The sequence below is a fragment of the Euphorbia lathyris genome, chromosome 10, assembly GCF_963576675.1.
Source record: "Euphorbia lathyris chromosome 10, ddEupLath1.1, whole genome shotgun sequence".
Classification (NCBI taxonomy): Eukaryota; Viridiplantae; Streptophyta; class Magnoliopsida; order Malpighiales; family Euphorbiaceae; genus Euphorbia; species Euphorbia lathyris.
In genome coordinates this window covers 60,711,435-60,783,523 of record NC_088919.1, presented here as the reverse complement: position 1 = coordinate 60,783,523, position 72,089 = coordinate 60,711,435, and the positions used below count along the sequence as shown (strand labels likewise).

The 72,089-nt window shown below is 36.4% G+C and overlaps 4 protein-coding genes across 17 annotated transcripts in view; all 4 read right to left on the bottom strand.

The window, feature by feature from the left end:
- The window catches only part of LOC136208615 (monodehydroascorbate reductase), a 6,250-nt gene extending 3,257 nt beyond the window's left edge, over positions 1-2,993 (bottom strand). The window contains exons 1-6 of the mRNA XM_065999675.1: positions 2,836-2,993; positions 1,773-1,844; positions 1,151-1,202; positions 553-633; positions 248-366; positions 1-160 (exon numbers count right to left, since the gene is read on the bottom strand). The exon at positions 1-160 is cut by the window's left edge and continues 60 nt beyond it. Coding sequence (XP_065855747.1) covers positions 1-160; positions 248-366; positions 553-633; positions 1,151-1,202; positions 1,773-1,844; positions 2,836-2,886 — 535 coding nt within the window. The 5' untranslated portion in view covers positions 2,887-2,993. The remainder of the gene's footprint in view (positions 161-247; positions 367-552; positions 634-1,150; positions 1,203-1,772; positions 1,845-2,835) is intronic.
- Positions 2,994-18,195: 15,202 nt separating this feature from the next.
- LOC136209300 (protein LIKE COV 2-like) lies at positions 18,196-22,370 on the bottom strand. The gene is made up of 8 exons (XM_066000732.1): positions 22,145-22,370; positions 21,993-22,045; positions 21,778-21,887; positions 21,513-21,680; positions 19,870-19,967; positions 19,220-19,346; positions 18,597-18,723; positions 18,196-18,467 (listed from the first exon to the last, which is right to left on the bottom strand). The coding sequence occupies exons 1-7, from the start codon at positions 22,262-22,264 to the stop codon at positions 18,599-18,601; spliced, it is 801 nt and encodes a 266-aa protein (XP_065856804.1). The 5' UTR covers positions 22,265-22,370; the 3' UTR covers positions 18,196-18,467; positions 18,597-18,598.
- Positions 22,371-23,979: 1,609 nt separating this feature from the next.
- Positions 23,980-28,684, bottom strand: LOC136209096 (protein LIKE COV 2-like). The gene is made up of 7 exons (XM_066000473.1): positions 28,445-28,684; positions 28,298-28,350; positions 28,083-28,192; positions 27,818-27,985; positions 26,612-26,709; positions 25,772-25,898; positions 23,980-24,647 (listed from the first exon to the last, which is right to left on the bottom strand). Exons 1-7 carry the CDS (start codon positions 28,562-28,564, stop codon positions 24,547-24,549), a joined length of 777 nt encoding a protein of 258 aa, XP_065856545.1. The 5' UTR covers positions 28,565-28,684; the 3' UTR covers positions 23,980-24,546.
- Positions 28,685-49,043: 20,359 nt separating this feature from the next.
- Positions 49,044-65,020, bottom strand: LOC136208772 (pentatricopeptide repeat-containing protein At5g62370-like). 14 transcript variants are annotated; one of them, XM_065999977.1, is made up of 11 exons: positions 64,309-65,020; positions 63,623-63,738; positions 61,521-63,097; positions 61,324-61,424; positions 60,055-60,152; positions 59,859-59,973; positions 59,179-59,406; positions 58,479-58,573; positions 52,935-53,091; positions 51,709-52,083; positions 49,697-51,191 (listed from the first exon to the last, which is right to left on the bottom strand). In XM_065999977.1, the coding sequence occupies exons 1-3, from the start codon at positions 64,667-64,669 to the stop codon at positions 61,667-61,669; spliced, it is 1,908 nt and encodes a 635-aa protein (XP_065856049.1). In that variant the 5' UTR covers positions 64,670-65,020; the 3' UTR covers positions 49,697-51,191; positions 51,709-52,083; positions 52,935-53,091; positions 58,479-58,573; positions 59,179-59,406; positions 59,859-59,973; positions 60,055-60,152; positions 61,324-61,424; positions 61,521-61,666. The 14 variants fall into 14 exon arrangements, with proteins under 14 accessions (XP_065856041.1, XP_065856049.1, XP_065856037.1 ...); XM_065999969.1 differs by adding an exon at positions 49,044-49,689 and having other exon boundaries at positions 51,144-51,191; positions 61,521-65,020; XM_065999965.1 differs by adding an exon at positions 53,980-54,183 and having other exon boundaries at positions 61,521-65,020.
- Between the last annotated feature and the right edge of the window lie 7,069 nt (positions 65,021-72,089).

Sequence of the window (72,089 nt, the reverse complement as noted above, 5' to 3'; positions counted from 1 at the left end):
TGAGTTCAAGACCGATGTATCCTCCTCCTACAATGACAGCTTTTCCATTCTGCTTTGCTTTTATTACTTCTACGAGCTTATCTGCATCACTAATTTCTCTTAAGTAGAAGATATTTTTGGAATCAGCTCCTTGAACACCAAAATCTGTTAATCTAATAACCTACATCAAAACAGTAAATCATGTTCAAGAAAGCTTGTAAGGCAGATGTGAATGCTTCATGGAAAATTTCATTCATATAGAACTTACTGTGGAACCAGTTGCAATAATCAAAACTTGGAATCTGTAGGTGTCTCCAGCTGCGCTTATGAGATTCTTACTTCCAAGGTCTGCTTTAACTATTTCTGTGCTAAGGATCAACTCAATTCCTGCAAGTTTAAACACAGAGAAAGTAATGTTACCTTAGTCATTATCCTCTTGAAACCATACAAGAATAGATGGGAGAGCAAATTTGAAGGAAAAATAAGAAACTGCAGCAATCCATTTCATCTTATTTCTGGTGTTAGAAAATTATAACACATAGTAGAAGATGAGTAAAACACTATCACTATCACCTTTTTCTGTGTACCACTCAGGAAGTAGTCTGTCTCCTCCACTTCCAACGCAGACATGAAATCCTGGAAGCCTTGCAGTTCCTGAAAGATAAATTCCATGATGAAAAAAGCTGTAGTACATATTAACCCATAAAAAAAAAAGGCATAGCGACCAGACAGTATCAAACAACATTTATAAAAGAGACATACAAAAAGCACAACCCTATTTTTAATATATTCTGCAAAAAATATGGTCTTGAGCATCTCTAGTGGTGTTTGTAAACTTCAGGTGCTACTTAGGCATAAATAACACCTAAAAGTTACAACCCACTAGAGGTATTTGTTACTTCAAAATTTTATAATTAAAAATATAATTTTACAATAATTATGTAGTAAGTAGGTAAATTTTGAGGGAATTGTGAGGCCACAATCAAAAGCAGCCTATGCCTCCACAATTCTATTACTTTGTGTCATAAAAAAGTATGTTACTAAGCTTAAACTTAGTAACAAACCAATATTAGTTACATTGGTTACAACCAAAGTGTTAAAAATAACAAGAAGTTTGCATCCACTAGAGTTAACTTATTCGCTAAGTGTACAAATAGGCTAAATGATTTACCTTCAGGGTAAAGATATGCCTTGCTAAGTGCAGGACGTTCATATGGAGCCACCTGCATCAATAACAAAAACACAAAATTCATTTATGAAATTAGTAAAAAGAATAACAGAAACACCGTAATGGGGGACAAGTAGAGAGATGACCAGTGTTGAATTTAGGCAAATTTCTTAATTTATAAAAACTCTCATACTTGCAGAATTTTATACATACATTTCTTACTAAGAATTAATTGCTCTTGGTCGAAGTATGAAAAGAAAACATATAAGTGAAGCTAACCTTCTAAGCTATTTAATAGCTACACTCATAATATGTCATTTGCTCGGCAATTATAACAACACAGTAATAAGAATACAATGGAATGGATTGACTATCCCATCAAATTAATGCCTATTCTTAGGTTGTTTTCTATCATATATATGTAGTTTGGTACAACTTCTGCACGTGTACGACAGAACAGTAACCAATGTGCCCTAACATCATCCTTAGCAAAATAGTCAGCAGGACACTTTTCATCTCACAAATACCATTGAATCTTGTTGCTAAAGGAATAAAAAAATCACAAATAACTACATCTAGACCACCATAATCCAATAAGTATATTTGGGCATAGTGAAGGCCCTACCGCCTCCTTGGAGATAATTGCCAATTCCCCTGGCTTCACACCCTGCCTGTCAAACTCCCTAGCTGCATATCCCTATACAGTCAAAAGGATAACAGATCAGAAAATGAAAAAAGACTACAAACTCAAAGTAATAACAGTCATATAAAAGTGTTTCATCACCACGCTTGCATTGTAAGTTTTAGCCACATGAAAAAGACATTAGATAAAATATATTTGCTGTTCTCAGCAACAGCAAGTAAGAAAGCCTCGTATTCAAATTTCCAATTGAAGATGAAAACAAAACTGAACCTAGATAAGAAAATAATAACAATAATAACCGAAACTTATGGAGAGAGAAAATATATATATCGATAGCATATTATGCAGTGAACAACAAAGAAAGCTTACTACCATCTGGCCAATCCAACAAGTAAATCATTTGCTCGAAACGTTTAGCCAATTTAAGCTGAAAGAATATTTAACTTCTTTTTTTCCCCATACATGTTACGATCCAACAAAATTTTTTATTTAGTTATTTATTTAATTTCCGATGATAAGGGCCAACAGCTTTCTGTGGCCAAATTTGCCTTCATAATATATTGTTCTTGGAATAATAAATTCTACAACATCGTATACGTAATACAACATATAGCCTCAACTTTTGATTAGTTTGATTAATTTATTGAAGCACAAAGAGGTCCAAATTTCCTTCTGCCTTCACCTCCGGTTACTCGCCAGAAACAGTAATTCTAACTGAAAAATATGTAATCAAAGCCAAAAACATAGATATTTAGCGTTTATACTGCCAAAAATCAATTGATCGGAAACAATTCACACAGATTGTTCGTCTGTGGACTGCACACATCGTTTTACTGAATAACTACAACTAAAATTTCTCAGATCTGCACATCCTAAAACTAAAACGAAGCCTCCTCTACACATTTCAAATTCATTTTCCAAAATCACAAACACACAAACGTCAACAGCAACAAAGAATTCAACAAAAAATCTCATCAACCAATTGTTAAACAGGAAACCGCAATAAACAAATGGATAAGGAAAAAGGATCGATGAAAAGACTTACAGCTGCGACACCACCACCGACGATAACGTATTTGAAACTTTTCTCTGCCATTGATTAGTTAGAAATCTCCTGTCCTGTCTTCTCTCTCAAACGTTCACAGTTCTTCTAGTGAAAAAAAGCAAAGATAGAGCAAGTATAAGAAGAAAATGATGCTCGTTCAAATGTTGTTATTGGTCAGATGTTTATAAGCGATTTGCTCGCAATTGGCTGACCTTCAGATGCGACGCTGTGGGTCCACGTGGCTAATTATAAGCCGTCCATACTTTGCTGACTGTGTATCTGCCACGATACTTGAACGAGGTTCAGATCATTCTCCGTGATATTTATTTATATTTTCTTCCAATTAAATCAATTTTGTTCTTAAGTTGGTTAATAATATTAATTTAGTTTAAAATTAAGCAGGAATTTAATTCTATCCTTTAATTTAATTTAATTTAATATGTTGGATTTGATTCATTTAAAATAGTGTTCAACGTATTAAGTGAATGATATTTTATTTATGGTTAGGTAAAATTATAAATTAGTTAGTTGCTAATATAAAATTTGATTAGTTATGTTTTTATAATAAAAATAAGGTTTTAAAGCTTTTATATAAGGGCAAAAGGAGTCGTCTAGATAATACAAGTAACACAAGGCCGCCCGATCTGCTGAAAGGTACTGAAGGACATGTACTGCTAAGGAATAAAAGGAGTGAAACTGATGATACTAGGAGGGCACTGGATGGTTGTAACAAACCGTGTAGCAATGAAAGGAGTTCAGATTGGGACTGCAGAGACCCAACAGACTCGATGACTGTCTGGTTTGGGCAATTAATTCTGCAACCTTCATCTTTATCAATGAAAGTAATTTCTTGGAACTGTTTTGGTGCAAGGGGAACTCTTTTCTTTCGAGCAATGAAACACATTATTTCTATACATGATTCTGATATTTTTGTGCTTCTAGAAACCAGGCTTCCGGGCACAAGAGCGGTTGAATTAAGCAGAAAATGGAGGTTTTCAAACGTGGAAATTGTGGAAACAGAAGGGTTCAGCGGGGGCATTTGGGTTTTTTGGAATGAGGTTCGTGTTAAAGTGGATGTACGTTTGAAAAATAAATAGTTTCTCCACTCACATGTCACTTCTGCTGACTGTTATGATGGAGAGAAAAGTTTTGACATAACTTTCGTCTATGTTAGGCCGCAAATGGCATTGAAGAGGCAATGTAAGGCTGGCCTTCTTGACCTGAAAAGACACATTACACAACCATGGCTCCTAATCGGAGACTTTAACTGTATAAAACCAGCTGATGAAAAGGAAGGGGGATCGATGCGAACCTTGGATAGATGTAATTTCTTTGCGGATTGGATTAGCATGATGGAACTTATCGATCTTGGCTATTAGGGATCGACCTTTACATGGTACCATGGCTCCTCAACTCGTACCAGAGTAGCCTGTCGATTGGATCGAGCCCTATGTAATGCAACCTGGAGAACGACTTTCCCTGAAGCTTCAGTCGGGCATCTATCGAGAAAGCGTTCCGACCATACACCTATCTTGCTTAATTCATTAGGGACTGTACCAACACCAAATTCCCATCCTTTTTGCTTCCAGGCTGCCTGGCTCGAACATAGTGAATTCAATACTTTTTTCAATTCCGCCTAGAACCATACGGCCAAGGTTGATGACAGCTTAAAGGAAATTACGACAACACTGAAGAACTAGGATCATGATGTCTTTGGCAATTTGAAAGCTAAAAAGAGAAGAGTTTATGGACGACTCGAGGGAGTGCAAGCTGCTCTGGCACATTCTGTTCACTCTGGGCTACTGCAGTTGGGACAAAGGTTAGTAAATGAACTTAATCTGTTACTGGAACAAGAGAAACTGGTTTGGTTTCAGAAATCCAGGGTTCAGTGGTTGAAGTACGGGGATAGAAATACAACTTTCTTTCATCTGTCTACACTGATTGGACGTCGAAGAAATAAAATTGGTGGCTTGAGGGATGCTAATGGCTTATGGGTCTACGATAAGGAAAGCGTGTGTGAGATGGTGGTGGAATATTTCAAGAAACTCTACATAGAGGAGGAGGAAGTTAGAGGTCCTATGTATACGATGGACAACCTCCCTCCTATTGATGATGAAATCAAAGTAGAACTAGAAAAAGGCTTTGAAGTGGAAGAGGTTCGCCAAGCGTTGTTTGAAATGGACCCTTTTAAGGCCCTAGGGCCAGATGGTTTCCAAGCGGTTTTCTGCCACCGTCTATGGGAGCATGTTGGAGTACAAGTAAGTGACTTTGTGCTAAATGTCCTCAATTCAGGAATTATTCCACCTACTTTGTCTGAGACACTAATAGCAGTAACCCAAAAATTGACTGCCCTGAATATATTTCACAATCCCGACCAATAAGCCTCTGTAATGTATTGTATAAAATTGTCACCAAGTGCATTGTAAACAGGCTTAAACTAATCCTACGGGACTTAATTGGTCCAACACAAAACAGTTTTATCCCAGGACGGAACATCTGTGATAATGTCATTTTAGTTCAAGAAGCAATTCATTCCATGAATCGAAAGACATGCAGACAGGGAGACATGATTTTGAAACTAGACTTAGAGAAGGCCTATGATAGGATAAGCTGGCATTTTCTATGGGAGACTCTGACCCTACTTGGCTTGAACTCACACTAGGTCAATTTAATTTTACAATGTGTGGCTGCTTCAGAGATGCAGGTACTTTGGAATGGTGAAAAATTGCAAAGTTTCAGCCCTACTAGAGGACTCGGACAGGGAGATCCTCTATCTCCGCATTTGTTCATCTTATGCTTGGAGCGCCTCAGCCACATGATTAATGATGTAGTGCAATGCGATGTGTGGAAGCCTATCAAACTCTCACGTTCAGGTCCATCACTCACACATGTTTTCTTTGCAGATGATGTTGTGTTGATGGCAAAGGCGGAGCTAAGTCAAAATGTGGCTATCAACAATATTACGACCCAATTCTGTAATTGTTCAGGATAGAAAGTTAATCTTGGGAAATCTAGAGTTTTCTTTTCATAAAATGTTTCTGATGTTGTTAGTAGGGGAATCTGTGACATTTTGGGTTTGAAAGAACCGATAACCTTAAGAGATACTTCAGAATGCCTCTCCTTCACTCCCGTGTAAACAAGAACACTTTCAAGTATGTGGTGGACAGATTTAATGCACGACTTGCTGGGTGGGAAGCAAAATTATTATCCTTCGCAAGAAGACTTACTCTTGTTAAAGCAGTTACATCAACATTGCCATCTCATGTGATGCAGACAACTCTTCTTCCAATGAGCACTTGTAAAAGGCTGGATATGTGTAATAGGGATTTCTTATGGGGGTCCTCAAGGTTGGATCGGAAATCACATCTGGTAAAATGGGAAACTGTTTGTCAGAAAAAAAAATCAAGGAGGGCTTGGGATTCGTCAGACTCACGGTTTCAACATTTATATGCTAGGCAAATTAAGCTGGAAAGTTTTGAATGAGGATAAGGCCCTTTCGGTGAAGGTAATTAGATCAAAGTATGGCAGAAAATGTACTGGATTCGATATTTTTCACACAAGAGGATGTCAATCACTAACTTGGAAGGGCATTGTGGCGGGAGCGGCGATCTTGAAAGCCGACACGAGCAGGTTAGTAGAGAATGGCCATCAGACGGTGTTCTGGACGGACTGCTAGAGTGGGAGCTTGACTTTGTAATCACGAGCATTGGGTCTAGTACCAGATTCGGACTTGAATCAGATGGTGCGAGATTACTAGAAAACTAGAAACAATTGGAACTGGAAAATTCTGTAACATCTTTTACCACGTGATGCACTAAATGAATTAGCCTCATTAGTTATTTTTGAGGAAAATGAAAGGAATGATTCTTGGTATTGGCGAGAAACGAGGATAGGGAATTATTCAGTCAAGATGGAATATGACCTTTTCAGAACGGGACTGAGTGAGGAAGCCGACTCAGGTAATTGGAAAGAAGTGTGGACACTGGAAGTGCCAGAATGGATTCGGCTATTTGTATGGTTGGTAAGAAAAAATAATATTCTGTGTAATCAGGGTTGTCTGAGCCGACATATGATAGAGGAGGGGCGTTGCGCATGGTGTGATGAGGAGGAAAGCGTATTGAATGTGTTACGGAACTGTATTGTTGCATAACGGATATGGAAACAACTCATACCGTCTATGACTGCGAGGATGCATTTCTTCTCACTAGATCGCACAGATTGGATTGATGAAAATATTTCTTGTCGTATGAGGTTGGATGGAATGGAGTGGCCGGTTATCTTTTCGATTGGAATATGGTGGATTTGGAGGATGTGAAACAGCCGCCTGTTTGAAGAAAGAGGGACGTTTGAGTTATTTCCAGAGTTCATTTTGTACCGAGCATGGGAAAGCGTAGCTGCAGGTAGAAAACTAAATCAGGGGAATCCGAGGCAAAAACAGGAGAGGCTGATTAGATGGAATTCGCCTTTAACAGATTGGGTAAAAATTAATACAGATGGTGTGAGTAAGGGTAATCCGAGGGCGGCCTCGACAGGTGGACTAATTCGGGACTGTATGGGAGATTGACGAGGTGGATACCTAATAAACTTAAGGATCTGTTCGACTTTACTAGCGGAGTTAGGGAGTCTGTATTTTGGATTACGATTGCCGTGTGGGTAAGGGATTTCGATGAATCATTATGGACTCAAAATCAGTCATATCATTTATGCAGAGTCAGATTACAGTTCATCATCCGTTTGTTTGGCTTATACGTGAGTGTAAACGACTAAAGGATAGAGATTAAGAGGTACAATTTACCCATGTGTACTGAGAAGACAATCAAACCGCTGACTGGATGGCAAATTTCACAGGTTCATATGTCCTGGGACATCACGAGTGTGATGCGCCTCCTGCAGGCCTCCAGAACATTCTTCTTGAAGACCGGTAAGACCGGGCTTCGGTTCGAATGATTATACATTAGAATAACTACTCTTCTCTCTTTTGTCTTTTTCCTATTCCCTGAGCTTAATCGCCTTCCTCATAAAAAAAAAAAGCTTTTATATAATCAAATCACACATTGGAAAAAAACAATTTACTTCCGAACTATTAAAATGCAAATCTCGAACTCAAATTAACCGAATGATCCTTAATTAATCAAGTTTTATATCTTTTTAGTCATCCATAAATGAGTGAGGATGTTTCATTTGATTTGAGTGACTGTCTCTTAAGTGGGATTCATTTGGACCGGTTCAAATGGAACATCTAAGTAATTATTAGTTCTAAATAACATGTTCATTTGAACTATGAGAATTATATATACATATAAAAGTGATAGGTAGGGAACAGTAAAATTAGGAAATTTTGGCCAATTTTTTCCAATCTTACCCTTAGACTCCATACTGACCATGTTACCCCTTAGCATTCATCAATAATTTCAAACCCCTGCACACGAAAACGGTGCCGTTTTCAGTTCATAATCCTCGGTATCCGAGCCATCTTCTTCTCTCTTCTTCCATTGCTCTCTTTCTTCGATCTATCTCCCCTTCTCTCCTTCAAACTTTCAGCTTCAGAGCTACTCGATCGGAGAAGTCCGAAGCCGTCCAGAAGTGAATGATGAGGAGGTAATTTTGATTTTCTTCATTTAGATCTATTTTCCTTTTTCTTTGTCTAATTTTTGTTCCTTTTTAGAGGATTTATGAACTGAATATGGAATTCTTTTTCAGGGTTAGTTTTTAATCGACTGTAACAGAGGTATTCTTCTCCATTTTTCTTTGTTTCCCTCCTCAGTTGTCTCAGTTCTTTTTCCTATGTGCAAATCTCTCCTCTTTTATTCGGATGTGGGCAACTACCCTAGCATCCCAAATCTTCCTCACCGGATCTGTTTCTATGGAGTCTTTTATTGGATAGTTAATTAGTTTACATCGTGAGAAAATTGAGTTCCCATTGATCGGACCTCCTATTTCTCTCTGTTGTCATGCTATGGTGAGGTATATTCTTTGTGTTTTCATTTTCAGAAGCCTTATATGTAAATCATTCTCAGACTGCTTGGAAACTCAGGTGCCACATCTAATTGAAGATTTTTTTTCTCTCAGATTGATGAGGTTTATACAGGTGTTAAGGTTTATGGAGGTATTAGTTTTATTCTTTAAGCTTTGCAATTGATATGTAATTTAAGGAAAACAAACAAATTGCAATCTATTATAATTTGAAATTTCCAGTTTATAGATTTATGTGGTTTGTAATTTGCTATTTCCAATTTATTTTGATCCTAATTTTGGATTTCGTGCTGAACTCTTCTTTCATAATTTGTCACGAGAGGCTGATTTAGCGATTGATAAAAGCATATAACTTAAGGATTGAAGATGGCGGGGTACTCTTTTATGTCATGCGAAAATGTGAGATATCGTTTTCTGCAACTATTGAAAGTTAAATTTTGTTTCATTTATAATTGTGCTTTGGGTTATGACCCAAAGATAATATCAAAAAATTTAACCATATTTATTTTTTGTATTGGGATGATGTCTTCCAGGTTAAGTGCCAGATTTAGGTCCGTATCGGATAAGTTCTCGGATAACTTTGATCAGGATCCAAGTCTGAATGTTATCCACGAAAAGAATAAGGTGCTTATTTTGTTTTGTGTTTTTGCTTGAGTTTATCTGCTAATTTTTCTTTTCAAAGAATGAATGCCCTTTTTATAATATCAATATGTTATGTTTATAGCAGAGATATATTTTCTGAATTGTATGTAAAAGAGAAATTCATTGTATCCAATACTATACTCTGATTTCAGTTTGTGTTAGTTTTTTTAAAATTACATGTGTATGTTTCATTTGCAGGAATGTTGTGCTTGATTGAGGTATTGGTTGTCCTAGGTTTATATTTATGTTACTGCTGCATTTCTTATTTCAGATGGTTGAGCAGGAAATGTTTTCTATTGTGAACATCATGAAGCAATAGAATTCACTCCTCCCTCAAGTGGTTTGCAATTTCCCGTTTCTAGATTTTTGTGGTTCCTAATTTGCTATTTTGAATTTATTTCGGTTCTAATTTTGAATTTTGTAATGAACTCTTCATTCGCAGAAATTCCATTGGGTTGTATCTTATGTTTTCATTATTTTTTCTTCATTCTGATAACTTTCTTCCATGTTTTTCATTTTACTCAACACACAGATTGTTAAATCTTCCTAGAGAATTCAGAAATTCCGGATGGACATAACATTTTGGAATAACCAATCTGACCAGGTATAGTTATTTGTTTGTTTGTTCGAAATGTTATTTCTTTCCCGTTCTTCGAGTTTCCGTAAAATGTGGAGAATTGTCAATTGGTTTCTTTATTTGACTGTAAATTTTCAATTTGACAGGCAGACTGCTAAATCTTCTTAGGGAAGTTGGAAATGTTGGATGGACAGAACATTTTGGTACAGCCAATCCGATAACAGGTGAAAAATATTAAAAATATTGATATTTCTTCAATCCGAATCTCATGGATTTTGTCCCAACCCTGTCACACAGGTCTTATGATGACAATTTTATGGTACTAATGATAGTTTGATAAGATTTTTTTAACTCTGCTGATTTGTTTTATAAGTGTTAGATTCCTCTCTTTCAAGGAATGACATATATAACAATTTATGCTACCGATGAAGTCTGATATAGTTTTTTACCCTGTCACAAGCATCTTAGATGCACAATCTATCGGCTATATATTGCATATTGGTGAAAAATGAGATATTATATATTGTAAAAGGTTTTATTGCATTACGTCTTTGTGGTTTAAACATTTAATATTCTAATTTGTTTGTGTTTTTTTTATATAATCTGTATTGTATTTATTTTAAAAAATTCAGTTAGTTCATTGTGCAATTCTTTTCTGTATGCTCTATGGTTTAATATTATGCTATAATGTTTCAAATGGTCAGAATTTTCAATTTATATAGTCATTTGATTTATCGAGAATGAAGTTGCTTAGACTTCAAATGTTTGTTTCTATTGCTCTATTTATATCAAATTTATGTCAAAATTTTGGCATTCGCTTGAAAAACTTTGGTTCCATTTGGTACTTATAAGCTTTTGTTGTTATAACTTAGTGCCCTCTATTCGAGCTGCTGCAATCAATTGCTTTTTCTAATCTATGTAATTCTTAGTTTATTTTTTTACTTCTGTTTATGCTTATTCTTTTTTTCATATGTTGGTAAATGCATATTTTTTTTCTCTATCTTTGCAGGTGAATTTTCAACAACTCAAGACTACATATCTTTTCATTATTGACAATTCAACTAATGCTACATGAAAGATGTTCCCATTTTTTATATATACCTTTGTTTTTGTTTGTTTACTTCCCGTTACAATCCTGCTAAAACTTGAACTATTATATTTAAGGTTTTAGGAACTTTATCTCTTAATGCTAAGATTATTCTTGCAAGATTACAATTTGTTTGTAAGTTTTTAAACACTAATTTACTATTTAAATAAATAGTTTTTACATACTATAGGTTGAACTTATTGATTTCGCCTAATTCTTTCCCGAAGCAAAGCGAGGGTATCCATCTAGTATAATATAAAGTTGGATTTAAATCTGATTTGATATTAAAGTGCCTCTCACCAAATTCAAAATAAAAAAAGAAATATTTCATAAAAAAAAAGAATCTATTAGTCTCTATTCAATTTTATGGAAAGAAAATACATGAAATGAAATATTCCAAATAAAGTTTTGTCTAATATTAGGAGTATACTATAATTAAAGATTGTCTAATATTAGGAAGACAAATTCAATATAAATAAACTTCCAAATTAGAGTATAAGTTATGAGCTACTAAAAAAATATAATTAAGACTGATTTAAATGGTTAAGAATTTTAAATCGTCCCAAGTTAGAGATTTTAAATTCTTAAATGTATATGAAACAATTAGTTTCTATTTATGTTTTTTAAGCACAAAGAAATGAGTTAATTATGGGAATTGAATACTAATGTCACAAAACTTAATTTTTTAACATCCAAATTATTCAATGTTACATTTTATTTCTCTTGTAATCATTTTATTTAAATTTCGGCAATAATAATCACCGAAAAAACACTAAACAACACGTAAATCAAAATTTTATACTTGGATTAAATAAATAACAAAAAGTACATATCACCAAACCCAACCCCAGCTAATTTCATTTATCACATCTTTTTTGATTTCTCACATCAACCAAATCTAGTAATGTCAAACTAAGGATCTGTTTGGTTTATCTACTAATTGTTATTGTTGTTTGCTGTTGGAAAAAAATTGTTTTTCCAAAAAGTAGAGATTTACTGTTTCCGTAAAAAACTAATTTTCATGTATAGAAGACAAATAAGTAATCTCTGACCAAACACTTACAATTCTCTATTGTAAAGTGAAAAGACAAAAATAAAGAAAAAATAATAAACAAATACTTTTTAAGGGTCCGTTTGTTTTACCTACTGTTTGCTGTTGGAAAAAAGCCGATTTTTCAAAAAGCAGAGATTCTCTGCTTTTGTAAAATGCTGATTTTTTTCAAGTGTGAAAAGCAAACAAGATATCACTAACCAAACACCTAAAACTCTCCTTTTTAAGACAAATAGAAACATAAAAATGAGCAACCAAACGGACCCTAACTATTTTTTAAAGCCACATAGAAAAGTATTACTTATGTATCCGTGCACATTAATCTTTATGTTATTATTGTTAAAATCAAATACGAATAATTTTGAAATTAAGAAATTAAATTTTATAAAATCAGCATTCATTCCTAATATTTAAATTAGTGAGCTATTTCGTTGTATTTGCACCCTTTGTGGTTTTTTATTGCTCTTTGTAGTCTATTTTCTTCCCTTTATGGATCTTATACTGGCTATAGCCTGTATGGATGGGAAGTTTTATTGTGTTGTATTTGTACTTTATGATTGTATGAAATGAAATATGACACTTTTATAAAAAAAAAAAAAAAAAAGTGAACTGCTATTTACCGCAATATTTTTTTCACCTACCGCACTTTTTTGACAATTTTGCCCTTCTCATAATTTAAACTCAAAAAATCAAAACTCTTAAATCCTCTCTAGCTTTTTGGATTTTCAAAAAACCCGACCTAAAACGACATGCCGCCAAAGGCATGAGCGGGTAAAGGCTTCATGAATGCTCCCGTAAGGTTTTTTTTTTAAAAAATTACTCCGAAATCACGAGTTTCGCCTCCGAAACGGAGGCGAAATCCGTATGAATTTAGTTTAAACGGACGGGACGTGCCGTTTCCACCACGGATGGAATGGACGAACTGCCCGTTCCACCCGTGGTGGAAATGGCACGCGCCGTTCGTTCCACCGTATGGTGGAACGAATGGCGCTCCCGTTCCACCGTACGGTGGAACGAACATCATGCTCGTTCCACCGTACGGTGGAATGGGAGCGCCGTTCGTTCCACCGTACGGTGGAACGGTGCGCGCTGCCCGTTTAGGCCAAATCCATTTTAAAAGAAATTCAAAAAGAGAGAAAAAAAAGTTTTGATTTTTGAGAAAAAATTATAAAAAAAACATAAATATCAAAAAGAGTCCAATAGGTGGAAAAAATATTACGGTAATTCATTACCCTTAAATTACCTTGAGAATAATTAACACCGAATAAAATCCATTGAAGCCATATTGCTATTGTGTTGTGTTTTGAAAGGAAAATATGTACGGACATGGTGGTTAAAATTGAATGTAGACTCCTTTCTATTTATGAACCTCCATGCTTGTTTTAGTAATTATTTTAGTGATAATAAGATATAATATCCAATTTTCATAAATAGTTTGACAATATAAATAATAGAAAAGGAAATATTCTTTGATGAGGCAATAAATAAATAATACTAGAAAAAGAAATATTCTTTGGTGAGGCAATAATTATTATTAGGTTGAACTTGTCAATTTGTAGTTTTCTTCTTTTTTGTCACAAGTCAATTTATAATATGTCAACTAGTAATACTTCTTTCTAAATAATATTCCATATATATGATCATTTTATTCTAAATCGACACATTACTAGGGACCGCAACGGATAGGGTACCTGCGGATAATATCAATTCCAAACTCTTACTTTTTTATTTTTTTAATTACTCGTAGCTATTTTTTTTCATCCCATATCCGTCCCATTTAATTCATAGGTACCCTTACCCGTTAAGAATCAATAAATAAAACAAAAAAAAAATATAAATTTAACAAAGGATAAATTTAATAAATCATTTATCTAAAAATTAAACAAATTGAACCTTAATTAATAAGAATAAATTAGCTTAGTGATATCACTTAATGGTTGAAAAACAAAAGGTTGGGATTCAAATCTCACGTCTTATATCTAAAAAATAATGATATTTATTAATATATAAAAATTTATGACGGGTAACGGGTACGGATATCCTAAGTGGTATTTCCATACTCGTCCCATTACTCTAACGGGTAATGATTTTGATCCCATACTCGTCCTATACCCTTTTATACAGGGTACAGATAGTCCCATTAGGGTCGGATACCTATGGATAAAATATTTGTTGCCATCCCTACACATTACAATCAATTATTTTAAATATATTAAGCTCGTGACTTTTTTAAATTAAACATTTGATAAATTATTTTTTAATATATTAACCTCCCAGTCATTTATACTAATTATTCATACTCTGTTTAACATGCGCAAACTATCAAACCATCAAGATATTACTGATCTCGGGATTCAACCTCTTGTAATGAAATAGATATTACTGTTTTCCTAAAATAAAATAGTTAAAAAATTATCAAGTCTTATGATCTATATATCGATGTGTTAAAATAGTGGCATATTGACAATTTTATTTGCCTAAATAGAGTTTGAGTCACACATATAACCATCGGCCAATACAGGGGTCCGAATCCCTTCGACCACCGGAACCACCATGAGCACGGGTAGTTTCGGCCCCTCTACCTCCACAAAATTTGAGGTTATGATGGTTCTGGTTCCTTTGTCTCCAAATGTTTTTGATTAGCATTCCTAAAATTGGTCAATGTCATGTTAGGTCACCTTTAAATCCAAAATTCTAATTTTTTTTGATATGTTAGACCCTTCTTAAATCTAAATTTTTATTAAACATAATATTTTTTTACATGTTAAGAATCTTAAACACAGTGTAACTTAATTTTGAAAAGTTTTACATTAATACTTAAAAATTAGTTCTTGACGACTCAGATTATAACACGTATATATAGAGAAAAAAATTAAACAAGTTCGATTCAGTAATTTTTTTTTTTTTTACACATGCATGTACAAAATCGGCTCCCCAACCGACTACTCCTGTATTCGCCACTGCATATAACTGGATCGTCCAAAAATGGATTAATTACCGGTTAAGGACTAACGTCTCCATTTAAAAGATATGGACTTAGGGATTTGTTTATTTCAGAGGTTTAAATATGCATTTTTTCTTAAGAAATAATATTCCGTTTACATGTCATAAAGCATTATTCAGTTCACACAATAATTTTTTATTAGTATTATCTTGAAATCAGCACTATATTTTTCAAAATGTAGAAGAAACTTCCACATGGTTTTGCTAAGGCAAAAGCTGATGTCAGCGATGATGACAATAAGCATTGAAAAACATTTGTCCCACAAAATAAGACAGTCCACCGATTTTGACCTCAAAGATTAATTTTGGCTTGATATCCATTTGCTCCTCAGACTATGGTTTCAAAATCAATTTAGTACTTTATACTACCAAACTCATCCCTTAGATTCTTAAACTAAATAAAAATCATTAATTCAGTTTAAGAAAAAGTTATCAATTGAAGTCTTATAAAAAAATTATTTCATTAAAACATTTTGGACTATTTTTTCTAAATCCATTTTGAACCAACACATATATTATTACAGTTTATCTAAAATAATAATAGTTTTTAATTTTAAAATAGAATATAAACTTAATTAATGATTTATTTAATTTAAAGGATCTAATTGATGATTTTAATAGTTTAATATACTTGCTTTGAAGTTTTAATTTAGATAGATAAATGGGTATGATACCATTAATTTTCAACATGAAAGAATTTGTGCTCATTAAATAGAGGCTTCTGCAAACTTGACCACCTCTAAAAGTTTTGACTAATTAAATTTTTTGGTTAATACATATATTTGTTCCTAGTATTTCTAAAAAAAACAGACATGTCCTTATATCAAATAAACCTATAAAACTATTTCTGAACTTTTCATAAACATACAATTATATCTTAATCTAACAGACATACAATGTGACACAAACGGCGTGCCACATATGACGTCACGTTCATCCACGTCAGTTGCCAACACATTAAAAAATCCATGTTGGAAGATTGAACCCTATGTAAAAGCTTTCTTCTCCCTTTGGCTGTTGAAATCGCGATTTCCCCCTCCAAGGTTGTTCCTCCCCTTGTCGTTCTAAAAGAAACAGGTTAGGGCATACTGGCATCAAGGTCAATTTCCCCCATTTCTTGTTCGTGTTCATCAGGGTAAAAGATGACAAGTGAAAACTCTGTTGGTTCTATGCATTCACTGCGCCATAGAAGGATGGAACAAACATACGATAATCCCCCCTAAATTTTGCTAATACAAATTGAAGGCACCCAAACGGATGAGTTGGAGTGACGAGAACCTTGGCAGGAGATTTTATGCTTGCCCCAAATTTCACATATGTTTTTTCTGTTTTCATTTTAGGGATTTAAGAACCAGATTATTAGGGTTTTGTTCTGATATATAAAGGTTCATAGATATATAGTCTGAAATTGAAGGTTTATTGTATGAAGTGTGAAATTATTAGGTTGATTATTAGGTTGAAAATTGTATTACATTGAGAATTATTTTGATTATTAGTTTGCTTATTAGGTTGAAAATTGTATTACGTTGATTATTATTAGTTGGGTTATTATATTGATTTCTGTTCTCTTTTTGTGCTCTATTGTTTGAAGTGTGAGATTTAGGATCTGTATGTAAGTATATGTTAAATTGAATTTGTAATATCTATATGTAAGTTGATTACTATTATATGTTAGATTGAATATGTATGAATATGATTTGTGGTATGTCTTATCTTAAAGTTATTAATTTTACAGGACAAAAGGTGTGGCTACTTTGATTGACATAACGAGAAGATATCGGCTAGAGCAAAAAGTGTGATTGATAAGTTCCGTCAACAAATCAAGCACCTGAAGGGGGAAAATCAAATGTTGAGGACAGATGGAGAATACATGTCCAAAGATGATTCATTGTAGTGACAATCCCTCATCCAAACCCAGCTTGACAAGAATCATGAATTAAAGCAATGTTTGAAGACAGTAAAGAAAAAGAAGATCATGTTAATTGTATTGCTCATCTACATGTTCTTCAAATGAAGTGATTAAGTGTTTATCTTGGTATTGAATGAACATTTTGGTATCATAAGATTATAACTTAATGGTGTTTTGGTATCCCATGGGATTAGTGTGGTATTTTAACTTAATTGTATTTTGGTATCCTTGTAGTTAGGTAATGAACTAGTATTTTGGGACCTTTAATTTACAAAATTTGACATATAACTGCAATATTAGTGTAATGTGCACTATTTAGGCATGTCAATTTGGGACCTATAATTTGCACTATTTAAACATGTTACCAAGACCTGTAAAAAATGGTCCTGTAATTTGCACTAAACCAAGACCTGTACAAAAATGGACTTGTAATTTACACTAAACCAAGACCTGAAAAAAATGAACATGTGATTTACACTAAACCAAGACCGGTAAAACATGTACCTGAAATTTACACTGAACCAATATCTGTAAAACATGGACCTGTAATCCACATTAGTACCAACAATTCACACCCAAACTTTCATTCCATATAATACCAACATATTCACTAAGTAAAAAATGAACCTGTAATTTGCACCGGAACATATGGACATGTAATCCTGGAAGTACCAACAATTCACAAATTTCTACTTTCATTCCATATAATACTAAAATATTCACAAAGATTCAAAATGACATCTAATTACCAAAATATTCATGAAGCTTCAAGCGATTGGGGAAAAAAGAAGACATGGGCTCAGAGGGAGAAATAACAGCCTCTGAAACAGTAAATGCTATTCATGGAGCATCATTTGATAACCCCTGAGCTCTAGCATTTGCTTCTCCGCTAAAGTGTTAAAATAAGTTATAGTGTCATAGTCATGTTATGTGCATCTCTATAATTCTACATGATTATATATGATATAAATGACAATCGTGTCAAACCGGTTGTCTCTGTGAATCGTGTTATCGTATCAGAAACTGACAGTCCTATTCTCAGCTCAATTTATGCAAGCAGATAGTATATTTTGCAGTTTGTACCAAAGACAATATGACACAACATGTACAAGGCAATGTGCAAAATCAGAGAGAGAATCTTTGTACAAAACGGAAACGTTTAGAATTTCTTGAGAAGCTCTGTACAGAATAAGACTGGACATCAACCTGTTGCAGTTCTAATGAATGTTTTGTTTTCTACTGTATTGTCCTCAGTAAAACTAAGTATTAGGGAATTACTTCCTTTACAACAGCAAATAGTAAAAAAGATGAAATATACAGTCCGTAGTCATAGTGAATCTTACATGGTTTCACCTTCCTATCTGAGCGACTGATCTCTAAAAACATAAACCTGTCCAAGGAAACGCACAATCCGACAAAAAGAATGCTTTAGCGTATGAACAGAAAAACAGAAATTGTACAGACATGAATAGTTCTTCAAGTACATTCAACAGTCAGCAGAAAAATTTGCTGCCTGTACCTTCATATAATTCTGTTAAGAGGTATCCTACTTCCCTGAGGAGGCAGTATCCTACTTCCCTGAGGAGGCAATCTTTCTGTAGAAGATATTAACTCCGGCATTGTCATACCCACTGATACAATAATCTCTGCATCACAAAACAGAGATAGGAGAGGGTCAATTTAGCAAAGACATACTTACAGTTCGGCATAAATGAGTGGAAATATATGTTTGAACACAGTAATGAAATAATCAGCAGACCAACACAAGTGTCACACTGATTTTTCTTAGGATCCATTTGAGTAGAAAGATTTGGCATGACAAGAGATATGAAATTTTGTATGAAGTGGAAATTTAGAGAACTTTTATATAATATTTTCTTTTCTCAAATGCATTCTAATGGATAAAAGAAATACTAGTACATGTAAGTTTTTATAGAATCTGGATTTCTCTCGGGTAAAATCAGAGGCCTAATATTGTAATTTCCAAATCCGAACACGAATTTGCTCTAACAAATCCAAAGGCATCAAATTGACAATTATTTTTCGATCATAAAAAAGAAGGGACTAAGGGAAAACTAAAATAATTGCTGTAAGAACATTTGGTATCAATGGAATTAAAGTTAGAAAGACCAAAAAACAGACCTATGCCTTCTCGAATAGACAAGTTAGGTCTAATGATCTCCTCAGAATTCACCAGATATACATCGCCAATGTATAGATGGTTTGTTGGGACAAAAACACTGCATAACTCTTCATCTCCATCTTCTCTCTGGAATGAACCAACAATAGATACATCATTGTCAAGACTCACAAATCAAACACAAATAATAAGAAGTGTGCATTAAGAATCATCTAAACTACGTCCTTCATTTTTCATATGCATTTCCTTCAGTTTAATTAATCATCAAAGTAAAATTTCTCTGTATAACCTGATCAGTTCTTCAAGTTGTGAAGAATCACAGTACCTAATACGGCAAGTTTAACTAAAAGCGAAAAAAACAAATTGCACAAAAACAGAAATTTCATCAAAGCCGCCACCATGTTTTTAACTACAGAGAAGTTGATAGCTCCTACCAGCAAGATTATAGCTTCATTAACACAGTTATCTTTTTTAAAACAATCTTTTAAAAGTAAGGACAACCTTTGTTCGTTTCATATTCTAATCATGATTCTGCAGTGTTTAGACAGGCTAATATATTATTTTAACAGGCACTCTAGCTGTTTCTGGCAGCAAGCTTGGAAAATTTATCCATTAGAAACCCAAATATATAAATTACAAGATTCAAAATTACCTGAAGGACAAAAGATGATGTAATGAAACCAAATGCATATTCTCCATGTCGAGGATGACGAATAATAGCAACCTCTTTGAAGGCAGCAGTGTTTTGGTCTGCAAGAGAAAATGCACAGTTATGATAAAGCAATAGGACTACATGAAAGCTCAAGCCGTTAACAAACTGGTCGATCTTTTCTTTATAATTTCATTGTTAGACTAAGTTGGAGTTTCTAAGAGATGCACAGAAATGTCATTGTCCAAAACTATAAGCATTTTACAAATAAATTAAGAATATATTATAATAGCAGACAATAAACATTATATTATGTTGTAATATACCTTTCTAATAGCCCAAATGAGATTTCATATTTGTCAAACAAAAAACAGACATATGTCTATAATAGTTGCATGCTATTTTTTATTAATTGCACTGAATCTTGATTTTGCATGCAATCTGATTTATAATTGATAATCATAGTTCAAGGGTGAGGGTGAGCCTTGGCGCAACGGTAAACGTTGTTGTCGTGTGACCAAGAGGTCACGGGTTCGAGTCTTAGGAGCGGCCTCTTGCCAAATAAATTGGCAGGGGAAGGCTTGCCCCAGTACACCCTTGTGGTGGGAACCCTCCCCGGACCCTCGCTTAGCGGGGACGTGTAGTGCGACCGGGCCGCCCCCCCCCCCCCCCCTTTTTTTTTTTAATCATAGTTCAAGGTTACATGCATAAACAATTTCGTTTGTAGAATAAGATATCGGTGGCGGAGATGCATATGTTGCGATGGATGTGTGGTCATACGAGAAAGGATCGGGTGATTAATGAAGTAATTAGGACAAAAGTAGGAGTTACATCTATTGAGAATAAAATGAGGGAAAACCGACTAAGGTGGTTTGACCATGTAAGACAGAGAGCGTTTGATGCGCCGGTTAGAAGGATTAAAGAGTGGCAGAGGGATGCAATGGTGAGGGGTAGCGGAAGGCTAAGCAAACTTGGAAGAAGGTGATTGAGAGTAGTATGAGTTTACTGGGGATTGAGGAAAATATGGTAGTAGATAGGACAGAGTGGAGAGAGAAAATTTATATCGCTGACACGACTTGATTTCACGGTTTCCTATGACGGTTCATGTTAGCCGACCCCGAATCATTTCGGGACTAAGGCTTTGTTGTTGTATCAGCAAATCGTCTAATAAAATAAAACTGACCCTTATGCATACATGTCAACCCTAAATAAGGTCCATTATGCATGTAAACACAGTACATCCATGAGAATATCTAATTTTCAAGTCTGTCTGCTCTTAGGCGACCTTCATCAACCAAATCAAGTTCATTCAAATAAAATATCTGCATATCCTAAAAAGTAGCAGGATTTGGACGTATAAGATCCGGGTATAACTGAAGTCCAATAAGCTTGCGGACAAGAAAAGAAAACAAAAACTGAGGAAAATAGTATCTTCACTTCTCTAAATATTGTGTTCTTCGAGGACTTTGAAATGGAATTAGTCCTTTTTCTATGACAATATTAAAACACATGAAAGTGAAACATTTACTAAAACTGTAGTACTGTACCCCATGCTCAGAAAAATGGCAATTGAAAGTATGATCTTGTCATCTTTTAGCTGAAGTAGCAGGATAACAAACTAACCAAAAAAAGTGTTAATAGATTACCTGGAGAAATAGCAGAACTAATTTGTTTGGAGGCCGAGTAAATGTGTTTTACAAATGGCATTCGCCTAATAAACCATTCTCCGATCCAGAAAACAGTGGCACCCATCCATGATGAAGCAAATACACCAATGAAGAATATAAAAAGCAATGAAGTGACAAACCCAAGGCCTGTGTCAAACAATATAGATAAGAAATCAAATCATCAATGGTATTAAATCCAGCATGCTAATGCTAATCACAGGTCTTTCTATCTCCAAAATCTTACCAAATAAGTCAATGCCAAGTTTGGCATATATTGGACTAAAGAAACCATCAACAAACTGAATAAACCACCATGTCACTAGAAAAGTGACTGCAACAGGAAACAGAACCACACTGCAATTTCACCAGCTCAATCGATTAGGTTATGGTCGAAGAGAAAGGAATAAAACATATAACCAAAAAAAGAAATGAAACACAAACCCTTACTAAGCCTATTACCATCCAGTCATGAACTTCTTAGAAACCCAACTCTGAAGAACAGCATAACAAGCCTGATTACATACAAAAAAAAAAAACGAGAGAACTACTATTAATTTCATAGATTCCGTTTAAGAAACAGAGAAATTGATCAGAAAGTGAACTCAACCAACCTTGCTAGTAGATGAATTGGGGGAACTAGGAGGAGACTTTGGTACATCTTCAGGATCCGAGCCATGATGAGTCAATCCTTGGCTCAAAAAACTCGACTGCGATTCCTTGTTCTCCGCCATCTCATCCCTCCCTCCGGTTGGCTCTTGAATTGCGACTATACCCAACTTCTTCCTTCCTTCCGTGTTGGTTTCGTCGTTGCGATTGCTGGTCAAGTACTAGATTTTCAAACCACCTTCTTGTTTGGATACTGGGGTAACTATATCTCACATCTGGAATATAACTAGAGCGAAACCTCTATAAATGCATATCATTTGGACAGGAAAAAAATATTCATTAAACGAGATTATTTATTTATCGATAAATGAATAAATTATTCATCTATCGATAAATTAATAAATTATTCATTTATCGATAAATATTCATTAGATATATAATTATATTATTTAAGAAATATATTATTTGATTGATTTGCAATTATCACATTAGCGTAATTACAAATCCATTAAATAATTATAGGCATAATTATAGATATTGTTTTTTGGTAAATTTTTGGGTATTTATATATATATTGTGTGTAATTTGATAATTATTACTTTATATTTTCATTGGGCCCTTAAGGATTTAAATATTTTTTTATTACTTAATGAATTTAGCGAGGTTATTACTTTAGTCCATTGGTCCAAGTCGGGACCGGAAGAATTTATTATATAATCGAGGTTATTACTTTATCGAATATTCATTTATCGAGGTTTAACTGTATACTAATATGATATAACAGAACCGGATAAAAAAGTTTTAACTGAAAAAGCACAATCAGTCCCTAACCTATACTTTATTAGTCAATTAGGTCACTGACTTTTAAAAATCATCAATGAAGTCATCAATCTATACTTTGAAAGTTAATTAGTTCTTCAAACTCTTAAAATCATCAAAAAAAAATTCTATACTGATAAAAATAAAGTAAGAGAAAAGATGCAAAATACCCCTAATGTTGACAGTCAAGATCAATTTTGCCTATAACATCTAAAATGGTGCAATTTTACCCCCAGCTAATAGCAAATTTAGCTCTAACGTTGGTAAATTTGGTAAATTTGAAAAATAATTCATCAAATTGTTTTCTCAGTCATGAATCGTGTCATCTACAGTTCACATATGTGTCATTTTATCACTTAATAGTAACAAATCACAACCATATGAATATATGTGAATTTTTTCTTAACAAAAATATTTAAAAAAAATATACTGTATTTTGTACGATTTGGACCAAAAATAAAAATATTTTATTAAAATTGAAAATATTAATCTCCACTTCTATTATTAAATAATAAAAGCAATTTGAACTTTTTTTAGAACCAATTGAGAGACAACCGGTGCAGAATAAAAAATAAAATATATATCTTTTATAATCATATCTGAAATTGATCAAACTTGCCAACTTAGAGATAAATTTGCTCTTAGTTGCCAACATTATAGGTAAAATTATACCATTTTAAACGTCAACAACTGTCAATGTTAAAGGTATCTTTACACTTTATTCCTAACCAACTCGCTTGCTACAAATTTGATATAAATATATAAATGTACAAGTAAATAATTCAGAAGAAAATGGAAGTGAGCGTATACGGGAATGACAAATAAAATAAAAGAGAATTCAATCAACTCAATAATCTGTATGTTATTGATAAATATCAAAGGCCTATATCGACATACAAAAAAAAAAAAACTGAAAGAGAAATAAGTAGCCACCAAATACTCTAACAGATTCGGGTAACAAATAATTCAGAAGAATATGTAAGTGAGCGTATACTGCAGTGACAAATAAAAGAGAATTGAATCGACTCAATAATCTGTATGTTATTAATGTATGTTATTAATAAATATCAAAGGCTTATATCAACATACAAAAAAAACTGAAAGAGAAATAAGTAGCCACCAAATACATTAACGGATTCCGGTAACAACTAGTAGAAAAGTAAAAAAAAAAACAAATAATCCTAAACAATATGATTTTATTCTAACTCCTAACTCAAAACAACCACCTTCAAGAATATTCTCTTGAACTTATTGCATCTAAAACAATCAGTCCAAGTTCTTCGACGAAATTTTTGAAAATCTTCCAGCTTCAATGGTTTTGTCATCTAGTCTGCAACTTAATTCCAGGTTCCACAATGAATCAAATTAATAACCCAATTTTTTTGTGAGATCTCTGAGAAAATGAAATCGCACATCTACGTGTTTAGATCGACCAAGCTACTACAGATTCGCTTATCATAAACCTCAGTTCAATCCGACAAAAATAATGCTTCAGTGTGTGAATGATCAAACAAACAGAAATTGTACAGACATGAGTAGGTCTTCAAGAACATTCAACAGTCAGCATAAAAATGTGCTGCCTGTACCTTCATATAATTCTGCTAAGAGGTATCCTACTTCCCTGATGAGATAATCTTTCTGTAGAAGATATTAAATCCGGCATCGTCATACCCACTGATACAATAATCTCTGCATCACAAAACAGAGATAGGATAGGCTCAATTTCTCATTTGTACAAAACGGCATGCACAACTTGAAAGCGAGAAGCAAAATAATCCCAATAAAATTTAGCAAAGACGTACTTACGGGGTGTTTGTTAGAAGGGATATAGGAGGTGGGATAGGGATAGGGATAAAAAAACACGAGATAAGTTATCCCGTGTTTGTTTGGGAGATAGAAGAGTGAGACAGATGAGGGATAAACCTCTTATCTCTCAAATCCTATGCTCAAGAGGGGTCTGGAATAAGGATAAGCTTCTGATTTTAATAGGATGGAAAAGTCCATTTTATCCCTCAAATTAATGTTATGTAGTTTAAATAAGGTTAAAATAGTAAAATGTATTATTTTATCCCTATCCCTATACCACATACCAAACATTGAATAATAATTCTCCTGTATCATATTTTTATGTTTATCCCAACCATTTATCCTTATGCATATCTCAACTTTTATCCTTATCCCTATCCCAATAGAATATCAAACGTCCAGTTATAGTTCGGCATAAATGAGTGGAATTACAGTAATGAAATAATCAGCAGACCAACACAAGTGTCACACTGATTTTCTTAGGCTCCAATTGAGTAGAAGGATTTGACATGACATGACAAGAGATTTGAAATTTTGTATGAAGTGGGAATTTAGAGAGCTTCTATATATCATTTTCTTTTCTCAAATGCATTCTAATGGATAAAAGAATATTAGTACATGTAAGTTTTTATAGAATCTGGATTTCTCTCGGGTAAAATCAGAGGCCTAACGGTAAACGTTGTTGTCGTGTGACCAAGAGGTCACGGGTTCGAGTCTTAGGAGCGGACTCTTGCCAAATAAATTGGCAGGGGAAGGCTTGCCCCTAGTACACCCTTGTGGTGGGACCCCTCCCCGGACCCTCGCTCAGCGGGGACGCGTAGTGCGACCGGGCCGCCCTTTTTTTTCTTTCCAAATCCGAACACGAATTTGCACTAACAAATCCAAAAGCATCAAATTGATAATTATTTAGATCATCAAAAAGAAGGGGGACTAAGGAAAACTAAAATAATTGCTGTAAGAACATTTGGTATCAATGGAATTGAAGTTAGAAAGACAAAAAAACAGACCTATGCCTTCTCGAATAGACAAGTTAGGTCTAATGATCTCCTCAGAATTCACCAGAAATACATCGCCAATGTATAGATGGTTTGTTGGGACAAAAACACTGCATAACTCTTCGTCTTCATCTTCTCTCTGGAATCAACCAACAATAGATACATCATTATCAAGACTCTCAAAAACAAATAATAAGAAGTGTACATTAAGAATCATCTAAACTATGTCTTTTACTTTTCATATGCATTTCCTTCAGTTTAATTGATCATCAGAGTAAAATTTCTCTATATAACATGATCAGTTATTCAAGTTGTGAAGAATAACAGTACCTACAACGGCAAACTTAACTAAAACGAAAACAAAAATCTCACAAAAACAGAAATTTCATCAAAGCCGCCACCATGTTTTTAATTACAGAGAAGTTGATAGCTTTCTACCACCAAGAATATAGATTCGTTAACACAGTTATCTTTTTTTAAAACAATCTTTTAAAAGCAAGGACAACCTTTGTTCCTTTCAAATTCTACTCATGATTCTGCATTTTTAGACAGGCTAAAAAAAAAAAGGGCGGCCCGGTCGCACTACGCGTCCCCGCTGAGCGAGGGTCCGGGGAGGGGTCCCACCACAAGGGTGTACTGGGGGCAAGCCTTCCCCTACCAATTTATTTTGGCAAGAGGCCACTCCTAAGACTCGAACCCGTGACCTCTTGGTCACACGACAACAACCTCTTGGTCACACGACAACAGTTTTAGACAGGCTAATACATTAATTTAACAGGCACTCTAGCTGTTTCTGGCAGCAAGCTTAAAAATTTATCCATTAGAAATCCAAATATACAATTACAAAATTACCTGAAGGACAAAAGATGATGTAATGAAACCAAATGCATATTCTCCATGTCGAGGATGACGAATAATTGCAACCTCTTTGAAGGCAGCAGCGTTTTGGTCTGCAAGAGAAAATGCACATTTATGATAAAGCAATAGGACTACATGAAAGGTCAAGCCGTTAACAAACTGGTCGATCTTTTCTTTATAATTTCATTGTTAGACTAAGTTGGAATTTCTAATAGATGCACAGGAATATCATTGTCCAAAACTATAAGCATTTCACAAATAAATTAAGAATATATTATTATAATAGACAATAAACATTATATTATGTTGTAATATGCCTTTCTAATAGCCCAAATGAGATTCCATATTTGTCAAACAAAAAACTGACATAGTGAATCTACATGGTTGACCATATTTTCGAGCCATTAACAAAAAACAGACATATGTATATATATATTTGCATACTATCTTTATAATTGCATTGAATTGATTTTGCATGCAATCTGATTTATAATTGATAATCATGGTTCAAGGTTACATGCATATACAACCAACCCTTGCGTATCCCCGTAATTAAAAGAAAAAAGGATACTTATTTTGCCGTATCTCATACGTATCCCCGGCATATCCGGAATCCCGGAGTATCCGATAAGTCGTACGTCAACCTCTTAGAAGTATCGGTAGCAAATGCACAAAAGCTGCTTGTCGGAGTTTTTTTTTTTTTTTCTAAATAATATGAGCAAATCGCATGATAACACTGACCCTTATGCATCCGTGTCAACCCTAAATAAGGTCCATTATGCATGCAACCACAGAACATCCATGAGAATATCTAATTTTCAAGTCTGTCTGCTCTTAGGTAACCTTCATCAACCAAATCAAGTTCATTCAAATAAAGTATCTTCATATCCTAAGAAAGTAGCAGGATTTAGACGTATAAGATCTGAGTATAACTTAAGTCCTATAAGCTTCTGGAAAAGAAAGCAAAAATTGAGGAAAATAGCATCTTCACTTCTCTAAATATTGTGTTCTTCAAGGACTTTGAAATGGAATTACTCCTTTTTCTATGACAATATTAAAACACATGAAAGTGAAACATCTACTAAAACTGTAGTACTGTACCCCATGCTTAGAAAAATGGCAATTGAAAGTATGATCTTGTCATCTTTTAGCTGAAGTAGCAGGATAACAAACAAACTAAAAAAAGTGTTAATAGATTACCTGGAGAAATAGCAGAACTAATTTGTTTGGAGGCCGAGTAAATGTGCTTTACAATTGGCATTCGCCTAATAAACCATTCTCCGATATAGAAAACAGTGGCACCCATCCATGATGAAGCAAATACACCAATGAAGAATATAAAAAGCAATGAAGTGACAAACCCAAGGCCTGTGTCAAACAATATAGATAAGAAATCAAATCATCAATGGTATTAAATCCAGCATGCTAATGCTAATCACATGTCTCTCTATCTCCAAAATCTTACCAAATAAGTCAATGCCAAGTTTGGCATATATTGGACTAAAGAAACCATCAACAAACTGAATAAACCACCATGTCACTAGAAAAGTGACTGCAACAGGAAAGAGAACCATACTGCAATTTCACCAGTTCACTTGATTAGGTTATGATCAAAGAGAAAGCAATAAAACAAATAACCAAAAAAAGAAATGAAATGCAAACCCTTACTAAGCTTATTACCATCCAGTCATGAACTTCTTAGAAACCCAACTCTGAAGAACAGCATAACAAGCCTGATTACATAAAAAAAAACGAGAGAACTACTATTAATTTCATAGATTCAGTTTAAGAAACAGAGAAATTGATGAGAAAATGAACTCAACCAACCTTGCTAGTAGATGAATTGGGGAAACTAGGAGGAGACCTTGATACATCTTCAGGATCCGAGCCATGATGAGTCAATCTTTGACTCGGAGAACTCGACTGCGATTCCTTGTTCTCCGCCATCTCATCCCTCCCTCCGGTTGGCTCTTGAATTGCGACTATACCCAACTTCTTCCTTCCTTCCGTGTTGGTTCGTAGTTGCGATTGCCGGCCAAGTACTAGATTTTCAAACCTTCTTCTTGTTTGGATACTGGGGTAATTATATCTCACATCTGGAATATAATTATATAATATACTAATCTGATATAACCGAAGCAGATAAAAAAAAAAGTTTGGGGTAAATTGTAAAAATACCCTTTAACGTTTACTAATTTTATCCTTAATGTCTAAAATGATACAATTTTACTTCTAATATTGGCAGTCAACGTTAATATTGGCAAATTGGATCAATTTCAAATGTTATTATAAAGCATATATATTTTGTTTAAGTTGATTCTAATGGTGAAGTTATGGCTTCAGCTGGTGTCCTGCTCGATTACTGTGATTCTGTGGAAGAGGCCGAGCTTCGGGCGGTGCTGGAGGGAGTGAAGTTTGCGCGGGATTGTTGTTTCAACGATATCATCATTGAATTGGATGCATAAACAATGGTTCTTGCTCTCCAGACAAAGATGTTCTCTCAATCCACCCTTCGATTCATGTATGAAGATGTTGTCACGTTCTCCATATTTAGTAGCTCTTCAATTTGTTGCTAGACAAAGAAATCAAGTGGCTCAGTATTTAGCTAAATGGGCTTCAGAATTGCATGACACTATGGTATTCATAGAGGATTGCTCTGCCCCAATTTGGCAATTTATTCATCAAGATGTAACCGCTATTATTCATTAATCTATTCTTTATTTCTTTCAAAAAAAAAAAAAAAACAAGTTCCATATATTTTTGCGATTTAGTAATAGAATTAGAGATTAAAAATTTTATATTCGTCGAAATATTTAAATTTTAGATGACAAGATCCATAACCGAGAATACAATCTGATCAATAATTTCTCCAATTGACCTAACTTGTCAACATTAAGGATAAAATTGCACCATTTTAGACATTAGAAATAAAATTACTTCTGGGTATAAACGATAAACGGTATTTTTACACCTTATCTTGAAAAGTTTTAACTGAAAGCACAATCAGTCCCTAACCTATACCTTATAAGTCAATTAGTTCACTAACTTTTAAACATCATCCAAGTCATCAACTTATTAAAGTTAATTAGTTATTTAAACTTTTAAAATCACCAAAAAAAAATCTATGTTGATAAAAATAAAAAGAATTTTATAGAATCTTCTGGGAGTCATTTGCTTCCTTTCCTCCTAACCAACTCGCTAGCTACAAATTTGATATGAATATATAAGGGGTATTTGGTTTAAACTCTGGAATCGGGATTGAAATCGGAATCGGGATGCAATGGAATTGGAATTGAAATGACTATTTATTTATCTTATTTGGTCAAATTTGAAAACGGAATCAATTTTTTTCTAATGTTGTTTGATTATATAATGGTTGGAATCATAGTCAACACCAAATTATATATATATATATATATATATATATATAAAATAGTGAAAAAAACAAAATAATATTTGTTTTGTCAAAAACAAAATAAGCATAGACTAATTTATATATATATTTTTAAAAAATAATAATGATTCTTTATTAGAATAATAAACAACCTACAATATTGTCCATCATATAATAAAATCCAATGATTTAATCCCCTTGATCAAAATCAATATTTTATACATGTATAATGTTTGAATTCCTTAACAATTTACATGGTTTGGTTTACCAAATAAAAAGAAAAAGATACAGTAAAATCTTTATAAATTAATAATACCGGGACTATAAAATCTTATTAATTTATAGAGATATTAATTTATCGAGTATTAATTTATTGAATTGATTCAAGTTGGAAACATAATAAATTATTATTTTAAAGAGGTTATTAATTTATCAAGTGTTAATTTATAGAGGTTTTACTGTATAAAGAAAGAAAACGTGGAGAGAAGTTGAAGTGAAAAATAACGGCAAAACAAGGGAATCAATTGTGATTACCATGGGTTAGTGGGGGAATGCCTCATCATTCAGGAATCTCAATCTCATTCCATACCTAAAATTAATTAAACAAACATTAGGAATTGGAATTTCTCATTTCCATTCTCATTCCATACTACTTTTTAACCCAACTAAACACTCCCTAAATGCAGAACGAAATAATTCAGAAGAATATGTAAGTGATTCATATTAGAAATGGTAAAAGTACACATGATCCGATTATACGATACGAAATCAACATATAATTTTAGTGTTTGAGTTTAACTTAGTAAGTAATGTGTCATTTTTTTTGTTGACATAAAATTGACATGCAAATTTTTGGATTGGGTTAGAGTTGATATACTAACCCAAAAACGACACGAATATTTAAAATTATTATTATATTCTCTCGTATTTTTATATGTCACTTTATTAATAAAGATAATAAAATTATAATTATTACTTGCAACCTCTTAAATTGTTATAAACACCTTATATGACCCCTTAACTTGATATTAATAGACTTTTCGATGGTTAGTATTCTCATAGTAATCTAAAATTGATATAAAATATTTAAAAATAATACCATATCTTCTTATATTTTTAAAAAGTTGTCATTAATATATATGCATAAAATAAATTATATGTAACCCGAAAACACGATACGAAATTGACACTAATCTGAACATGTTAATTCGATTATAACACAAAAAATTTTGGATTGGGTTTGGGTTTGTTCTTTTTAACACAAACCCAAAAATAACACGATATGAATACTGTAACATCTAAATTTTTTTTTGGTAGGAAAAGGAAATAAAAAACAACAACAAAAAACACCCAATCAAGGGATCAGCCTAGGAAAGCTAACCCCAATCCTATCATCTAAAAGGAAAGGGAAGAGAAACCCAGGGGGATCAGGAAGGGTAGAGACTCCAAGTAAACCGTCATGAGCAGCTGCCGCCAAACGATCAGCAATACGATTTTGCTCTCTGAAGACGTGACAGAACTCAAAACTCTCAAAGGAGGAGCAAAACCTTCTAATAGCTTTTATAAGGTTGCTATTCTTCAAACTCGGGGCATGACTGTCCTTAATCATATTAATGGCCTCCAGATTATCCGATTCAATAGTCAGACTCTTAATACCTAGCCTACCAGCCAGCTTGATCCCAGTGAGGATGCCCCAGAGCTCAGCAGAGAAGGAAGACCCCTGATAACACTGGAGAAACTTCAGATCGGATCACGTCCCTGTGAGGCGCCGCTGGGATCGGCCTGGGACACTCCGATGCCAAAGTCAGTAGAATATATGGAGAATAAATCGTATTGACAAAGCTTAGAGAATGTAAGAGTAAGTGTACCTTGATAGCCCAGAAAGGTAGGCTATATATAGTTGAGGAATTCGTAACCTCTAAATAACTAGAAAGTCTCCATTAATGCTCATTTAATGGCTGTTACAGGTTACTCTTAACCTAGCGGTTTGAGACTATTAATGATTCATTTAATAATCATTTATGACCGAGATGGCGGCCAGCCGTTATCTAGGTAAGTGGAGAGATTCGCCTTAGAGATCCGCCAGCGGATCTCTTAGAGCTGATCCAGGGAGATCCGCCAAACGGTTTCCTTTGCTACGTGGCATATTTAAGGCAATTATCTCTTTTGGTCCTTGCGATAATATCCCGATGTTATCAGAAGCCCCCCCAAAATGCCTTTAAAGTCCTTTAGGGCTTTTGGACTTCTGCGCGCCGTCTTATGCTTCCGCATTAATGAGCACTCTGTTCAATGTTCTTTGATGGCCGACACGTGTAATAGCACACTGCCCTAGGAACGTTCAAAAACCCATCTTCATCTTTCGGAGTTCTCTTTCTTCCTCATTCTCCATTTCCTTCCGTTTTTCGAAGCTTTTCCTCAGAAACTTCAAAGATCTTACTCGGGCTTCTGCATTTCCATGTAAGTGCTTTTTTATTTTACCCTGAATGTTTAGAAGTTCATCTTCATCCTCTGGGTCAACTTCCGAACTCTTTAATTCGACGCCTCCTCCTAAGATTGAAGTAGATTTTAGTTGGACCACATCCTCATCGAAAAACTCCCAATCTTCTGTAGGTGAGATTAATTCTGGTTCAGCTGAGTTTAATAACTCGGCGCATAACCATTACCAGACCCGTTCCACCGGAAACCCTTCTTTCTTTTCCGGTTCTACTCCGGTCGGTGCCCGTAACCGGTTTCTGGGTTTAATGGCTTCTTCTTCTGTTCCTGTTAGAAAAAAGAATCCTCGAGCGGAGTCCACTTCGTCTCGTATGAGTGCCGTGGATTTGGCGAATCTATCGGATCGCTTTCCGTGGATCAAAAATTATGAAACCCAACTCCCCGCTTCTCATCAACGCCCCTCCAATCCGCCGAAGGGATTTTTTACTGTATTTTGTAGTCATGTTGAAAGAGGGTTTCGCCTTCCTCTTCCCAAGATGTTGGCGGATATCCTCTCGTATTTTGACATCGCCGTCAGCCAGCTACACCCTAACGGCTGGCTTGACATGGCTTTGGATTGCTATCTTGCGTCAAATTTAGGCGTAGCGTATAATGGCCGAATCTTTAGAGCCTTTCACAAACCTTCCAAAAGGAAGTCAGAGTCTTATCTTACATTCGCCAAGTTCGGTGTCTACTCGCCCTTTTACCACAAGATGTCTAACGTGCATAGCTGGGATGAGAGTTTCTTCTATGTGAAGATTAAGGAGGATGAACCGTTAGATTTTCCTTTAGTTTGGAACTCCCGTCCGCTACATATGGCGGGTGACATGCGAGTCTTAACATATGGTGATGAAGAGGTGGCGGATCTCATGAAGCAGATTAAGGCGGATGCATGGACTTATGCGGATGCCTTAGCCTTCATGATGAGTGACATTCCTCTGATCCGCCGAGTAGAAGATCAATTCATTTATTCAAAAATTACTCAGTTTGATCAAGGTACCTTGCATATTTATGGAGCTTTAATTATTCTGATATCTTCTTTGGCAGGGGTGTATCTAAGGCAAATCATGCTCTTGCAGAGACGCGCAGGAAGTTTCAAGAAGAGGAAGCCCACAAGAAAAGTCAAGCGGCTAACCCTCAACCTGATACGGGCAAACGCCCTATGGAGACGGCTGTCGATCCGCCACTGAAGAAGAGGCGGTCCAATACTGTTGGGAGTACCAAGATAATGGCGGACGCGATTAAATCTGCCAAACCTACTGAGAAAATGGTTCAGGTAATTCGTCTCTTGATTCTGTTTCCTGCTCATCTGATTTTAAAGCGGCGTATGGTTTTTCCTGTTTGCGCAGATGGCGAAGCCCGATATTGGTGGATATTGGTCCGCCAAGTTTGGGGTTCAAGGAACTTTTGAGAATGAATCTCTCTTGAATGACCTGGACAAAGCTTTAGGACAGGTGGGAGAAGTACAAAAGGATTACGACCAAATCCCCGGATCGATCCATGTCCATAAGGGAAAATCGGAGCTTCTTTCGGTGAGTATTAAAAGAATATGGGTAGCGATGATTTCTTTACTCCCGTTTCGTTCTTGGACTAAATCCTTTTGTTTTTCTCAGCTGTATGCCCGCTTGCGCACTTTGGAGAATGGACTCCTTCAGAATGTGGCGGATAAGGCAACTATTGAAAAGCTAGAGAAAGAGATAGCGAATGCCAATTCCGCTATTGCCACCGCCAACGCGAACCTAGCTTCCGCCACAGCTGCTTTAGTTCTCCGAGACGAGGAGATACAAAGTCTGAAGGCAACGATAGCTTCTGATGCTAAAAGCCATGAAGATGCTCTCGGGGAAGCGGAATACACGGCGGGCGAACAAGCATTCTTTTATGGAGAGATGCTTATGGCGTACTTCTCTTTAGCCCATCCTGGAATTGATTTCATAGATCATGAGTTCGCCGTCCCCGAACCGGAAGACGTGGCGAGGTTCAAGAAGATGCCCGATGCCAAGGAGTACCTCCGCAACTATGTGCGAAAATGGATGAAGGGAACCTTGCAGGATGTCAAACCTTCTACCATGGTTGTGGTGGATGACCTCCAAGAGATGCCGTCTAAAGCTGATTCCGAACAAAAAGGGGATAAGGAAGTATCTCCTGAAGGCGGATCCATGACTGTGGAGAAGAAGGATCCTCAAGCGAGCATCGGGGGCGAAGGAAGCACAAAAGAAGATGCTCCTATTATCATTTAGTTAGCAATTTTTGTAAAAACTTTTCAAGTACAATTCCAAACATTGCTATATATATTTATTTCACTTTTACACTTGCGCAGGACAGTGTTTTAAATGTGAGTATGTTTAGGATTTTTATTTGAAGTAGGTGGCCAGCCATACTTCATTGTATGAACCTTTGTGAAGGTTTGAAGCTGTTCTATTCCTTCTTAGAGGAAGTAAAGCTGCCCAGGGGTTCAATTTGCTACCTATCTTTGAGGTGAAATGACCCGCCCGTAGGACTTGTGAATTCCTTTTTGAAAAGGATAAGAGAGTGTAAAGACATTGCGTCCAAGGATCGTTTTAACTCTTATTGGAGATTGGGATCCGCCCAGAGACGGATCCGCCCATAAGATTGATCCTCTTATGTGCTTTAAGATAGCGATGTATTGCGAATGTGGAGGGCGTTGGGTGCCTCCCCTTCTTTTTAAGACTGGAATATTGATATTGCAGCAGTAAACTATAAAAAGAACATGAATAATAAAACCAACGATGTTTATTAATGGGATGAACACTTTATTACAGCGGACAGGTCTTTATAGGTGAGCCTCATTAAAACCTTTAACAAGAAAACCCACATGGGAAAAAGCTTGTTAAAGGAAAAAGAGTACTCAAGACCATACTTCATTTTCTAACAAAGTATTTGCGGAGATTTTGGAGATTCCACGTGCGTGGCAGCGTGTTGCCCTCCGTATCTTGTATTTTGAATGTGGCTGGTCCCACCTTCTCCACTATCTGGTATGGACCTATCCAATTGATCCCCAACTTGCCTTTGCTTTCTCGAGATTGGACTTTATCAGCTTTGCGAAGCACAAGATCTCCCATCTTTAGATCCACAATCTTGGCATTTTTATCATGATAGGATGCAATCCGCTGTTTATATGCTGCCATGCGTACATAGGATTGATCCCTGCGGTCCTCGACCTGATCCAGACGTTCCCTTAGTCGTTTATCGTTGTTTTCTTCACAATAAAAGGCCACTCGATCACTGGGGACTTGTATTTCCACGGGGATTACGGCCTCCACTCCATGAGAAAGGGCGAACGGCGTTTCTCCCGTAGCAGTTCTTGGGGTGGTGCGATAGGCCCACAAAACACTTGTAAGTTGATCTGCCCATCTTTTATCGTGTTCTCCCAACCTCTTTTTTATCCCCTTTACAATCGTTCGATTGGTCACTTCGGTCATTCCATTGGTCTGAGTATAATAAACGGAGGCGAATCTGTTCAGGATGCCCAATCCTTCACAAAATGCCTTGAACTTGCCACAGTTAAACTGTGTTCCGTTGTCAGTGATGATGGTGTGTGGAATGCCATATCTTCCCACAATGTTGTCTTTGACAAACTCCACTATCTGCTCTGCTGTAATGGAGGAAACAGCCTCGGCTTCTACCCATTTGGTGAAATGGTCCACCGCTATTATTACATACCTCTTTTGCCGGCGAGTTGGAGGAAACGGGCCAACGATGTCTATTCCCCAAAGGGCGAATGGGCGGCCTTCAATGATTGGCCTTTGAATGTGCTTGGTAGTGTGTGACTCATTTGCGTGAATCTGGCAACTGTGACAAGATTCTACCAAACTCTGGGCATCTAACTCGGCTGTGGGCCAGTAGAAACCTGCTATCCTGGATTTCTTCAAGATCGCGGCGGATGCCTCATGTGACCCGCAAGATCCCTCATGTAGCTCTTTGAGGATCTGTTGCCCTTCTTCTGGTAGAATGCATTTCATCCAAGGATGACTAAAAGACCTTCTATAAAGACCATCATTGATCAAGGAGAAGTAAGCCGATCTCCTGACAATCTTCCTCGCTTCTTCCTTGTCTTCAAGTAATGTTCCATTTAGTAGATACTGGCGAATGACTGTCCTCCAATCATCCTCTATTGTTGTGAGTAAGGACACTTCTTCCGAAGCAAATGCTGGAACCATTTTCACTTCGAAGGGACAATCTGGATCCGCCCAGGTTTCCTCACTAGAAGCCATTTTGGCCAACTGATCAGCTTCTGTATTGGACTCCCTTGGTATGTGAACCAATTCCCACTTAGTTCCTTTAGCTTCAAGGTTATCCAGAATCTTTTTGACTTCTGCTACATATTTGGTCAGGACCTCGTCTTTCACCTCGTAATTCTTGATTACTTGGTTGACCATTAGTTTAGAATCGCTGTAGATCACAATCTGCTCCGGGGTGATCTCTTGAAGTAGACGTAAGCCCAATATCAGAGCTTCGTATTCAGCAGCATTATTAGTGGCATGGAAATTTAATTTTGCTGCGTATCGCAATCTTATGTAGTGGGGACCTTTGATCACAACTCCCACACCAGCTCCATCTGCAGAGGAAGCTCCATCTGTATACATTGACCATTCTTCTAACGGAGGCTTGGGATGAGATATCCCCTCGTCAGTGAATTCATTCACGAAGTCCGCCAGGACCTGACTTTTCAAAGATGACCAGCTTTCGTATCTTACATCAAATTCGCCCAGGCGAATCGCCCATTCCATCAACCTTCCCGAAGTTTCCGGCTTCTGCAATACCTTTCTCATTGGTATATTGGTTCGAACTATCACGGTATGCGCCTGAAAGTATGGCCTAAGGCGGATTGCCGTGGTCACGACAGCCAGTGCCATTTTGTCCAACTTCGAATATCTGGTTTCAGCATCTTTCAAAACTTTGCTCACGTAGTAAATAGGGAATTGTTGGCCATCTTCTTCTCGCACCATTACTGTGCATACGGCTTTATCCATAACTGACACATACATGTACAGGTCCTCCCCCTTCATAGGTCGACTCATCATGGGTGGCTCTGTAAGGAACCGCTTGATTCCTTCGAATGCATTTTGACAATCTTCATTCCACTCAAACGCCTTTTGCCCTTTGATAACTTCGAAAAAAGGCTGACATCTACGAGCTGAGCAAGAGATAAACCTGCCCAAGGCTATGATACGCCCATTGAGGCGTTGTACTTCTCTGATATTCCGAGGAGGTTGCATTTCTAGGACTGCTTTGACTTTGTCAGGATTTGGACTAATTCCTCTTTCGCTAATCATGAATCCTAGAAATTTGCCATATGTTGCCCCGAAAGTGCACTTCTCTGGATTTAACTTGATGTTGTGATGGCGAAGTACGTCCAGTACCTCCTTTACATCCTCTGCATGCTTTTCCGCAGTTGCGCTTTTAATGATCATATCATCTACATAGATAGAATAATTATCATTCTTACTGTTCGAGAATATCTTGTTCATCATCCTCTGATAGGTAGCACCTGCGTTCTTGAGCCCGAAGGGCATAACTTTAAAACAATAAGTAGTTTGATGTGTCACGAACGAGGTCTTGATTCTATCTGAGAGCTCCATAGGGATTTGATGATAACTTGACTTCACGTCAGTAAAGGAATACATTGCATGACCGGCAGTTCCATCTACGAGCATGTCTATGCATGGCAAAGGATAGTTATCCTTGGGGCAAGCTTTATTGAGATCTGTAAAATCAATGCACATGCGGTAGGATCCGCCAGCTTTCTTGACTAACACGACGTTCGCCAACCACTGAGTGTAAAGTACTTCCTCAATGGCATCTGCCTTCTGGAGCTTGGCAATTTCCTCCTCTATCACTTTTTGTCTTTCTGGACCATGATTCCTCCGCTTCTGGGCCACAGGAACTGCATCTTTATCAATGTTGAATTTATGGGTGATCACGTCCGGACTGATTCCAGGAAGAATTTCATCCTTCCATGCGAAGACATCTTCGGCCTCACAGAGTACCTTGGAGATTGCATCTCTGATATTGCCCTGTAGTCCTTTAGCTATCCGTACCTGCTTCTCTTCTGCCATCAGGTACATTTCGGTCTCACCTAAGGCCATTGTGACATGCTCTTCTTCATCTTCCTCCTTAGATTGAGGGCGAATCATTAAGGAAGCCGAATATGTCTCTTGGGCTACTTTTTGACAACCTCTAACCATCACGCCTCCCTTGACCGTGGGGATGTAAAGCGTTAAATGGCGAATAGAGATAAGAGCTGCAGCTTCGGAGATGAAAGGTCGCCCAAGGATAATATTGTAGGCTAATTGTCCGTCTAAGACCGAAAACTCCAAATCTCCTCTCCAAACTTGATCATCATCAGTAAGCTCGCAATCCAAAGTAACTTGGCCTTTCGTCTGAATGGTATGACCTGTCACTCCCAAAATGTCCACCACAGTTGGTTCTACCTGGACAGGATCAATCTTGAGTTTGGCGAATGCTCCTCGGGTAATGACATTACATGAACTTCCTGTATCGATCATTACCCTCTTCATCTCCCAACCCTCAACCATCATAGTGACGACCAACGCGTCCGCATGGGGTGGAATTTTAGGACCTGCGTCTGAGAAAGGGCGGTTTAGTGATGTCCTGTCAAGGGTGGTCGTCTTCGCCTTTTTCAACGTTGGCTGATAGCCAGGTCCACCTGCTATGACGTTGATGGTACCCTTTCCTTTCTTCTTTCGGTCCTCTTTGGATTTGTCATCTTCCTTTCCTTCTGTTTGGATGAACCGATCCAATTTTCCTCTCTCAATGAGTCGCTCAATTTCTCGAGCTAACTCCCAGCAAGCATCCGTATCATGGCCATTCTTCCTGTGATACTTGCAATAATTCTTAGGATTCTTTCCTTTATTGGTGTACTCCCCCCCTTTTGGCTCGGGGTATGAAATGCTCCGTTTGTGCTGGCTGTTCTCGATCCACATAAGAACTTCACTTTTAGAAGCATTGAGAGGTGTGAAGGAGGTGACAAACGTTGATTTGTTCCTAGAGTCCCTTCGTTTGTTTCGAGAAGAAGAATCTTGACGTTTGTCTCTGTCCCGGTCCCGAGGGCGGGATTCGCCTCTATCCTTCTTTGGCGATGATGGCGAACCTCGGCGAATATCATCAACCTCTATAAAGTCTTTACAGCGCTCCATCAACTCTGTCATGCTGGTGGGCTTTTTACGAATGAGGTCTTCTTGCAAACTTTTACAAGTAGTGTTTCTTATAAAGCACTCCATAGCTACGGAGATATCAACATCAACGATTTGTATACACAACTGGTTGAAAGTGTCCACATAATCTCGGAGTGGTTCATTCGCCTTCTGTTTTAGTTCGAAAAGCTTTCCAGATTTCACCACTGCAGGGATGCAGCCAGCAAATTTTGCACAAAATTCCCTGCTTAATTGATCGAAGCAGTTTATAGAGCCTGGAGGTAGAGATTGGAACCATAAATAGGCTGGACCTCCCAAAGTGGTGACAAACATCTTGCAAAGTACAGGTTCGGTGGCTCGATTGAGTCTGGCCAAGATTCTATATTTTCGAACATGAGCCTCCGGATTGTCTTTACCTGTATAAATTGCAAGATTAGGGATTTTAAACGCTCTTTCGGTTTCCTCTACTTCGATCCATGCCGCAAAAGGTGAATCTCTATTGGCGAATGGATTATGCCTAGCATTTTTCTCATTCATTTGGAGCACTAGGGCCCTCACTCTATCATCAAAATTCTCCGGATCCGCCCTGGGACGATCTCTTCGTGGCGATCTGCTTGGAGAGGAAGAATAACTCGATTCTGACGATGAATCCGATGGCGAATGTCTACCTCGTCCGCCTCCCCTTCTTCCTCCGTCGCCTCCCCCTCCACTTCCTCTATTTGGAGGAATTGGACCGTTTCCTCCTTGCTGGCCTCCTGGCAAAGTGTGTCCAACAGTTCCCGAAGATGGATGGGGTGGTGGTCCACCTATATGAGACGTTTTTTCCGGTCTCTTACTCCCTCTACGACCAGTAGATGGAGGAGATCTGCCATGGTGTGGAGATTTTATTTGCCGAGGCGAAGGAGATCTTGCCTGCTTATCTTTGTTCTTTCTACGCTTTTTACGAATGGGCTCTTTAAATCCGCCAAGGGACGAATTCGTCCGCGGGCGCCTGGGTACATTCGGCCCACCGAGATTAAACCTTGGAACTTCTGATCCGCCAGGAGGGACCGTATTGTTCCCGTGGCTCCCTTCACCAGGAAACAGCTCCCTGATAACTGGTCGCGCTCCACCCGGCGCCGTGGTAGTTATCGTAGAGTCAATGTTGTGAGCTTGAAGGAATGAAGAGCTACGAGCCCCAGGTCCCAGACCGAAGTTTAATGGAGGTAGAGATGAGACAACTGATGTAGATACTGTACTATTATGAGGAGGAATAGTCATGAATGCCCGAAGGCGGTTTCCAATTTCAAGCCCATATCGCGCCTCGATATCCTGAGCACACATATCAAGGAAGGATGTCGTGGGCATATTTCCATCAATATTCATTGTAGGGGCGGTTGTGCTTGTGCGTCCAGCACTAGATGGTGTAATTATTGGCGATTCGATCCCTGAGGAGGGATTTGGTATTTCATCATTCATGATGTTTCAATGTGAACGAAAAATCCTTTATTTGGTCAAGGATTCCACGTTCACCGCACCAATTGATAACATTGGAGAAACTTCAGATCGGATCACGTCCCTGTGAGGCGCCGCTGGGATCGGCCGGGGACACTCCGATGCCAAAGTCAGTAGAATATATGGAGAATAAATCGTATTGACAAAGCTTAGAGAATGTAAGAGTAAGTGTACCTTGATAGCCCAGAAAGGTAGGCTATATATAGTTGAGGAATTCGTAACCTCTAAATAACTAGAAAGTCTCCATTAATGCTCATTTAATGGCTGCTACAGGTTACTCTTAACCTGGCGGTTTGAGACTATTAATGATTCATTTAATAATCATTTATGACCGAGATGGCGGCCAGCCGTTATCTAGGTAAGTGGAGAGATTCGCCTTAGAGATCCGCCAGCGGATCTCTTAGAGCTGATCCAGGGAGATCCGCCAAACGGTTTCCTTTGCTACGTGGCATACTTAAGGCAATTATCTCTTTTGGTCCTTGCGATAATATCTCGATGTTATCAACCCCAAACCCAAATTCTGGTAAAAACCAGAAAGCCAAGCTCCTCCAGCATCTCTGAGAACTCCTCCTGCTGCAATTTTACCATTACTGAGGCAAGAGCCATCAGTGTTCAGTTTCACCACCCCTTCTCTGGGCCTAACCCAACTAACCAGGTGGACACTCTTACTCAGGGAAGAGCTGGCCAGGGAATCACATTTAAAACTGTCCAAAATGGAGAAGAACTTATTGGAGAAGAATTCAACTAAGTTTGGCACGAAAATAGTTTTACTACCAAAAATTTCCTCATTTCTCCATTTCCAAATTTGGTGACAGATAATGGCAAAGAAGATGTCACCATGCTCCATGAACGAGAGGAGCTTACCTTTAACTCCATCAGAGAACCAAACATCTTCAGGATGGGCCAGGAAGGAAGATAAAGAATTAGGAGGAAGAATATTCCTCCAAACCTCTTTACTCTTTGAACAATCCCTCAGGGCATGGCATAAGGACTCAATATGGTCTCTGCATCTACTACAAGCTCCAGACTCCGATAAATGCCTCCTGTGCCTATCCAAGTTAGTCAATAACCTGTCCTTGACGCTCAGCCACAAGAAACTCCTAACACGATAAGGAACTTTAAGGGCCCAAATGGACTTCCAAACCTCTGAGGAAGGAACCGACAAAGGGGGGGAAAACGCTTCAAAGGCAGACTTGCAAGAGTATGCTCCATTATTAGTTAGAGCCCAGCAGTGTCTATCCAAATCCTCCTCATGAATACTCACCTTGAAGCCCCGCATTTTAAGAAGTGTCTCAAGACCTAAGAAAGGTTCGATCTTGGCCCAGATCCAATCCCCTTCAGAGTCCACCACGTCAGCAATCCTCCAGTTCCTGATGTCATTAGGCAGGGGAGTAGTACACACATCTACCAAAGGTTTGTCCCCTAACCAGGTATCAAACCAGAAACTAATGGATTTACCATTGCCCACCTCTAGACCAACCCCAGAACAAAAATCCGCAAAAATGGTGCTAATCCCTTTCCAAAGAAAGGAACACTGGGTAACTCTCGCCTTGGGGCCCCCGAAGATTTTATCTTTCCGATACTTACCACAAAGAAGGCAAGCCCAAAGAGAAGAGGGGCACTGCCACATCCGCCAAAGGAGCTTCATTAATAAAACTTTCTTGTTGTCCTTTGCTTTCCTAATACCCAAACCACCAGACGCTTTGGGGAGGCACACTTCATTCCAGGGCACAAGATGGATTTTTCTCCCCGCCTCAGCTTCCCCCCATAGGAATCTACGGTTGATCTTATCCAGATTATTAAGCACAGGGGCCGGAAGCAGACAAGCCTGCATGATATGATTAGGGGTCGCACAATTAACAGATTGGACTAACGTCGTACGACCTGCCAGAGAAAGAGTACTGGCCTTCCAAGAGGCACATTTAGAATTGGCTGTCCAAAGTATCCTGAAAGGTAACTTTAGACACTCTTTCACTGTGCAGGGGAATACCCAGGTACTTACCAAGAGACTCAGTAAGAGGAATACCAGACAAGTCACTTAATCTTTTGCAAACTCTCGGATTCATATTCTTAGAGCACATCATCCTTGATTTTTGGATATTGAGCTTCTGACCGGAAGCCAAGCAAAAACAATTAAGGATATCCATAATGACACTCAATTGCTCCTCATTACCTTCCAGAAAGATAAGGACATCGTCTGCAAAGAATAAGTGAGTCACCTGGGGGCAGAAGCTATTAATAGCTACCGGGTGGAAACTCCCAATATCAATAGCATCTTGAATTAGGTGAGAAAGCCTCTCCATAGCAATAATGAAAAGGAAAGGACTCATAGGGTCACCTTGATGGATACCCCGACCAGGAGAAAACTCCTCAGACATATCCCCATTAACCATGACTTGAAAAACAGGAGAAGAAATACAGACCTTGATAAGCTTCCTCCAGTTTTCTGGGATCCTAGCTCTCTCTAGACTTTCCATAAGAAAGTTCTAGTTGATCTGATCATAAGCTTTTTCCAAATCAAGCTTTAAAGCCACAATGCCTTTCTTCCATTTTTTAATCTTCATCGAATGGACCATTTCTTGGGCTATCACCACATTGTCCATCATTTGTCTACCGGGAACAAAACTACCCTGATTCTGACAAATGATCTCAGGGAGGATTCCCCGGATTCTATTAGCCACAATCTTTGTAACCGTCTTATAAAGAACATTACAAAGACTAATGGGTCTCATATGCAGGAAAGAAGAAGGCTTATCAATTTTCGGGATAAGGACAAGGAGGGTTCTATTAACTAGCCCAATGTCCTTAGACCCGTTGAAAACACCTAAGATGAAATCATAGATACCCTCCTTAACCACCTCCCAGTGTTTATGGTAAAAGCCAGCCGGCAAACCATCAATCCCCGGAGCTTTAGCAGCCCCAATACTAAAGATAGCTTGGTCGATTTCTTTACACGAGATAGGCTGAAAGGCATTCTGAATGCTATCCTCACTAATCTGAGGGAAGGTAGCAGCAGAATGGGCCCCATTTAGCTGGACAGGATCCTCCTTGAACAGGTCCTTATAGAACTCAAAGGCCATATTACGAATCACCTCGTCTTCATAAACCCACTCCCCATTGGAATTCTTAATGGCTTCAATCCTATTTCTCTGTCTTCTGATCATGGTAGAAAGATGGAAGTATCTGGTGTTCCGATCCCCATCTCTAATCCACGATTTCCTGGATTTCTGGAACCAAAGAAACTCCTCTTGTCTAAGCACAGCCTCCAACTCCTTCTGAAGAGTTCTAAGGAGACCATCCAACATGTGATCAAACCTAATCTCCAGCCTACGTTGGATACCCTCCATCCTCCTTAATAACTTATTCTTCCTCCCAATAATATGACCAAAAACATGTTTATTCCACCCTAACACCTTATCTCTGAACCCATTAGCAGCTTGCAAGACATTCAACTGAGGATTCCCAGGCCAACTGATACCGGAAAGGTCTCCTCCCTCTAGGCCGGTTGCCTCTCAAGAGTCTAAACAAAATAGGACAGTGATCCGAATGCCGGAAAGGAAGATTTAAAACCGAACACTCAGGAAAGGAAGTTTGAGCAATTACATTAGCATAGACTTTATCCAAACGCACGAAGGTGTTGTTACGTTTCCAAGTGAATTTATGACCAGAAGCCCTAAGATCGGACAACCCACATAAATCTATACTATTCTTGTGGTTGAGGCACCGATTAATGTAATGATTGGAACCCCCCCTCTGGTCACTCATAAGAGCTATGTCATTGAAATCACCCGCAATAAACCAGGCCTCAGAAATATTGACACTCATAGAGAAGAGAACCTCTCAAAGACGATTCCGATTAGCTAAGACAGGGTCTGCATAAACAAGGGTAAGCAAGAAGGGCCTATTCCCAGAAACACTGACTTTACAGTGAATAAACTGCTTATCCATATTAATAACATCAAAGTTAATCTGATCTGGCCTCCAGAAGAGCCAAATCCCACCAGCCCGGCCAGTTGCCTCCGATCTAACACACCTCCAAAATTTAAACTTTTTAACCACCTCCTCTGCTTTCTCTCCACTAATCTTAGTTTCCAATAAAGCAAAACAGGAGGGGTTAAACTGTTTAATAAGATCATTAATATGGATGCGGGTAGCCTTACTAGCTGCACCCCTAACATTCCAACACAACAAATCCATAAGAGGGAGGACAACTGACCACACTACCCAACCTAAACTAGGTATTTACTGGGGGCTCCTGAGAGCCTCACCGAGGAACCCGCAGGTCCCCTCTTCTCATAAGGAGCCAGAGAGTTAAGGATGCCTTTCCGTTTACTCTTTGGCTTCTTCAGGTTAGGTTTAATAACCCCCATAGCTTTACCAGGCCCAGTCTCCCCACAAGGAATAGGATTACTAACCTCAGATTTCTCATTCAACCTATGGGTTTCCAGAACAAGGGATTTCCCCTGTTCATCACCTTTAGAAACAAAGAGGGGATTAACAGCATCAACCATCACCACAGAAGGACCAGAAGGAGCCATACCTGGAATGTTATGCTCCATCTGCTTCTTACTCTGGACAGGCAAATGAACCTCCTCAATAGATAAAGCTTCAAACCTAGACCCAGATCTCAGGGTAGAAGAGGAACCAGCTCCCTCCCTGGCCTTGGGCTTAGGCCTCTCCTTCTCCAAAGAAACAGCCAAAGGTTTAGGAGAAGCGGATTTCCCCTTGGAGGAGATATCAGGAGGGATATTCTGAGCAACTGGAGGTTGAGTCCTTCGACGAGCGGTCCTTTTAGCCACCATCCAGGGACCAAAGTTACCACCTCCTCCCTGGATAACCGCCGTATTACTCCCACTGTCCACAACATTCTCCTCAATGACCCTCTCCCTCTTGGGACACCCTTCTTTAGAATGACCGTACATACCACATTCATAACAAATGTTATGTAAACCCTCATATTCAATGAAAAAAACCTTATCCTGCACACATAATTTAGACAGTAAGGGTTTTGCAAGATCAACATCCACACAGACCCTAGCAAACTTGCCTCTAATGGCTCCTATGGTCGTCTTATCCACATGGTGGACCCTCCCTACCAAACCACCAATTTTACTAAGAAACTTCTCACTATAATACTCAATAGGAAGGCCTGGGAACCTAACCCAAGTCAAAATCTTATTCACCATACAGTCGTGAGGGTTAAAATTAGGGACCCAAGGCCTTAAGGCCAAAACATGGTTTGCAATAATATACGGGCCTCCCATGATCACAGTATTATAATCCTCCACACTGGTAAATTTTATGATGAAGTAGTCATTTTCAATGTCAGTAATACTGACTTCCCTTTCTTCGCCCACTGGGAATGAATCCTCTGGGCAAAATAGTTAAAACTAATCCTCTTGCCCAGCACCTTCACAATTAAAGACACCTTCCACTTTTCTCTAAGTTCACGCTTCTCTGCTGAAGACAATCTGAGAACCGGACAGAGGGGATCATCCTGAGCACCTTCATCGTCATCAGAGTCAAAAAAAAAGATCCTCCGACTCTCCAATCATTTGAACCTCTTCTGGGCAAGGTTCTTCTTCAACCACCCCCATAACAGTGTCTCTCCAAGACCCTTTACCTATCCCATTAGAACCTGTAATCTTCCTGGGAGATAACACGTTCCCCTGACCTTGGATACCATCCACAACCTTAGGAGAATTTTTAAGATCCAAGACATTCATCCCTCCCATTGCGCCCCCATTCAGACCATCAGAGCCCGGGATAGGACCAAAAGAGGCAGGTCCTAATCTCGCAAAACCTGCCCAGTTTTCAAAACCGGCGCCTGCAAAGGAGGGCCAAAAACTAGTACCACCGGCGGGACTGCTAGGTTCCTCGCAAGAGGCAGGCGGCCTCTTGCCCGAAGAGATGGCCGATGAGGCAGCCAGCCCTCCGCAAACACCATCTGCAGCCGATCCAGCGAGATCGGCCACCACAACACTCGCCTCACAACCCTTCTCCCCTAACCTCGCATCATCCCCATCTCCCCAGATCCCGGCCACCAAAGCACAACCGTCCCCCCTAACCTCTTCACCCAAACCAGACAGGTGAGCCGCCTCCTCATCATCCAACACCGGCGACCTCAGACCCTCCCGAGATCGATCCCGCAACCTAGCCTCACCAACCCACCTTTCCCCAGCCGCCGAAACCTCAACCGACCCCCTCTCACCCCCCGATCCGCTCCCTGCACCGCCATCGCACACCGATCCCCCGGACCCTGCCCCGAACGGCCACCCACCCCGTCCTTCGCAAACCCTAGCGAGTCGCCATCTCTCTTTCGCCCTTCTGTCTCTTTCGCCATAACGATACTGTAACATCTAAATAATTGTGTATAATTAATAAAAAAAATAATAATAGAAATAAATAGATAAAAGAAATGAAATTAAGTTGGTTTTGTGAAAAAGAAAAAAAAAAGAAAAGAAATATGTTAAGTGGGCCATAGGTTTATTATTAATTTTATCAATTAATATAATATTGTAATTATTCTAATTTGGGGGAGTTGGGTTTGCAGGATCAGAATTATTACAATTAAGTTCCAACTCAATCTAATTAATCAGTAACCATCTACTTAAATCTAAAATTCTAACCCTTTAGAAATTCAATTATCATAAAAGACTAATAGTTTAGAAAAACCATCATATATATTGGAACCTATACAAAGGGTAAAATTCTGGTTGGAAAACGCTCACTGGAGTCTCGCCGAAACGCGGTGGTCGGATGCCGGAATTTCGTCAGACTTGTCGGAAGTGAGAACCGAGACTACCACAAGATAGCCAACATTCAGAGGAGTCAAAAAATACACTCCTTTCGCTACTAAAATCGCTTAAAAGGTCGGGATCTAACACTTTCCTGGTAAAAAATACCCGCTCCGGTCACTACACTTTTCAGTCAGAAAAATATGAATAGTGCTCTCAAAATCTTCCTTACGAAATAAGGAATTTAATGGTATAATTTTCGCTTCAGGAGGTGATCGAAACAAGGAGTTACGAAGGAAGTTAGGGTTAAAAGAAAAGAAAAAAAAGAGCTAAAGCTGCGGAAGATGAATATTTGGTTCTGATCCTGCGAACCCAACTCCCCCAAATTAGAATAATTACAAGGGATAAGTACACAAAAAATGCATTTGGCTTACACGTTTTACAAACTCGAACCTATGGGTTTTTTTATGCAAAAAAAGGTCTGTGCTAAACGTCGTTAGCAAACAGAGGCAAAATTGACTAACAGTATTAAAATTCAAAAAGAAAAGAGTTAATTTGGTCCTTATATTTATTTATTTTATAAATTAACGCTCCTAATTATCTAATTATCACAAATAAACCTCAAAATCAAAAATACCATCTTCTCCATCCCTTTTTAATTTTTTATTTTGATTTTCTTTCTCTCTCTTCTTCTTCTTCTTTCTTCTTCTTCTCTAGTCATAGGTAAGCTTTCAACCACTAGGCTAAGAGTTTCACCACTAGTCATAGGTAATTATTATTATTATTATTAGAACCACTATCATTTTTATAAGCTTTTTATTTTAATTATTGCTATTTTTAAATAATTATATTATATTATTATTTCAGTTTCAATAGAATTTAGTTCAGTTGAGTTCGTTTTTTTCAGTAAAAAAGAACAGAGTCTTATTATTATCTTAAAGAGTATCTCTCTAAAGCTCAAAATAAAATGAAACATGTGGCAGACGTAAAAAAAAACTGACAAGAAATTTACTATAAGAGAATCTCTAATGGTGTTTGTAAACTTTAGATGTCACTTAGGCATAAACGACACTTTAAAAGTTATAACCCACTAGAGTTTTTATTAGTTCAATATTTGATAACGTGTAAAAAAATATTAAACAAATTGGATTGAAAATGAAATTGTCCACATACATGTTGAATTTATGCCGAGTAAATAAAGTGTGGTGAGCCATTACAAAAAAGTAAATAATTTTGCTTTACGAGGCATCAGATGCCTCATGTTGACGCATGTATTATACACACCAGATGCCACACTCCCCTTTTTGTATTATTTTTTGGTCTTCATTGGTAACAGTTACTGTTTGTTACCATAGTTAGTAACAAACTAAAATTAAACACAACCATACTAATGGTTGGTTACTACTTTTTTGCTCAAAGTAGCAAACAAATTGCATCCACTACAGATGCTTGGTGTTCTTGAAGCTGCAATCTTATCGCAAGATTACTATGGCACTTCGCAATTCCCTCAAGCTCCATGCTCGTTATTATGGACCCTTCAAGATCATTGAGCGTGTACAAAAGTGACCTATCTACTTGTAAGATCCACAATGTCTTTCATTTGTCCCATTGAAACGTAGATCTCATCCTGCTTATCCTCCTTTTACCACACTTCCTCCTACAACCAGCTAAGGTGCTCTAACTCCCATAATACCATCATCAATTATGTCTCTACTCTACAACTTGTGGTCCAATGAACAAGCCTTCCAACCATTGATACTTCTTGAAAGAATCTATCCATGTTTACAACTTAGCTGATTGCTAACAGTTAATAACTGTTAGTCTTATACGGCTATTAAATAATGCTTATTTAAAAGGTGAATTGCTAATTAACAAATATAACTTTATGTAAATAGATAAATATTTATGTTGATCTATAAAATTACAAATAAATTTCTTGTTATAAAATAGTGTTTATTAAATACCTAAAAAAAAATTATATGCACATACTAACTTAGGTGTTATTTATTATTATTATTAGAGATGGAGGCCGGAAAGGAGAAGGAGATTCTGAACACCCTAACAAGTTGGTATGAACAAAAAAAAAAAAAAAAAAAAACAAAACAAAACCAAACCGGATTCAAAATAAAGAAAACAATCAAATAACTTAAGTGTTATTTAATACATAAAATTATATTTAGATAAGAATAGTAATTAAAGGCAAAATAGTTTTTTAATATAATATTTCAATCCTCCATTTAGAAAAGCTCATTTCACCAACTTTTTTTCAATTAGCGGTTTGAGCTCTATCCGCTTTCCCAAATACACCACTATTAGAAGTTTTGACTAATTTTTTTTTTTAAATAATCCAACGCTTTAGTTTTAGACCAAAACTCTCTCCACCAAACAGGGTTCAAGTCAAATCAACTCGTGACCAAATACCGAATGAGATGTAGTGATGCCAAGTTGTCTACTCATGCCAAAATCCAAACTCCAAATAAACTAGGGCTCAAAATTTGAAAACTCACTGTGTGGACAAGCATATAAAAAAGTTGCTGGACAAGCAAGTGCATATGCTTGATATATGACATCTGGCGAACACATAATTGATCGGTTGCGGAAGCCGATTTTACACGTGCATGCCTAATTTTTTTTTTTTTGCTAAACCGAATTTGTTCAAAAAAAATTCGTATATATACGTGTTATAATACAAATGGTCAAGAACCAACTTTTAAGTACCGATATAAAACTTCTAAAAAAAAATTGGATTTAGAGAAAACCTAACATGTCAAAGATTTAGAAATTTGGATTTTCGAGACCTAACAGGTAAAAAAGAACTTAGAAATTTGGATTTAATATGGCCTAACAAGCCAAAAAAAAAGTTAGAAATTTGGATTTAGGGAAGACTATCAGACAAGGCCAATTTAATATTTCTTGGAGACAGTGGGCGGAATCATATATGACAATAAGGAGAGAAAGTACAATACCATAATCATGATCGTATAGCATAACACCATTGTACCATCAGTTTGTGTGACCAGTCTGAATGACCAAATAAATTTGATGATCAACCGTTAGATCTAGGTTTGTTAAACATAAGTTCTAGAATGGTTTAAATCTCTATGTTAAAATTTTAATAAACCTAGATCTAATGATGAATGACCAAATTTGACCGGGTCCAGAGAAACACTACTGAAGTTTTTAAACATGAGTAAAGTGTCTACTGATCCAACTTTAACATAACCCTTTAAAGAACTAGAGATTAGCACACATACTGTTACTGAAAGAGCAAGGTCATAGACGAAGGTGTGCAAGGAACCTTTCTGCATCCAAAATTTAAAACGTGCTTAGTTAAATATAAATATTAGTTTAAATTGAAAAAAAATAATAATTAATATAATGTAATAAGATCCATTTCCACTCTTTCAGTGCATTGAGACGTGATTTAGATATTCAACCATCCAAAATTCACACCCTTCAAATTCATCCATTTCTCTTTATATTTTCTTAATGCAAAATTTATAAAATATCAAGAGCTTGATAAAAAATTAGCACAGACCTCCAAAAAGTTTAAAACGGGCCTAAGAAACGTTATTTTTCTATTATTTAGGCAATATTATCTTTAAGCAATTAGCAGTAATATCTTATTTAAAAAGTTATAAAGTATTTTATTTTAGAAAAAATTGTCCTAGTCATTTTCCTAAATAATAGCTTTACTAAGAAAAAAACTTTTTCCTATTGTAATGTCTTTATGTCTATAAGAGGCAATAACTTTTCAACAAGAAATCAATAGTTAATCTTCAGAAAAATTCAGAATTAGGGAGTTAGGTGATCTCTTACAAAGAATTTCTTCCGACTTCATCTTGTCTTAATTACTCTTTCGTTTACTCTCTCTTTGATCTCGTGTCGATTCCTTTAGAGGCAATCAATTTAGACTGCTATTCATTGGTTGATACTAACCGTTTTCTTTTCCGTTGATTTCACTGTTCGTGAAACACGGTCGAGAAGTTGTGGGCACCAAATTGAGCTTCAATGATAGAGGATTCAAAGGAATGAAAAGCAAAGGCAATCAAGGATTTTCTTGTGAAAAGACTTGAGACGTGATCTTATTCGTGGGCCCATAATACATACCGTTAATGTGCCACGTTTCTGAAGATCCTCCGTCAATCTCACAATTATATGAATCTTATCTTTCCCACCAAATCTGCAAGATCGCTGAAAAGAATTTGAAAGAAGAAGCAAGATCTCAGTTCAACCTGAAATAACTTGGAAAATGTTCATGGGATGCAAATGGCTAAGAATCTTTTATAGAGCTCTAGACGAAAAAGAAGGTGGAATTTATTACTTTCAACCAGATTGATAATAAAAAGTTTAAAATGCAGATAAAATAATGATCAATGTCAACTAAATGCTCCGCTTTTAGTATAAAACGAATTCAGATAAATATAGAAAGAAAACAATCAGTAGCAAGCTAGGAAGCACCGACACTTCGGGGACACGGCTTCTGAGTTAATTAAGTAGAATATAGAGTTTTTTCTTTAATAATTTTACAAAAAGAGTGTTGATATATATATAAAAAAATCTAACTAAAAAAAGAGATCAAGATCTAAAGAAAATAATATAGCAGCCGCCCTTTTTTGGTAGTTTAAATAGTTTGAAGTATTGATTATTTCTTTTTGATGAACCGATGACTTGTTATGGATGTTATTTATGGTTCATAATGACTTATAAATGTTATTTATGTTATATATAAATTTTGCGTCTCCCCGCCGTATCCGTGTCTCATATTTTTTCCAAAATGCCTTTTGCTGCACCCATACAAGTAGCCGTGTCGGTGCTTAGCAGGGAACTGGATGCTAGAAGCCAGAAAAAATGGATGGTAATCCATGCAACCAATCATAAAAAAGCAAGTACTTCCATGAGTTTCTATAACAATTAAAATGTTTATCTAAAGTAAATACCTGATTCTATTGGTTTCTTAAATTAAATATTTGTGCAATCTAGAGAATATGCAGGCAAAATAAAGAATGTAATATAAGGTTCCAAAGAGAGAAAAAAGAAAAAACCTTTTTGGTTGTTTATGAGTATCAAAAGTTTTGATCAGGCTCGAGAGAAATCGAGTCATCCCTTGATCAGTTTGATCATAGAAAGCAGGACTCGAACAGTTTGAGGCTGCCTAGAATGTTAAGGCAATAACTTAAGCACAAAATCTAACATGAGGATCTGCAGAAAAGATAATGAAACAACGTAAGGTACCTATTCAACACCTAAACCTCTTCAAGCAAAGAAAAGAAGTTATTCAGTGAAGATAGTAGCATTCTGCCACCACTGTTTTCATCATAAATTTCATGACATTAAACTTCATAAAGGGCAGCCCGGTGCATTACGCATCCCCGCTAAGCGAGGGTCCGGGGAGGGGTCCCTGTAAGGGTGTATAAAGGGCAAGCCTTACGTTTACCGTTGCGCCAAGGCTCGTCCTCCAAAATTTTTTATAGAAATACAAAAAAAATTAGAAACATTTCCACATTAAGAAAAATTTAGGAGATTGAAGGCTTCTCTCTAATAAGCTTTCAACCATATAGGTGCAGAAGGTAGAATATCAAATAAACCAGAAAATCATACTCATTCCATAACCAGATCAAAGGCACATAACCGGTTCCATGACATGGTATGAGAGCCTCTTTGACCAAGTGATCAAAGGTTTGATTCCTGACAGCCCCATTTGTTTGATTTAATTTCAGGACATGGTAAGATGGGCCTGTGTTGTGCAGGCGTCAAACACAGTGGGCAATTTGTGTGAGGAAGTGTGTCAGATATTAATATGAATTGCGCTTTTAACTATCAACTTAAGCTTTTAGTTCAATTGGTTCCATGACATAATCATCATATAGTGGGCATTTGAGTGCGGGAGTGTGTCAGATATTAATATGAATTGGGCCTTTAACTATCAACTTAATCTTTTAATTCAATTGGTTCCACGACGTAATCATCATATGCTGATTTATGTTTCTTATAAGCAACATAAATTTAGAAAAGAAGAAAAAAAATCTAATGCTGCTTCTGTAGCCTTTCCGCCTACGAGATTTTTATACTTGTGAAACAACAACTCACCTAGTGAAAATGTTGCATCAAATGCAGGATGACAAGTTCATTCTCTAGGAATAAGAAAAGTTAATGTTTGTCACTTCTCCAGCACAAACAAATCCCTTCCTTGACATTGGTAGGGGAAGGCTTGCCCCCAATACACCCTTGTAGTGGGACCCCTCCATGGACCCTCACTCAACAGGGACGTGTAGTGCACCGGGCCGCCTATATCTACAACCATTCCAATTAAGATCGCCACCAAAAAATATTACAACTTTTTATATAATTTCAATCAATGAACAAAAGGAATTCTAAACATAATCTCATTCCTACTTTGCAAAATTTCCACACACTTTGTATCTACAAACCTACCAATTTAGGTTAAAACATGATCAAAAAAATTCTTACAATTTTTTTAACAGTTAGTATTTTTATTTTCTAGCTCTTTCCTTTTAAAAAAAGGGTTCCGATATTTACAGCCCTTAGGGCTGTAAATAAAATCCAAAATTTTCTATTATTAGTGTTTATTTAGTTTTTCAATACATAAAATTTATTGATACTTAAATGCTTAAATATTTAAATGTATATATTCATAATAGATTGTTATATTTCCAATACAAATAAATACTTATTTTAAAATTAAAATTCTTTTTTTTATTGTTATACGTAAATAATTAATGCTTATATACAACCCTAAGGGTTGTATATATCATTTGCCTTAAAAAAAAAATGTTAATTATGTTATGCTAAATATTGTTATATTAGTATATCCAATGGTCTATTTGTGTTTTACTTTTTCTGGTCTTTGATTTCAGCCCTACAATATCAGAGGATTTTGAAGGAAATGACAAAAGCTATTTCACAATGTTGTCATTTAGCCCCTTTTGTCCAATAGGGTCAATTGACCCTGTACTAGATCTCCAAGATGAATTCAGCAACATTTTCTATTTCAAAATGATTAGTTTTTGTAACAGACCATGTAATATACTAGAATACATGGGATACCATGTAGATTAAGAGTCTACATGAATATTAAACTTAAGATGAATACACATATTTATACAAGGTTTTCCCTACAATAAAGAAAACATAGTGGCCCTACTAGCAGCCCTATAGCTGTCACAGAAGCCTAAGTATGATCTAGTAGCAGCCTAAGCATGTTATACATTTATTACATTGACTTATTCTGTAACACTCACCCTCAAGCTGAAGCATGGATTTTAATCATGCTCAGCTTGCTACAAATACAGATAATATAGTCTTAAAGACAGTGCACTCAAAATACTTTAGAATATAAAAATCTGATCTGGGAAACGCGGCCTAGAAGAACAAATCGGACAGGACAGACGACAGCAGAAGAACATCAAGCTTTGTTCCGAAACAGTGAAGCAAAACTCAGCTGTAGCTAAATGCAAGAGGCTGCCAGCAACATCAGTGCACAAAAGGAGATTCACCGGAAACCTGACCAAACAGACACATTGGAAACAGAGAGGAGACATCGGTGGAAGAACTGAAACTTGGACCCCTAGGTCCAAACAGTCTGCTCACAAGGCAGACAACAATGCTGAAAGAAACAGCCCAGAAATGTAACCCAGAAATTCTGCTCATAAAGCCGAAAACAAATTCTGGAATCTCAATCCAGAAACCCAAAACAAGCTTCTGATCCCATGTAAGGAGGAATTTTCTTACAGCCACGACGACACAGGGTGGCCGGAATGTGAGGAAACACCGATCGGAGGCGGAGAGGATGAACCAGAGGGGTGGTGAGATAAAATGACGTCCCAACAGTGAGTATTCAAGAGACCCAAGCTCTTGACAGAAATGGAACCCTGGGAAATACTACCCAGAAAATATTGAACCTAGGAAATACTACCCAGAAAATATTGAACCCTTGCAGAAACACAACTCTGGAAATACTACCCAGAAAAAAGAATACCTTAGACCTTAGGCTCTGATACCATGTAATACACTAGAATACATGGGATACCATGTAGATTAAGAGTCTACATGAATATTAAACTTAAGATGAATACACATATTTATACAAGGTTTTCCCTACAATAAAGAAAACATAGTGGCCCTACTAGCAGCCCTATAGCTGTCACAGAAGCCTAAGCATGATCTAGTAGCAGCCTAAGCATGTTATACATTTATTACATTGACTTATTCTGTAACAGTTTTAAATTTGAGATTAAATATGGTTTCTTGTTTCTTCTGCAGTTGTATCTTACATTTTTGTAACTTGTTAACCCCTTTATACATTATTTCCTCATGTATTGAGCGTTATGATCCTGAATGTTAGGGCACTAGAAAGGTTGAGGACAATTCTGATTATTCAGTTATATAATAGCACAAATCTGATTATTTTACGGACAAGCTTTAATAGTTAATTAATGATGATCATCGCAAACGAATAGTGGCATGGCATCTTGTTCACAAAATGGACCCCTTAGGCAAGGAATAGAAAGAATGTTGATTTTGAGACTCTTTTTCAACTTATTCTGCAAAATAAATAAATCAAATGAAAATTCTTTATACTCTTAGCTATGGACCTTGATTAATTCTGATAGTGATGTCTCTACCTCTTTTTAAGTTATTCTGAATAAGAAAATAATATATCCTTTCAACTCTATTATGGACCCGATGAACTCTATCGGACCTGAATACTTTATAATTGGTTGAACAAGAACTTGATATTGAACTCTCTGAAATTGGTGACAACTCAATGCCTGAATTCTTTTTTCTCTAGCTTGATATTGAACTTTTTGTTTTGAAAAGTTGGCTAAATTTGAACCAATATAGAGCACGTTACACAGCTGCCTGAATGTAAAGCCAGATATATTCACAAATGAAGAACTACGGTAAGGAATGTGAACACAATGACAGGGGAAAAATAGCGAGTTAGAGGGTTAATAAGATTTAAAGCTTGGATCAGCAAAATTAGTTTGTTGTGGTTTAGAACCTGGAGAATTGCTGCCTGAATGTAAAGACAGATTGATTCACAAATGAAGAACTATGGTAAGGAATGTGAACATAATGAGAGGGGGAAAATAGCGAGTTAGAGGGTTAATGGGATTTAAAGCTTGGATCAGCAAAATTATAGTTTGTTGTGGTTTAGAACCTGGAGAATTGATATTAATTATGTTATGCATGTGATAGTTGAAGGCATTTTTTATATTAGCTTTCAGAAAGGAGAACTTTGGATTTGAAAAGGCAGTTGTTATGTGCATCAATATGGTTTTGTCCAAGATAAAAATGTGACTTGAGAATTTCATTTTCTCTCCTTATCTTCTTTTTATCAAGTTCTCAAGGTTTTGTTTCTAAGTGGAATTTAGATATTTTGTTAATTTCTACATTGCTGAATCCTTCACTCAGAAACACAGAAACTCTTGAAGAAATCATACTATTTTATCATCTTAAATTTTACATTAGTCTATTCCTAAAACCAGATAACATTGTGAGCAAGAATGAGTTCTTGATAATTCCGGAGTCCCTAGAAACCAAAAGAAGAAAAATTTCATTAGTCTGAGTGATGAACTTTCTTAGCTTTGTCTATAGCTTGTCCAGTATGCAAATTAACTTGTGGGCTACATTGTCACATATGATTTGATTAAAGAGTCTTATCTAATAGAAATCATTGTGGAGTCTTGTTAGCTCATGGATTAGTTAAAGGAATCTTGGCCTTGAAATTGAGCTTAAAATTTGAAGTGAAGCATTCAATTATATTTTTCCTGTCTGTACATAACCGCTTTACCTTCTTTTACTGTCATTCTTCTGTTACCACAACAAAAATACATAGCTTGTATGCGCTATAAATCAAGTATGCCCTCTATAGCAATTTTGAATAGTTGCAGATCTTTATTGGGAGAAAGATTTGTGGTTAACTGCAAGGTTTGGAGGTTGTTTTCAGCATGAAATAGAAGTTCTGAGCTGATAAATGTGGCAACTGGCAAGTTGATTAACAGCTTAACTGAAGTTGCTGCCTGAAATACCTTTAACCAACATATCTGCGATTCATGAAGCTTCCGAGTCGTACCATAGATACGACTCGAATTCTTCATCAATCAAATCGAATCGTACGAGTCGACTCGCGACTCGTACGATTCTAAAAACTATGGTGCTAGCACAAAAGTTATAAAAATTATGGTAGACCACCATTTGATTATACACACGAACATAACTTCATACCAGCATTATGCGGATATATTGTTCAAGCAAGATTTAATGTGAGGAAATAATATCATAATAAGGATGAGAAGAATGATTCAATGTACTAGCTCGCAGAGAGGGGAAGCTAATATAACTATTCACACAGATAGGGGAAGCTAATATATCTATATGTATCTCTTAAATAATAGATCAACTCATGGCTTAAGAAACTGTAAATAGTCACTTGTTAACTTCTAGTTCCTTGTCATGTTACAATTTAGACTACCTTTCCGTTTGTCATAAACCCCTTGAGAAGTCACAAATTTAAACAGCCATATCATGCAAAGATTTCAGTCTTTCATAATATATGAGCATACCTTGTAATTGCAGCAACAACATCAGGATATTTTGAAGTATTCCGCTCAGCATTTCAACTCTATATCTCAACTGCGCCATTCTCCAAATAACGTATCTGCCACATATAACTAGATTTGTTGAAACAATAGTGATGATGATACCCCCATTATAACATAAAACAAATAAAAAAGGCTTAATACATTTGTTGCCCCCTGTACATGGCCCAAAACTTCAACTGCCCCCTCAACTTTCAAAAGTTCCAAATGACCCCCTATTCTTGTCCAATTAGGTTCAATACACACCCCCCCCACCCCCGCCCCCCCCCGCCCCCCCCCCCCCCCCCCCCCCCACAATTCTTGTCCAACTGCATTCAATAACCCCCCTATTCATGTCCAACTGTATTCAATAACCCCTATGCTTGTCCAATTGCATTCAGTAACCCCCTATTCTTGTCCAATTGCATTCAATAACCCAAAACTTCAATTGCCCTGTGAACTTTCAAAAATTCCTAATTATTTGTCGATTTGACATTTTCTTTTTGACACGTGGTGGAGCTTGTCTCCCATTTTCTGCATCCAAAATGCAATTGGACAAGAATAAGGGTAATTTGAAACTTTTGAAAGTTCAAGGGTCAGTTGAAGTTTTGGACCAAGTAAAGAAGGCAACAAATGTATTAGGCCAATAAAAAATGCTGAAATCAAAGTAATTAGTTGGTATCACCTGAGCACGTTCTCCATCATATTTGTAATTGTAGGTATATTCTGCATTTGGAACTTTTCTACTATGTCAGAAACCTTGTTGGCTGCGTTTGCAAGCGTAGGTCCAATAGGAGCACCAGGTGTAAAGTCACTTGTCTCGGGAAGATTCCACACCATCAGCGAGAAGAGCTGGGACTATTTTGTAATATACAGGAAGTACAGAGTATACTTGTTTAACAATTTTTGCAGCCTGTCATGGAGGAAAAGTGGACAGTGATAATAACACCAACTGAAAAGACTTTCATATACATTGATGACCTTTAACTAATGAAAAGACTGTCCCATTAAATTCCAGTAACTACTCAAGGAAGCAACTTAAAATCTACATCCACCACAGCAAAAATGACCGAGAGGCATAGCCTTAACCAGTTCCCATATCCAGCAAATATCATTTTTTTTGGGGGGGGAGGGGGACTCTGCACTTAATTAGTATAGTATTCAGATCGCAACTATGTGCAATACATTGCCATGATCCAAACCCAATGAACTTCAAACAGAAAGGAGTTTCTACAATGACTGACAGTATCAGTAGAAAACTACAAAATCATGCTCCATTATGATCTTGTTCTAAAAACAGCCTGCCTCAAAGGAGATAACAGAGATACAGAGCAGTAGTCTTGTTATATGTACAAACCAACTCACCTCTTCTAGAGGAGACTGAATATCTGACGGCGTAGCACTGTTTTTCTGCATAAACAGTAGCTGGTCCCAATGCAGCCAAAATAGTATTTCATACCAAATTGATATGCAACTTTCCCTATAAAATGAATCCAAAGGACAACTAAAGTAAGATAAGGGAAGAAAGAAATAATCTTCAATAAAATGTCAAAATAACAACCTGAAGTAGACGGATTAGATACAGGGGTAGTCAGTGGCAGCAACCAGAAGAGTCTTGATATGGTTCTTTTTCTTATCCAGACTATCTTTCCCAGATTCCTGTCATGATTGAACAGGAAATACAATTATTAATTCAACTATACCAATTACCACCATGTAACTCATGCACTCCCTTTTGCACATTAACCTCCAACTGTACCTCAGTTGTGTTTGGTTTGGACTTTGGAGTCCTTGTAGACGATAATTAAATGAGACTGTGCGACCATGTCATAATATGTAATGAGACCATAGGGAGAAACATGAAAACAAAAAAGTTAAAACCAAGAAGACCAGGCTTTTCTTTTCCACCCTATGCTCTAGAATCTAGATTAACAAGAAAAAAAAGGTATTTCAAACAGAGACTTCATAGTCTATATACTAAGTCAAAGCTATCAGAAATTCCCTTGCTGTTTTCTAGCAGAAACAAGGATCAAAAGGGATAAAACATTTTATAAGAAAAGCATGCTTGATTACTTCAAATCTATGCTGCACGGAAACTCTTCTTCAGTAGTGTTTCTGCTTTTTGTGTCCGTTTCTTTTCCATTTCCATTACCGTTTTCTAGCTATATTTTTTAGGAATAACGTTTCTCGGTTCATGTCATAAAATGAGAGAAACCCGACTAAGGTGGTTTGGCCATGTGAGACGTAGAGCGCTTGATGCGCCGGTTAGGAGAACCGAAGAGTGGCAAAGGGATGTAGTGGTGAGGGGTAGGGGAAGACCTAAGCAAACTTGGAGGCGGGTGATCGAGAGTGATATGAGTTTACTGGGAATTGAGGAAAATATGGTAGTGGATAGGACGGAGTGGAGGGAGCGAATCTGTGTCGCTGACACGACTTGATTTTCACGGTTTTATACGATGGTTCATGTTAGCCGACCCCGAGTCATTTCGGAACTAAGGCTTTGTTGTTGTTGTTGTTGTTGTTGTTGTTGTAACGTTTCTCGGTGCCCCTTTCCGTTTCCGTTTCAGTGTCAGCTTCCGTTTTTCCGTGCAACATAGCATCAAATGAAGGGGAAAAAACAGAAACCAGATAATTAAGGATTCTGACTATCTTGCAATGCTTCACTAGTCATATTTCAATAACCAGAATTGTCATCTAAATGAAAATTACAGCACCATGTAAATGTCATATCATATTCCTGGACTATTAACATCATAACAGCATCTATATCAATCAACTGATATGACTAGAATTTGAGATATATAAGTAATAATTGACACCACCTTAATACCTGCAGAAAGCATCATTACCGCCTTAAAATGCAACGAACACTGAATGAGATTTGGTGATGCCAAGTTGTCAACTCGTGCCAAAATCCAAACTCCAAAGAAACTAGCAAAGAATAGAGTTTGGAAATAGAGAGATTAGGTTCAGAATTAAGAGAATGGAGGTAGTCAGTAAATTAGGGCTCAAAATTTGAAAACTTACAGTGTAGTAGACAAGCATATATAAAAAGAAGCTGCTGGACAACGAAGTGCATGGGTATGCTTGAGACTTGCTGTTGCTCTATACATTTGGTTGTGGATAATTGAACTTGACATCCATTGAACGTACGACATCTTTATAGACAGCAATCATGATAATGTTGTCTCATTGGAACTTTGTGCTCCAAATGATGTTTGCACCAGAACCCCTGTTGCAAATTTAACAGGAAGCTTACATCTCCCAAGTATCACATCCAACACTAAACGAGCTTCATCCAGCTTCGCTTCTTCATATAAAATGTGAAGCAACCAGTTAGTACTGTACTGGCGCGGAAAATAATTATACTCCAACATCTCTTCAAATATCTTGAAGGCCTCATTGCTCAAGTTGCAAGCACAAAAACAACGGAGTAAACTTTCATAAGAAGCCTTGCCTGGAAGGAATCCCCTCTTCCGCATTGCAAGAAAGAGAGATGATGCATCCAACTCTCTACCAGCCTTGCAAAGGCCTCTCAACAAAGTGTTGCAAGTTACTATATCAGGCCTACAATAATTTGCATTCATCAAGTTAAACAACTCTACCGCACCATCAATTTCACCAACTCTGATGTGAGCTGCAATGATATTGGTAAAAGTGGCTTCATTTGGAACTATACCCGCTTTCTGCATCAATTCTAACTGACTATATGCATCATCAATCATGTTTGCCCAACAAAATCCAGAAATTATACCATTATAGTGGTACAAATTCGGCGTAAACCTGGTTTCTTTGAGTTTCTGGATGAGCTTCAAAGCAAAGCGTTTCATTGCATCAGGTGAATCATCCGCGATTCTGATTTTTTTTTCCCTAGGCAACAAAGTTCTTTCAGATAGCAAGCGGAGCATCTTTTCTCTTGCTCTCTCTGTTGATCTGGTTACCGTGCAAAATCTCCTCTTGACAACGGCAATATGTCTGCAAAAGCCCCTGACAAGAGTGACGTACAAGATGAGGTCAAATTCTATTTGGCTTCTGTGCATCAAATCAACTAGTCTAAAGGCAAACTCGAACTCTCTCTTCCTCAAAAAATGACAGATAAGAGAGGTATACAACACAGCATTTGGCACAAAACCATCTCTGAACATCCTATCAAGATACACACAACCCTCGTCAATCAAGTTACTCTTCACTAACCCACTTATAAGTGCAGTATAAGAATGTGAACTTGGTTTAATGCCATGCTCCATCATCATCTCAAATAATAGATGAACTTCTGAAGCTCTTCCATTCCTGAAGTAGCCATTGATCACTGTCATGTAGACATTTTCATTAGCTTTTACACCGCCCTCAAGCATCCTCAGAAACAAAGTTTCTGCTTCAAACAACCTCTTCTCTCGGCTCAAACAACTTATTATGGAGTCATAAATAGCAACACTAGGTTTGAGTCCCCTCTTCTCCATTTGATCCAAAACATAGAATGCTGATGCCACATCCTTTCTTTTACAACACTCGTTTATCATTATCAAATAAGTTGCCATGTCAGGAACTAGACCCCATCCTAGCATGATGTCAAACAGGGACTCAACGGGCTCAAAACGCCTATCCTGGAAAATGCATTTAATCAAGGAGTTAAAAGTGAAAGGTAAAGGATTGCATCCAACATCCACCATTCTTCTAAAGCAAGCCAAAGCAGCATCTATCTTTTTACTTTCACACAATGCAGTTATATAAATGCAAAATGCAACATTAGCCAGACTCAAATTGCTTCTTACAATGTGCTCAAGAAGACGCTCAATTTGTTCTTCCAAATTCATCAGATTACTTAAATTAGTAGATCCTAAGAGGAAAGAAGGGTCCAAACCACACCCATGCTTAAGAATTTCCTGCAACATCAAAAGCGTGAGTTGAAGCTCATTCCCTTTCCGGCTATTGTTCATAATGATAAGAAACAAAATGTGATCCGGCACTACACCTTGCTCCAACATACGTATGCACAATTGATCAACTTCACTAAACTTGTTATCCTTGTAAAGTGCAGCTACCAAAGATGTATAACTATGCACACTGGGAACCAAATTGCAATGAGCCATGTTATTCAAAAGCATGGCAGCACAGTCCACTTTCCTTACCTTGCAATAATTATTGATCATAACATGGTAAGTGACTGCATCAGGAAGCATCCTCAATTCATTCATCTGATCATGCAAAATCCACCCTTTATCAAAAGAACCCATCTTGGCAATCCCTTGAATCAAAACAGTATAAGTAAAAGCATCAGGAACACAACCCATCTTTAGCATCCTAAAGAAAAACCTCACAGCCATTTTAATATTGTTATCCTTGATATAAGAATTAATAAGCGATGTGTACATAATCTTATCTACAAAGAATCCTTGTGTTTCCATATCTCTAAGAACAGATTCTGCCTCCACAACCCAGCCTCTCTTACAAAGCCCATAAAACAATGACTTATAATTATGAAGAGTTGGTAACAAGCCAGTTCTTTCACGCATTATATCAAAAACTTTTATTGCTTCACCAACACACCCTTTAAAACACAATCCATCAATCAAAATGTTGTAACACCACATGCCCAATTGCACTCTTCCATCTTCAATCCTAACAAAATAATCAAACGCCTCTAGGAACATCTCTCGCACATATAACTCTCTAAAAATCACATTATAAGCAGCAGTACAAGGCACAGAACCATTACTAATCAGTTTATCAAAAAGAATCCTTGCATCCTCTAGTTTCCCTAACTTAGCAAAACAAATAACCATAGAATTAATAATACTAGTATCCGGTTCAATACCTCTAGCAATTATTCGATCACAGTAGACAGCAGAAGCAAGCCCGGGCTCATCCAATTCCACTAGTTTCCGTACTACTGCACCAAGGATATCAAGCCCAACCTCCATGCCACGGCCAGCAGCGAAATCAACAGTGGACATGGTATCAAGGGCATTAGGAGAACGGGCAATAATTTTCCGAACAACTTGCTTAGCTGAGGATAAGCAGCCACGGCGAATGAGGTCGTCGATTAAAGAGAGGCGCAAGGATTTACCGTGGTCCGGGACTGTGGATATCGTCGGTGGGTCTTGAGGAGCAATGCAAGCCACCGAGGTTCTCTTTCTAGCTGTGAAGTAATAAGAAGCAAACCTCTTTCGTATCATATCAGAGCAAAGAGGAATGAATTAACATTTTACAATTGCTCTAGCTGTAGCTGTAGAATTAACATTTTAGATTGATGAAAAGCATAGGAAGACATGGGAATTGAAGAAACCCGCAAGTAGCAGAGTGTATACAGTTAATCCTGAAGTTACAATCCTCTCCGATTAAAGTTTCAATTTGCTCAATTCTCATTCAAATTGAAGCTTTCATCGTACTTTTAGCGCCGCTCGTTGCTTCTCCGACGAAAGACGGTAAAATGGCGGCAGAACAGTGACTGTGCTAATGGCTCTTAGATAGGTGAAGGAAAAAGCGCGATCCGGAGACAGAACGACAACGTTTTTTGTTTTGCAGGACTATTTTAGGCAGTTTTCATTTCTTATGCGCCCTCCATTTCTTGAAATGGTGTGTTTTAAAGTTTTTTTTAAACGAAGTCGTTTTGAAGTTTTGAAATGTGAAATAAGCATATTATCAAAATATTTTAAATATATAAGGGATAAGGTACCAAAATATGGTTAAGGTTTTTGGGGAAGTACCTATTTAGGCTCAACGTTCAAAATAGCACCAATATAGGTTTAACGTTTACAACATAATATCAATTTAGGCTTAATGTTTACAATATAGCATCAATTTAGGCCCCGCGTACAAAATAGCACCAATATAGGCTTAAAGTTTACAAAATAATACGAATTTAAGCTTAACGTTTTACAAAATATATACAATTTAAGCTAAACGTCATAATTAAATTAATCATATATTTTTATTTATTATAATACAATTAATTAGTATTTTTGCCCATTAAAATCTTATATTCGTTTTTCGTAAATGATTCCATGACTACTAAATTTCATTGCTAATGTAATATATGGAAATTAAAAGTAATTAAATATCCACAATATTTCGAACACTGACATATATCAATATTATTTTAACTAGTGTTTAAAATATTATGGATATTCAATTACTTTTAGTTTGCATATATTACATGAGCTGTGAAATTTAGGAGTCATGGAATGGTTGCTGAAAAACAAAAATAAGGTTTTAATGGACAAGAAAACTAATTAATTGTATTATAATAAATAAGAGAATAGAACTAAATAAAAAGATAACATATAAATTTAATAGGAAAATAATATAATATGATTAATTTAATTGTGATATTTAGCTTAAATTGGATATATTTTGTAAACGTTAAACTTAAATTCGTATTATTTTGTAAACGTTAAGCATATATTGGTGCTATTTTGTACGTGAGGCCTAAATTGATGTTATATTGTAAACGTTAAGCCTAAATTGATATTATGTTGTAAACGTTAAACCTATATTGGTGCTATTTTGAACGTTGAGACTAAATTGGTACTTCCCTAAAAACCTTAGGTCTATTTTGGCACCTTATCCCAATATATAATGATGTCTCACTAAAATATTTCTATATTAATTTTTTAAATTCAAAACACATTATTGTTGTAATCAAAATTAAATATAAGGATGAATTTATATATATATATAAAAGTTCTGTAAAAAAAATCAAAATCACAAATTTTAAAATAAGAATATTCTTCTAAAATATAATCCTTTCAAAAATAGCAAAAGAGTATTTTTAAACGGAAATTTTTTTGTCACAGATCATTTCCAAATTATAATTTTCTTACATTTAACATTCGAACTTTAACTAAAGTGTCGCATAATCTCTTAATTTATTAAGCATCCTATTGAACATTTAATTTTAAATAATACATAACTAATATTTTTTCTCTTAATTTAACTTTGATGAGATTTAAAATTCAATAATTTGATCAGTATATTAAAATAACAAAAAGTATTGATCAATTTACTGGAGCTCTTTGGGAGACTCATTTGTAGTAAAAGATTAATAACATAATTTACTGAAACACTGGTTGTTTGTTTAATCATCATGAGAGAGATTTTTTTTTTTTTGAATAAATTAAAAAAGAAACTTGCTTATAGCCAAACCTAGTTTGGAGCATGCCTCATCAATTACGTATAGAATACGAATTGCTGACAAAGGAATAATCTATCAAAAAACAGATTTTAGATTCGGCTCGGTCCGTATCCATTAAAAGTCTCTTATATCTAAGACGGATTTAGGTTTTCTAAAAATATTAGGGATCAACTAGTTTGATTCGCTATATTCATATTTATCATTAAATTTATATATTTATTTTTACAAAAAAAAAATTAATTTTTATTATTAAAAATTACAAGTGTTTTTTAAGATGAGTTTACCGGAATTTGAGATATGATTTTTACATCGAACTACCTAAAATAACAATGAGTGTTTTGGACAATGCTTAACGATTGCCTTTTTAGAGATACGACTCCTAATATCCAATTTAAGCTTTGGATGCAGATTTATCGGGCTAATCATTTTTCCATGGGTTCAATTTCAAACTCAAGTGTTGAACTGGGGTTACGCATACATTTCAATTACTACCGTGTCGGTCAAGGGGCCTTCAGATTCTTCATGTTCAATGGAATGCTCTTCCGTCTACCCAGGACTAAGGTTAGCACAGACACATCAATTACTCCTGTCAATGCTGGATGCAGAGGCATCTTTCAGAATGCAGCAGGCTACTCAGCGGGTTTCTTTGGATTTTTTATTGCTTGTAGGTTTGTACATACTGTAGAATTTGTTGCTGCTCTTTACGCGATTCACATGGCTTTTAACAGATATTGGCAATGGTTCTGGCTCGAGAGCGACTCCGCCTATGGTGTCACACTTTTTCGGAATCCGGAGCTCCCCGTCCCTTGGGAGCAGCATCATGAGTGGCGCGAGTGTCATGACATGATAGCCAACATGAGTTTTGTTGTATCTCATGTCTTCCGAGAGAATAATCACACTACTGATGATTTGGTCAATTTTGGTAGGATTAGTTTGGAGGTGCTCTGGTGGGATATGCACCCACAATTTTATTCTAATTTTATTTGGGATCATTACAACATCCAAGATTTGTATCGGGGTTCATTTAGTCTTCTTTTGGTTTGCATTGCTTTACACTCTTCTCCATAATTTTTCTCTTATTTTATATCATTCGGACTCTGATCGAGTTGTCTGGGTTATCTATCCTATCCTCCGCTTTTAATTATAAAGACAATGGGTTGACCTGAATTCAATTTTTTTTTTTAAAGCCTGCCAGATCGGATGGATCCGGAAGTATGAGTTTTGGCAAATAGAAAAAAGGGAAAAGTACATAGAAATTCATCCTTTAAAAACTATTTACAACTATGTCAAGTCATAATCTTTTATTATGTCAAACTAGTAAAATTGGTACTTTGAATATATTTTAAGAATTAGAATTTATAAATTAGAAGTCTAGAATATATTTTCTAAGGTTTATAATTTATGAATTGGAGTCTATATTTCTTAAATTAGATTATAAAATCATAATGTATAAAGAAAAATGACATATTAAAAATTAAGTTTGGTGATATAACTTAGTTGTAATTTTGTACTTTATTCATGTAATTGACCCAAAAAAAAAAAAAACCAGCAGTTTGCAATGGGAGTAAACTCCAATTGAGGGACATACATGATATCAATGGCCCAACAAAGCCCACAATACACTGCCGTTAGTTTTGCACTTTACGTTCTTTTGTGGTATAAATTTAGCCCGGAAAAGCGGAATGTTTTAAGGGTCAAATACATGAATATCATAATTAAGTACAAAATTACAACTAAGTCATATCACCAAACTTAATTCTTAATATGTCGTTATTTTCTGATATTATGATTTTACATTATGATTTAGAAGTTCTAGACTCCAATTCATCAATTATAAACCCTAGAAAATATATTATAGATTTATAATTTATAAATTTCAATCCTTAAAATATATTAAAAGTACTAATTTTACTAGTTTGATATAATCCAAAATTATGACTTGACATAGTTGTAAATAGTTTTTAGAAAATGAATTTTTGTGCAATTTTCCCATGTAAGGGGCTCCAATTTTCCGGTATTTGGTCGATCCAATAAAACTTGAATTGTACATTTTTGTTATTGAAAAAAAAAATTCACCATTTATTAATGAGTTTTGAAATTACACCGTTTCATAAATATTAGATTTAAAATTGTATTGTTTTATATTAGTGCTAAATTCATTCTCTAAGTTTCTACTTGATCTCGGTTTTTTGCGTCATTGATCATGGATTCCTAATTTTTCTAAATAATCTTATTCGTATACTAAACTTTAGAAATGTTAAATTAATCTTCTGAACTTTTTTAACTTGTAATTAATTAATACTTTTAATATATGTTTTTTTTATTGAGACAATAACTAAATTTGGTTGTAACGTTTTTAGAAAAGTGCATATTCGATTTTAATGTATGAAATGATATAAATTTTTACTCTTAACATTTCAAACAATATCAATTTTACCTTTATATAATAAAAAAAATAAATGAACTTATTTGACAGCTATAAAATCATAGTAGACCTTCCAAACAAGTTTAGTGATAAATTATAGCTGTTTCTTAAACTTTGTATTGGTTATTTGTACCTATATTACTGACACAGTAAACATTTTAGACATTTCGAGAAAAGAAATTTGTGACATACTTAATTATTTTCATTTTTAACTTTTTTAGTAACACATTAAACTTATACAAAATTGATGTTTAGAAGTTCAATGTGAAACAACAGTTAAACGAGCGAAAATTTCGTGAAGTTAAAGTTGAGCTTGATTGGAAATGTTGTGGGTAATTTTATACAATTTTATACGTTAGAAATAAATTTACACTTTTTAATAAATGTTATGGTCAAATTTGGCCCTTATTCTTTTTTTATTATGTCAAATTAGAAAAGTTTAACATACTTTTGAAGCAACGACGCAATCAATTCATTTTCGTTTGTATATATTTATTTATTAATATCAATCATACGTTTTCACAAATAGACTGTTGTAGTTTTTTCTTTGCAAAAAGAAGACTATATTTTACATTGTTAATAAATCGAGAAAAGTTTGATTAACGTTGTTAAAATAGTGATGTGGCGCATGAGCATTTTTGTCCAAAATAATTTCCCTCTCTTCTTTTCCTTCTTTCTCTCTCTTCTCATCCTATTTTTTTAAATGTGTTCATCGAATATCCAACTTCTTATCTCTTTCCATAAACTTAATACATATTCTGATGTCAGCAGCAACTTGTTTAGTTATTACACTACAATAAACTATAATATATTATGTGTCCGTTTTTTTTTTACTTTTCGTAGTCATTTTTTATTTTGTCACTTTAATCTATAAAATAGAAGTGTTTAGTTAGAATTAGAAAACGATTTCATATAACTATTTTAGAAAAAAAAAATTAACTTCTGATAAGGGTTGATAAGGGTTTGATTCGAGACACATATGGCATCTGACTGCGAGGGTTTGGGGTTAACATTGGTTATTGTACTATTACACTTGCTAAACTTTGGGGCCTCTACTTCGTCCTTCGTCTAACATGTGATAAGGGTTTCAGGAAGATTACGGTGGACACTGATTCTAAGACTGTGCTTCAGCTCCTCACAAGTGTGGTGGATATTCACCATCTGTATGCATGGTTGATCATTCTTTGTGGGGATATTCGAGATAGGGACTGGACTACCACTTGTGTGCATACATATAGAGAAGGTAATCGCATTGATGACTGGTTGTCGAATTTCGTAGTCTCTTATCCATTAGATCATCATGAGTTTGATATGCCTCATGCATACCTCTAAGAGGTTCTCTCGGCCAATGACAGAGGATTGATGCACAACAAAATTGTTCTTAGTTTTCATTTCTTTTCTTTGCTTGTTTTTCTTTCCAGACCCTAATCCTTCCCTATTAAAAAAAATAACAACAAATAATTAGGGATGTAAATGGGGTAGGGCTTCCCCCATCCCTATTGGTAACCCACCTCGATGATTATGGGAAGTCTCTGATAAGAATCCCATGGGACGGGGATGAGGATAGATTTGTCTCTCATGATGGGGATGTCGGGATCCCTGTCCCTGCGCGTTAATTCCCGATGGGGGATCCCCGACTATTCCCGTGATAATTGACTTTTTGGATGATTTAAGTGCATTTTAATTAGGGGATTGATTGTTTTTTATTTTTAATTTTTTATAGCTTGGAAAATTTAAAAATGATTGTTGATACTTGATATTATTAGCTACTGCTTCTTAAAAGTTTTAGGCTTTATTATTATTTTTTAAACATAAATGGTGATTCTCTATAGGACACAATAAAAAAAAGTTTTTGGAACATCTGTAAATGGAAAATGGGGATTCCCCATGAAACGGGAACAAATCTGTCCCGAATAACTTGTGGGAATGAAGATAGGGAATCCCTGACTAGTTGGAGAACGATGGAAAATGCATTCTCCGCCTCGTTTACATCCCTACCAATAATAAATATCAAATGTTGAACTAAACATGTGTGTGATATTGAATTTAAAATGATAATGGATTGTATGGTGATGATCTACATTATTCTATGAAAATATTATTGCAAATCTAAATAATATTTAGAATTGGGAAAAATCCAAAGTTAGGAGGAGAGAATGTCCAATACTTAGCATGTGCTACAGCCTTATCATTGGCCGACAATTTTTTTATTTTTCATTCTTTTTATATTTTTTTAGTTTTTTCAGCTCTAACAAATTCCTCCTTATAATTCTTTTTAATTAAAATAATGTATTTCCATGTAAAAAAATATTAGTGTTAAAGGATCCAAGGCTAATGCACTATCTGCATTTTCTTCATTGTTTAATGGCTTAATATCCTCTCAGCCCTCTCAAGTTGGCCCAATAGTGCAACTGACCCCATATTTACACTTTTATTCGAACAAATAACCCCTCAAGTAGGTTTTTTTTTTTTTTTTGTCATTTACTTAATGTATCACTAGATTAGTTAGATGTAGCAACCGATAATTTGAAATCTTTTATGTATGATGTAATATTATGTTAAATGCTTTTTTGGGTCTAGGGTTATTTGTTCTAAGCAACTTAAAAAGTTATTTGTTCCAATTAAGCAATTTAAGGGGTTATTTGTTCCAAATAAACAAATTGAGAGGATTACTTGTTAAAAATGTAAGCACATAAGTCAGTTATAGTATTGGGCCAACTTGAGGGAGCTGGAAGGGTATTAAACCTCGTTTAATTTAAATAAAATATGTAAACCATGAATTCCCAGTATTATTTTTAAAGAATCCAATGCCAAATCAATTTTGGATTCAGTAGTTAAGGATTTAACTTAATCTAGCCTAAAAATATCCATTCAAACCGCGAACTATCCATATCGGATCATCGTTTGTGTAGCGGGTTCTAAGAATGCTATTTATTAAATAAACGCCACTTCCCGAGCTAGTTAAACATATCATTGCTCATTGTAGGTAGATTTAGGGGGTGTTTGTTTTAACTTTTCGGAAGAGCGTTTAGCGTTT

Bases quoted from the DNA above. Each gene is read 5' to 3' on its own strand.
- LOC136209300 (XM_066000732.1), bottom strand. From the start codon at position 22,264: ATGGCGGAGAACAAGGAATCGCAGTCGAGTTTTTTGAGCCAAGGATTG. The intron at 22,046-22,144 runs GTTGGTTGAGTT...GTATGTAATCAG, and splicing joins CCAATTCATCTACTAGCAAG to GCTTGTTATGCTGTTCTTCA. The intron at 19,347-19,869 runs GTAATTTTGAAT...GGTTCATTCCAG, and splicing joins CATCATCTTTTGTCCTTCAG to AGAGAAGATGGAGATGAAGA.
- LOC136209096 (XM_066000473.1), bottom strand. From the start codon at position 28,564: ATGGCGGAGAACAAGGAATCGCAGTCGAGTTCTCCGAGTCAAAGATTG. The intron at 25,899-26,611 runs GTAATTTTGTAA...GGTTGATTCCAG, and splicing joins CATCATCTTTTGTCCTTCAG to AGAGAAGATGAAGACGAAGA. The intron at 24,648-25,771 runs GTCTGTTTTTTT...TTTGTGATGCAG, and splicing joins GTCTATTCGAGAAGGCATAG to AGATTATTGTATCAGTGGGT.
- LOC136208772 (XM_065999969.1), bottom strand. From the start codon at position 64,669: ATGATACGAAAGAGGTTTGCTTCTTATTACTTCACAGCTAGAAAGAGA.